Genomic DNA, 72,089 nt, shown 5'->3' on the forward strand with positions numbered 1-72,089 from the left:
ACATTGTCCTCTCCTTCAGTCTCCGACACCTCATCGTCCGAGTCCTCCAGCTCGTCAAACTGTGACTCGGCAGAAACCTCGTTTGCCTTTGGTGATGGCAGCGCCCCATGGCGAAGAATGTGGCTGCCCTCTGGTAGTGGAGGTTCTTTTGCTCTCCCTTCAGGTGAGGCGAGCTGGCCTTCGTCGCCTTCCTGCAGTGTGGCGCCGTTAGGCGCCGCACCGGCTGGTGGTTCCTCTTGCCCTGAGGATGTTGAGGCAGCGTGCGGCGGTGTCAGCGAGGATGTTGGCGGCACTTGTTCCACCGTGCTGTCCTCAGGCGAGTCGCCATCGAGCATGTCTTCATATTCATCCCCCGCAACGCCGTCTGGGATGGCGCTCGCGGGGAGGCGTTGCTCGTCCTGCTCTGCGACTTTTGGATCGGGCTCATGATCGGCGGTGGCCATGCGCATAGGGTTAGGGGTCGCGTGGCCTCCTCCACCGTGGGCAGGCTTTACCCTGCGCTTGCGGGAGGTGACGAGGGTGAAGCCCTCGCCATCCTCGTCGTCGGTGGGCGGCTTTGCGCAACCGGCCGCCGAGTCAGCGTCCTGCTGCTGCAACAGCTGGCACTCGTGCAGTGCTGGCTGCTGCTGCGGTTGCTGCGGCTGCTGCTGAGGCTGCAGTGGCTGCGGCTGCTGCTGTTGGCGCTGTTGCTGCTGCTGCGTGACGTTTGTTGCAGGCTGCGAGTTTTTTCCTGAAGCCACCGCACACGTAGCAGCGTGGCAACGCGGTAGACAAGTACACGGTGTAGCCTTCCGATGTGTACTTAAAGTTCACGTTAAGTTCCGTGTTGTTGACGTTTACGGGCTACACGGGGGGGGGGGGGGGTCTTTGTGTTGTATTGTGTGAGATGATATATAACGAGCACCCGGTTATAGAAAGTGATCACATTTTATTAATGTACAGTACCGCATAAGACAACGCACGTTAGCTGTATGTATCAGCAACATCTGGCTATTGCAAAGGACTTGTCAATAACATGACTCGATTTACAATATTTATAATTCAGAAGGAATCTGATGAGCTCTACAGCTGTTTTTCACAGATAAAACTACTATTTATGAAAAACGGAGGACCCAGAGAAAAATCCACGCGACCACCATGGAGAGAGAGCGACACACAAACTCCAAATATACAGCAGCAGGCATCGTCAGGGTCAGGAATAAACCCACAATCTCCTATATACAAGGCGAGGTAGTTAACATCTCACCAGATATCCAGTAGGGCCACAGGGTCAGAACGTTACGATAACAAACACAATGCACACAAACACTGCACGGTCATAGACCAATATTCCAGAAGAAAATATTTCCTGTCATGAATGTTTGTTAGTGGCAAATAATTACCTTTCTCGATTGTACCATAGCCATGGCACTCTAAATAATGTAAGGTAAATCTCACTTTTAGTTGAACTCATTACTTCACAGTTATAAGCAAACAATCATATATAACGACAAAAAAATACTAAAATAATTTTTATTTTACCAGGTAAGGCCCCACTGAGCTGTGTAGCTCTTTTTCAGAAGAAATCTGGCTGCCACAAATGTTAGCTCAACGAAGAGGCTAATATTATCACGTGGAAATTTATAGCAGAAGCCAAATAATGCGTGACGTTGATTATAAACGTGAACTGGGACAAAAATCCAACACGGGAAACTACAAATATAGAACAGCAGGCATCGTCAAGGTCCGGATGGAACCATCATCCCCTTGCATACTAGGCGGAAGAGTTAACATCTCCTAGCCACCATGGTTAGTGCAGTGCGATAACCACTGCACCACAACTCAAACATCATCATCATGATCCATGGACAGATAGCCCCGTCGTAAGAGGTGGTCCACTGCACATTTCATGATTTGTTGTTTCCATACTCTCTGGGTCTTTCGGTAACGTCACGTAGATAAAATAGAAAATATTATTATTCTATTTACGTGACTTTACCGAAAGACCCAGAGAGTATGAATTTCTGCCGTCACGAAAGCTTTAAATCAAGATTTGTTGTTTCCAATTTCCTCTCTCTGTCTTGTAGTGTCAATCTGCTCAAGTAGTGGCCACATCTTTCTGGCACCAATCTCGTTATGATGTCGTCGTCAAGCCATTCTCTGTTAGGTCTTCCTCTCTTTCCGGTTCCATCCATTAGAATTTCTCAAAGATGTCCTTCAGGTCTGGGTAACTTTCCCTGAGGTCCCACAGCGCCTCCCAGAATTGCTTGACCCTGCGTCGCCCCCTCGCCATCACCAACTCCACCATGTGCTGCGTCGCCTTCTCGCTGCCTTGCCGAACGTGCATTTCTTTCACTTCCTGCGGGTGAACACATGACCGCAAGAAGCGACGTTCATAGCGGAATGACGTTTCTATAGCGATGGTGATTCTTCAGAGACACTTGCCAACAATACTCCAGAACCGCTCGGTTTGTGTTGTTTCAGCCGTGAAGCAACGTTAATGACAAAAGTTTGACTTGGTGCGCGTGATTGTGAGACACGTACAACAAGGTCCCATATTTGTTGTTCACGCCTTCCAACCAAAAGTTTAAAATTGGCTCCGTCAATCTGTAATGCCTGTGGCTACAATAACTCTAGTAAAGATGATCCAATATGAACAAACACTTCTGGATAAATTTGATTTTGCTATTCGGGACTTACCCCTGCAGAATACTGGCCACATTGATCACAGGATTCCCCTAAAAAGTTGGAAACAAAACCAGCACTAAAAGGAATTACATCAGACACACGCATAGCACTCATTGCTGATAACTCTGATTTATCACTGTCAACCAATTCTGCAGTAGACTCAAAATGGGACATGTTCTGTAAAGCCTAGAAAGCCAATCCATAGTGCTTTCGTGACAGTCGTACTCTTGCTCAAATTAAGACTCAGATTACCTCGTCGCCAAACGCCTGTACCTGTCAATCTGCCGACCGTCCGACTTACTCCATGGAGACTGCAATGTAATCGTCGACTCTGCTGCAATCGCGGCTCTCATTGGTCTGGGCATTCGATCACCTTTCGATTTTGTTAATTTTACCAGCTTACCAGTCTTCTTGAGTCCGACTTTGGAATTGGAGAAATAGTCTTACAATTAATCTCATCCTATGTGGCCGAGAGAGAACCACCTCTTCAAAAAGGTGAATCCACATCCACTATCACAAAGGACTCGTGCAGGGACCCCAGGGCTCCGTGCATGGGCCACTACTGTTTGATGTCTACACATCCCCCCATGCTGCAAAAATTATTAATAGTTTCGGAAATAAATACCACTCCTATGCTGATGACATTGTATTATATACACCAATGAATCCCACTAATGCTCAAGGAATTGAAAATCTCTCAGAGTGCACAACAGCCTCGCAGCACTGGTTCTGGTCGCATGATCTTTCTTTAAATGCAGCCAAATCTGAAGCCACACTCATTGGGACCAGACAGCGGCTCATGTCACCCTCTTTTCCGCTCAACATCACGATCACCGGCACCAGCATTCCCCTTATGGACCGCATCAAATTCACCGTTGTCACACTGGATTCTTCCACCTTTTCTCTGGGCATTCATGTCATCTACTCTTCGTCACCCACGTCCAGTCATTACCATAAATATTGCCAACACCGTCGCTTGCAGTTATAGGTCGGCCCTCACCTCGACTACTGCAATGTCGTTCCATCCAAATCATCATCGAGCAACGTCCTCAAATTACAAGGGTTCCAGAACAACCTTCCTCGTGTCGTCCTTGGTGTCCACCAACCCACGACTCGACTCGGCCATTGCTCTCCGTGCTCTTCATTGGCTCCCTTTCCCCAGCAAGGACAAATTACAATAATCGCCTGCGTTTGTCATCACCCCTTAACCACCGGTTCCCCACCACCGCACCTCGCCTCACAACTCTCGCCTTGCACTGAAGGCTCATGGTAGGACTCTACACAGCATCGTCGCTCCAAATCTTCTTCAGACACCAAAGGTCTCGAACTGTTACAGCCTGACGTCACGATACACTACACTACTATACACTACTATAGCACTACACTATGCACTACTATACAATACACCCCACTATACACTACATTAAAATGTACTACACTATACACTACACTGTAACAGACTCACGTTGGTTCTCTGCTGTCACCCCTCGGTGTGGAACTCTAATCCCTTTTTCCATCTGCAAAATAAAATGCACTCTAACATTACATTATTATTCAATATACTGGCCAAATAATAATGACATTTATAACTCACCACATTTTGCAGACAAGTCAATATCTCAAAGGCACGGTGCCAAGCTCAGCTGCTCTAAAGCCTGACCCTTTAGATGTTGCTTAAAAATCAGAGTGCATTTTATGTTGAGAATGTGCAACGGGACAGAGAGTTCCACACCGAGGGGGTGATAGCAGAGAGAACGACGCGAGGCTATAACAGTTCGAGACCTCGGTCTCCGAATACCAAAAACCTATTCATGAGATGATAAATGATGATTATGAATGTGAATACGATTATCTTTGCCGACATACCCTCACACTGTTGTCGGTGAGTATGTTCCTGATATGCAGTTGGGAGACCAGAGGCGTCAGGTCGTCCCGCAGTGCCAGGAGCAGCTTCCTCGTCTGGAAGCGGATTTTGTCCCGGAGGAAATCGTCGCTGTAGCTGTTCAGAACCACGGGGCACTTGGAGAGTCTCCTGAGGAAGCCTGCGGCACCACAAAAGGGACACCGTTCACACTGAATAAGCCTTCAGGAGTGGACGAGAGCAGGTTGGACAGCTGAACATAATGTTAGCCCTCTAGAATATTTTATCCATAAGAGGTTTTTGGGTTAGATCGCGTAAAAACGAATGTGTGTTGTTCAACCCGCCACCACCCGACAAAGCCAATTCGTAAGAATTGTGGAGAAATTATATTTGTATCTTAAATCGAGGAGGGATAACTGTGATGTCATCACTTGTGAGCTAATCAGGTGCGAGAAGCGGGGGGGGGGGGGTTAATGTAGTCACATAAATGACCACGGGTATCTATTATTGGTTTGATTATGCACAGTTAATCAACATACATGATGTATGTACTTCGTATTATGCATGCACACATGCAGTTAAACAGTGTATCACTTTACAATGCACCTCCAAGCAGCATAACGCCTGTAGCTACGGGCTAAACGACACATTGATATCTTCTTGGTTCTTTCGGTAAAGTCACGTAGAAGGGAAGTAATAAAATAATAAAAATAAAACATAATAAAATTATTCTCACGACGTTTCGGCCACAACGCAAGCAGCCGTCCTCAGGTAAAAACCAGGTCCGTCGAGGCGGACCTGTGGATAAAAATTGGTCGCGAATTTCTACGACTACTACGTGTTAAACTAACAATAATAAAGTTCGGAAACACAACACAAGCGATTACCCCGATCAACAGTCAATAAACATTAACCGAGTTCCTGTCAGTCGATTAATTAATATTACATTCATGTAGAGGCCGACCGAAACTTAATTTCTGGTTTCGGCCAAAACCGAAACCAAACGGAAAGTAAAAAAATTACTTCCGGCCGAAACCGAAGCCGAAAGTTTAACTACACTTTCGACCAAGACCGAAACAGAAAGGTATATAACCGAAGTTACCGAACACAAGATTTATGAAATACTAGCTCTACTACCCGGCTTCGCCCGGGTACTTGGATTCACTACGGCCGGCCGCCTTTGTCTCCCTAATGGCGATGTTGACATACCACACCACTTACTCGCTTGAGGCTGAGTCGACCTAGGTCAGGCCCAGGACCTGTTCAAATAATCGTCACCGGCCGGGAGCGGGAATCGAACTCGGGCTGCCGGGTTCATAGCGCAACGCGCAAATCTCTACAGAGTCGCTGCCCCGCCTCCCACACACACAGACTAAAGACAAAGATCCGTCGACCGACCGGCTGATAGACTTAGCACCAGCGTTATATTCTAAAAATAGATATTTGGTTGACGACCGAAAGTCAATATCAGTTTCGGCTGAAATCGAAACCAGACCGAAAGTTAAAAATTTGCTTTCGACCGAAACTGAAATAAAAAAATTTACTTTCGGCCGAAAGTGGCCAATTGCCAAATTTCGGCGCCGAAACCGAATTTCGGTCGGCCTCTACAATAGAGCTAATGTAGTGTGTAATCTCAGCAGCACGTGTCCACACCAAATCTGAATTGGAGGCATGTCCTCTACTCTGAATAGTCTTCACGCTGCTGTGCACGTGAGGCTTGGAGGGGGATCCAATCTCTGATCATCATTGCCTTCACTTATAATAATAAAATAAATGCACTTGCCTCTCCACAGCAATTAGCAGAGGGCACAATGTACACGTGCGATTCATCACAGCTGAGCTCACACCGGCTACACTTTGGCAGGACATGTCACTGGAAGAGATGATGGCCGGTTAACATGAAAGAGGTGGAAGGTGTCTCAATGATTGTTTACTACCAAGGCCTCCCAGCCACTCCTTGACTCCAGGATACTCGTACTGCACGGCTTGCAGAGCAAACAGCAGCTTGAGGCAGTCATCGTTCCCTCTCTCTATGAAGTATTTGAGCAGCAGCTCCGCACACTCCGCGCCATCCCGGATGCTCTTGGCTTCAGTGAAGAGCTCGTTCGGGATTCGTCCTCGGCTCATCAGCTGCAGCAGAAGATGATTGGGGTCTCTGGAAATCCACAGCTTCAGATCCGACTCCTTATCTTGAATGGCCCTCAATGCCTCGCCTGCAGTCAACAGAGGTTCATATGAATTTCAAAAGTATCGTTTAACAAATATCATTGATTTTAAATACTATTCAGCTACAGTTGTGCTTCTGGAATCAAGGCACAAGCTATAAAATAATTAAGTTCACATCGGTACTCAAACATTCTCAAACGTAACGTGCCATTGTTCAGTCACACGCAGCGTGGCGCCATTCCCGTGCTGCTTTAAACGTAGCGTTGTTGTCGCTAATTATTTCCGCCGAGAACGAGCTGGTGCTAGAAAGCATTACAAAAGCAATGGATATTCCAAATTTTTCCCTCCTTGACTCTAATAAAATCCATTCAATATCAATATACTGGTGGGCAACTGCGGTGGCTAGATGTTAAGTACCTCTCCTAGTATACAGGAGGTCGTAGATTCAATCCCGACCCTGATGCCTGCTGCTGTATATTTGGAGTTTGCGGTGTCTCTCTCCACGTGGTCGTGTGGATTTATATCTGGATCCTCTGGTTTCCCGCTCCATATTGTAGTGGTGGTATTGACGTGCGCCGACTGTGACAGTGATGGATCACGGGGCGGCGCGGGGTGCGGGGTTGGGCACGCGTTGTGGGCGTGGTGTGGACGCGCGCGCTGGGAGTGACAGATGACGGGGCGGCGCGGCGTGGGTGGTGAGGCACGATGAGATGTGGGAAAAGAGGATCGTAGCCAGCGCCCAGCGATTGGTCGAATAACTGGGGGCTCGCAGCGACGTCCGCAGGTGGGGTATAAAGGGGGACGCGCGAGAGCACTCGGGGAGAGTTACCCAGTTGAAGACCCGAAGACGGAGCTGAAGACCTAGTGCCCCGAGACCCCTAGTCCCGCCGTCCTTGTGGGGACCGGGGCCCTGTGTGGCTCGGAGGCGAGGCTGTGGGACCCGGGGTCCGACGCCCCCGTGGGTCGGGCTGGGGACCCACAGTCGAGACGGATACCCCGGGCAGGGAGTGTCCATAGTAGCTCAGTGGCGTTAGTCGCCAAGTAGCTAAGTGGGTGTTTGTCACCCGAGATACTAAGTGGGTGTTTGTCACCCGAGATACTAAGTGGGTGTTTGTCACCCGAGATACAAAGTAGGTGTTAGTCACCTGTGAACGAGTTTGATAAAATAAGAGTGTGTTACCCGTGAAGTCGTCTCCCGCCGAGTTACTACATTACAACTGGCGTCAGAAGTAAACCTGTCTTCAAGAAGTATGGACACAAGGAAGACTACCCGTACCCACGAGCGAGGTCGGGACGACGACGGCGTACCGGGGACACCGACCTCGGGAGTAGAGGACGAGGAGTTGCCGCCGATGCAGCACTTCGCGGTGATGGCCGACGCTCCGCTTGCCTCCGACACCAGCCTCCAGGACGCGCACTCCCGGTTGGCGGAGTTGCTACTCGCCGCCGCCGCTGTCTTGGCCGACATCTCCGTTCCGGCGAGCGGAAAAACGGCTGCGGGGGTCGTGGAGGAAGCGACGTTGGAGGATTCCCGCCAAAAGGCGCTTCGCGCGAAAAGTCTGGAAGTTGCCGCCGTTTTTGGGGGGCCGCCACCGATTGGCGGGAAAGACGGACGCCACGTGGCCGGACACCTCCGCGCAGCGCAGCCCACGTCATCAGCGCGCGCCGGAGCCCTCCATTTTGCGCCTGACAACCGAGCCGACATTTTACACAACTACAGCGGAGCGCGGGAAAATCTCTCCGACGTCGACGACGATCGGGTCCTCCAGCAAAGATTGCCCGCGCTGTCGGCGTTCAAGGCGGATGGGGGCGACTGGGGAGCCTTCCAACGAAGGTTCCTCGCTCATTAGGAGATGTCGGGGTGGTCCGACACCACTGCCCTGCGTGCGTTGCCAGCGATGCTTGACGACGACGCGCTTGCAGCCTTCACATCTGCTGCAAGGTCGTCCCGCTCTATGCTCCAGGCCGCACTACACCTGATGGCGAAGGTGTTCGGGCCGCCCTCCACGTGTCGCCACCAGTTCTACGATCGGCGGAAGGTGGCTGGAGAAACGACGCTCGCCTATCGCACGGCACTACTCGCCTTGGCGGACGCAGCTTTTCCCCGCATGGATAAGGAGGGGAAGGACGCCATGGTGACGGAGCAGCTGCTGGTGTTGGCCCACGAGTTGGGGGTCCCCATCAACGTGGCGGACGAGATGGATATCTGCTCCCTGGCGATCGCCACGAGCATTCACGCGTACGAGGTCCTCAAACGCAAGCCGGGGGTCGTCTGCAAATGGGCGGGGAACGCGGCACTGGCCGCCACGATCGCCGAACCTCAGCCAGCTGCGGTGCAGGAGCAGGCCTTCGCTGCATCGCGTCCGGGGGAGTGGAGAACGGGAGGTCGTTCGCCCACACGTTCGCCCCGCAAGCTGGAGCAACCGAAACCTACGACGTCCGTCGTCTGCTACAACTGCGGCCTTCGGGGTCACGTCGCAGCCGGGTGCCGGGCCCCGCGTCAGCGCGCCACAGGACCACGTCGGGACGACGACCAGGGCCACAAGTCATCCCAACAAAACCCGGCAAGTCGCGGCACCTCACACGTTCGGTCCACAAACACGGCACGTTCGGGTCGCCGCTTCGCGGTGGGGGGTTCGCGGCTGGGTGCCGGGGGTTCATTTCGGCGAGGGGGGTCCGTACGCGGCCCGCAAGCAGTCGAGTGGTCCGAATTGGCCCACAGGATCGTGGCTGCGTCGGCCGGGTCGTCCGTGGTAACGGGGTTCATTGACGGGGTTGAGGTCCGGGTGCTTGTTGACACGGGTGCGTCGGCCACCATCATCTCGGACCTTATTTATAACATTCTTCCCGTCCAAAGTAGACCCCTTCTGCCAGTAGACGTGCCATTTTATGCGGCGAATGGGGGATCCCTGGGGATCATCGGCCAGATTCGGGCGACTATTTGCATTGGTGACATCAAATTGGCGGGCCCTATTTTCGTATCATCATCGCTGGCCGTTCCCTGTTTGCTAGGTACGGACTTTTTGTCCAAAATGCCCATCAAGATTCTTATAGATCAGGCCTGCATAGAGCTTCCGTCAGGTCGGCGGGTTGCGTTCTTGTCGAGCCCTACCAAAATGCGCACGGTTTGTGCGACGGTGCAGGCGCTGGCGACTCACACTGTACGGGTGCCCCCGGGATCGCAAATGTTAGTACCCCTTCGGTTCAGGAAGCCACTCGAGGTGGGTGCGGAGGCACAGGGGGTGCTGTTGGGGCCGTCTAACAGAGCCAGTAGGGGCCTCGACTTAGCGGTTGCTCAAACCATGGTGAGAGGGGACAGTGAGCCGTTCGTAATGGTCCTGAATACGGGGTCGCGGCCGGCCGTAATTGTGCAGGGAACGGTGCTGGCTCACGCCGCGCCGCTACCCGTTGAGGAACGGCTCGTGGCTCAAGCGGATTTCACTGTTAAGTCGCATCCTCCAAGTGATGAGGGGACTGAGTGGTTGGACTCGTTGTGTGCCGGTTCTGCTAACTTGTCCGAGGTGCAATTGGGAGCATTGAGGGGTTTGCTAATCGAGTTTGCTGACGTGTTCAGCAAACATAAGTACGATATCGGTTGCACTGACCTGTTGCGCCACCACATAGCTACAGGGGACGCGGCCCCTATTCGTCAGAATCCCTTCCGGCTCAGCCCAGCCGAGAAGGAACATGTGCAATCGGCGGTTAATGATATGTTGGCGGCCGATATCATTTCGCCCTCTTCTAGTCCGTGGGGTGCTCCTATTGTCCTAGTAAAGAAACAGGACGGGTCCTTGCGGTTTTGTGTCGATTTCCGCCGCTTAAACAAAATCTCGATGGCGGATGCGTATCCGCTTCCCAGGATGGATGAGTCGCTGGACGCCTTGGCGGGAGCGCAGTTTTTTTCCACACTCGATCTGCTTTCTGGATTTTGGCAATTGCCACTCGATAACGAGTCTAAACCTAAAACTGCTTTCCGGACACCTGGGGGCCTATTTGAATTCAACCGTTTGCCCATGGGCTTACATTCCGCTCCCGCCACGTTCCAGAGACTCATGGAATTGGTTTTGTCGGGCCTCCAATGGGATACCTGTTTGATTTATCTCGACGATATCATCGTCTTTAGTCGGACTTTCGAGGAGCACCTCCAGCGACTGAGAGCGGTGTTCCTCAGGATGCGTTCCGCTAAGCTTAAATTTAAACCGGCTAAATGTTTTCTGCTTCGGGAATCGGTCAGGTATTTGGGCCATATCGTGAGTTGTTCAGGGATCTCGACGGACCCTGCTAAGACGCATTGCGTCAGCTCATGGCCAACGCCAACCTCGGTCACGGAGGTTCGTAGTTTCATTGGTTTCGCCTCCTATTACCGTCGTTTTGTCAAGCAATTTGCCACCATAGCCAAGCCCCTGCACGCTTTGACGGCTAAGGGTGTGAGGTTTCACTGGGGGGCGGAAGAGGAGGCTGCGTTCTGCTCCCTCCGTGACGCCTTGGTGCAGGCTCCCCCCTTGTGTTACCCCGATTTCACACAACCGTTTTTGCTTGACACGGACGCCAGCAATACGGGTATCGGGGGGGTGCTCTCACAGGTGGTCGGGGGGGTTGAACGGGTGGTCGCCTACGGTAGTAGAGTTCTTTCCCCCGCCGAACAACGCTATTGCGTAACTCGTCGTGAATTGTTAGCCATTGTGTTTTTTACACAGCAATTCAGGCCGTATCTTTACGGCCGTCATTTTACGGTCCGTACGGACCATGCGGCTCTACAATACGCTATGCGCGTGGCACAGCCATCGGGCCAATTGTCCCGATGGTTGGAGGTCCTTCAAGACTACCAATTCACGACGATTTACCGCAAGGGGTTGCGACACTCAAATGCGGACGCCTTGTCGCGGTTGCCTCCGTGCACGGACTGCACATGTTTGTTGGGATCGGCGCGGTGCAAACCCCCGGTCGCCGGCACCCCGGGAGTTGCGCTCGCCGCCACTGACACCCCGGGAGAGGACGCCCACACGGGGAGGGATTCGCTGTTGTCGTTGCCCCTCATTGAGTGGGGCCGCCTCCAGATGTCCGACAGCTCCCTACTTACGCTACGTCGGAAAGTTGGCGCTCCCGAGGTAGGGGAGGCGCGGGTCGGTTCCTGGGTGTGCAGACAGGGCCTTTTGATGAAGTGGGACAACATGTCCCGGCGTCACGTGCTCGTTGTGCCTGTTGCTATGCGGGGTAGGGTTGTTCTGGCAGCTCATGAACGGCTCATGCATCTGGGGTTTCACAAAACGCTCGCCCTAATCCAGCGAGACTATTATTGGCCGGAATGGGTAACGACGTGGCGAATATTCTTAAGGGATGCGTAGGGTGCGCCAAAAGGAAACCGCCACCATTGGCAGCTAATCCACCGCTGCAATCCATTCAGGTTTCGCGTATAAACGAATTGGTAGCGTTGGACATCTTGGGGCCCTTTCCGGCTACACCAAGGGGAAATAGGTTCCTGCTGGTTGGCGTGGAATACTTCACCCGATGGCCTATGGCATGGCCGCTCGCCAACCAGTCGGCTGCGGCGGTGGCGGACGCCTTTGTCCAGGGTTATGTTTTGGACAAGGGCGCCCCCGAACGCTTGCTGACGGATCAAGGAAAGAATTTTTCGAGCGTTTTGTTGCGCGAGGTGTGCGACCTGTTGGGTACAAAGAAAGTGCGTACTTCCCCCTACCACCCGCAGACTGACGGGATGGTTGAGCGTCTGAACAGGACGATTACGTCTATGTTGTGCCAACAGGTCTGCGACGATCAGGTTGATTGGGACTTACAGGTGCCGGGGGTACTCGCGGCCTATCGAATGGCCCCTCATGCGGCGACGGGGTTTTCCCCATTTTTTCTTATGTATGGGCGGGAGGCCGATCCGGCCATGGACGTCCAACTGGGGATTTCCCAGCCACGTGCAAAATCTAAATTGGCAGACCACATCAAATTTAATATCGCCAAATTGACTGAAGCACGGGAGGCGGCAAGGTTGAATTCGCGGTCGCGGCAAATTGCGAACGAGAAATTGCATGAAAGGAGGGTGCATACGCATGATTGGAAACCAGGCGATAAGGCCTGGCTGCATTGTCCACATGCACCGTTGGCTACGTCCCCCAAGTTGTTGAGACCTTGGAGGGGACCGGTGGAAATTGTGCGGGTTGCACGACCCCAGAGTATACAGATTAAATGGGGGAAACGCCGTTGGTACGTGCACCCCTCCCGACTGAAGCCCTATGCGGCACCGTGTGACCCCGTTCTGTGCCGTGACGACCGGGCGTGTGATGTGACCGTCGACTCGGGGAGGGAGGTGTCGCAGGCTGATCCTCACGTGTCTCCACCTGACCCACCCCCAGGTGCCTCGGGCTTGACGGCTGCTGACCGTCGAGAGCCTGAACCCCGGGGCACGCACGGGTCCTCGATGCCTGGCCGATGTCTTCCAGAACCGCCGGCACCACCGGACGTTCAACCGCGTCTGGTGCCGTACGACGGGCCGGCAAGGCGGACTCGGGCTAGGGCTCAACAATTTTCATGAAGACGTTTTTTTCTCTACACCGAGCTCGCCCGGTGTTCCCCTCTGCCGGGGTAATGTCCCGTTGTAGGGACGCTCGGAAAAAGAAGGGGACACTGCACGAGTTGAAAAAAAAAAATTCCATTTATTTTCCTTTTTGCATACACATTGCTATTGTCACTCGCCGGTTTATATATATTGTTCTATTGTCGCGGTGGCATTGGTTGATGGTTGCGGATGGTAGTGTTTGCGTCGTGTTGTGTTGTTACGTTAGTTGTTGTGTTGTGGGCACACAGGGCGGTTTGTATATTTTTATAGCAGCCGGGTCGGCTGCGAGCTATGTGGTAGGGGGTGATGTAGTGGTGGTATTGACGTGCGCCGACTGTGACAGTGATGGATCACGGGGCGGCGCGGGGTGCGGGGTTGGGCACGCGTTGTGGGCGTGGTGTGGACGCGCGCGCCGGGAGTGACAGATGACGGGGCGGCGCGGCGTGGGTGATACCCCGGGCAGGGAGTGTCCCGAGTAGCTCAGTGGCGTTAGTCGCCAAGTAGCTAAGTGGGTGTTTGTCACCCGAGATACTAAGTGGGTGTTTGTCACCCGAGATACTAAGTGGGTGTTTGTCACCCGAGATACAAAGTAGGTGTTAGTCACCTGTGAACGAGTTTGATAAAATAAGAGTGTGTTACCCGTGAAGTCGTCTCCCGCCGAGTTACTACATTACACATGCATTTAGAGGATGTGGCTGTTGCTATACACTTCCACGTGATGATAAGCCACTTCGTTGAGCTATCACTTGCGATAGCCAGGTCGATTCTGAAAGAGAGCTACCACATTGCTCAGTTGGGCTTTACCTGGTAAAACAAATAAAAAATTGTTTAGTTTTAGTATGGGTTTCGATGAGTATGGGTCTATTTGGTTCTATATTGGACTCTAGAACTCTGTCGGCCTCTGAGTATGGGTCTCTATGAGTAAGTCTTTAGAATCAGCATCACGTACTTAGAGTACTTGGCTGCTGATATCCGTTTCCACGTGATGATGTCATCGCTAATTCGTTGAGCTGCTATCATTTATGATGGCCAGGTCGCTTATAATAAAGAGAAACATAGCTCAGTGGGGGCCCTTACAGTTGGTAATATAAAAATAGTTTAGCCGTAGTTGTTTTCTGTGGTTCGTTGACGTGGGTCGTACCGTGTGTCTGAATCCACTTCCACAGCTGCACGTATTGCTTTCTCACATAGTAGAGGGCGTCCCACAGTTTCTCACAGCCCGCCTCTCCCTGGCTGATGCAGTGGTCCAGTACGAGCTCCACACTCTCCTCTCCGCCCTTGTCGACAGCCGCTTGATGAACACGCCGTGGTATCAAATTGAGGCCGTTGAGATGCTCCAGGAAAGCCGAGGGATCCGTTCCGATCCAGGTCTTGAGATTCTCTTTATTCTCTTGGATGAGTTGCATTGTATCGCTGCTATCATTGCTCCTCTGTAGCGTGTGGAGAAGACACGGTTACACATATTTATGTGTTTGTGGGATAGAGTCTTCACTGTACTGGTATGTACGCCTACACAATGAAACAATGTAGAGTAGGGTCATCATGTAACCATGCTGTGTTGAGTTTACCTGAACTTCATATGGCACATTGTATTCATTTCGCATTATATGAACAAGCGGTAGATTTTCATCATGCTCATAATTTGTAGGAGGAGTGTCTGAAAAAAATCCGATACAATTAGGTTATCACTGATTCATAGCACAGTTGATATGGTTGTATCATTTTCTTATAGGTCCAAAACGAAAAACTATTCTATAATTGGACACAGAATACTAAACATGGTGATATTAGAGTCATGCAGAACATTTACATTATGTATACTCTGTGTGTCTCTCAAAAACAGGCCTTTTGGCGTCATCTGGTCCAACACCAATGGAGACTAGGCTCTAAATAAAGCTGTCTCTGGTGTGGACCAATCGACTTCAAGGACAGTGCATATCATTATCATTATCAGAGTTGTTTCTTTTTGTTTGCATTTTGACTGCTTGTGTTGTGGTTATTGCAAACATGATGCCTTGTATAAAGGTTTCAGTTTTTGTACCAGTTGAAAGGGTAAAAACCTATTACTATACATTTGGTTTGTTTTCTACCTGATGACGATTGCTTGTGTTGCAATCGAAACGTCGTATTCTATTATTTGATGAATTTTCTTTCTACCTGACTTTACCGAAAGAACCAAAGACTAATTATTTATATTGTTTAAGATTGGACAGACATTAACTGGAATGTAAAGTTGCATAATTGCATTGTCAAGATGAAAATGTCATCACCTGCGGCCAATGACCAGGAACAGACAGTTTACAATCGTTTTTGATTCAGTCCAAATCCTATCGCGATGCCCCTCCAGACCTCGATAATTGTCCACTTCCTCTCTTTTTCAGAAGAGCGGTAAGCACACAACGAATGATTGCCAAAACTTAAATTGAGTGTCCTGTCCAACACAACTTTACGCGAGTGTGAAATATTGTTGGATGAGTTGAGGCATGGCAGAGATGATTGTCACCAACACTCTCCTCGGGACAATTTAAAATGACACCGAAGCCAAGCTCTCAAATGGAATGCGACCCATTTCTATCATTCTGTGCAGTGGTGTCTGCAGAGAGCTTTCAGATGCGGCTTGTGCCGAGATTTGATTTCTCCGCACATTTTAATTCACGTATAATGGGAGTAAAAATCTATTTTGGAAGATGTATCATTTCATCCCCAATACAAGGATGAGATATTTGGATTAAGCATGGAACAATACCACTTACCGGATCGCTTCAACATCCTTTTAAAAGTCAACCCCTTCTGTTTCATGTTGAAGCAAACTATGAGAAACACGAGTGCAGTCAGGACGAAGCTGAGGGCTGCTGCCAACACGACTGACGTGGCGTCTGAATATTTTATGAAGGAGAAAAACAACAAGAAGCTGTCAACAGCAGTCCTCTCTCCGCCTACTTGTCAGGTCTATGTGATACGTTGCAATGTATACGAATGCAGTACGTTGTATTAACGCAACCTCTATCAAAATAAAACCATAAAATCATTGCTCTTTGCATAATTTCTACAGTTTTTTTCTAAAAAGTCGACCCCTTCAGTTTCATGTTTAAGTAAAATATGTACAACAGGAGTGCAGTCAGGACGAAGCCGAAGATTGTTACCAACACGACTACTGTGGTGTCTGAAATTTTATGAAGGAGAAAAACTAACAAGCTGTCAACAGCAGTCCCCTCCTCGCCTAATTGTCTGGTCTCTATGATGCATTGCAATGCATGGGAATCCAGACCTCTATCAAACCATAAAATAATTGCTCTTTGCATTATTTCTATAGTTTGTTTAGCACAACAATATCGTAAAGGCGTTTTTTCACAGCTTATCATTTGCAGCAGTAGGACAGCTGTTGGCGATATTTTTTGATAATTTGCCTTCCCCCAAGAACGAACTTTGCAGGTAATTTTCACAATTGAACCGCAATACCAGAACACATGGCCTTCTATTTCCAAATGAGGTTACCAGACCTCTATCATTCACCATGAAGCAGATGGTGCATTTTATTTTGTTGAATGCACCAGCAGAATCAACGAGGGTAGCCGTTGGGCTTAAACCACAAACCTCTGAAATGAGAAGTAAACATGCTACTACCCAGTGTGCAGATTTGGAGGCAAGGGGACTCCAGCCTAAAACTTCTGTGTAGAGACAATACATATTAGGTGTTCAGTATTGCACGGGGAAGTGAACTGATAACATCACACATGGCTATACTTGACCATGCATGCAGTCCCTGAAGCCTGCAATAGACGTAAGGTTGAGTTTCAATTCGTGCTTCTACTGCAGACAGCTTCTGCTGTTTGAGTTGTCAGGCTGTCCCTTGCTCCCACTGTCAGCTGAGAAACAAATCTGCTGTTGTGGTTGACTTGAGCGGCTTCGTAATCCTACTGTAGTGACATCAGAGATGTCACTGTATGGTGCCGGCCTAGAAGGGCCGCGCCGTTCGATGTTCCTACAACATGGACAGCACTGTGTGGGTGTCTGTGTGTAATACCAGCCCTAGCGGGGCTTGGTGACCACTGGAATAGTGCGGGCACCACGCACAGCTTGTGGTGGGGGCTCCCAGGAGGGGAAGTGGGTGAGTGTCAGCCCAGGGGCAGGGTTGCCCCGGGCCATGGCACTCTGGTTGACCCTGTAGACACGTGATCCGGAGTGTCCACACAGGGGGCCCTAGGTGGGGGGGGGGGGGCTAGTGGGTGATCACGTGTCCGGGGAGAGCTCTTGAGAGGGATCGAGAGGGGACGAGAATGCTGGAGAAGACTGGCGGGGCCGAGGGCGTAGCAGCCCCGACCGTAGGGGGATATAAGGCGGGTCCCTGAGAGGGACCGGGGTAACTGAATTCTACAAGTTGGAAGCTCAACACCTACAAGCGGGAAGCTCTACGTCTCAAGCTGAAAGATTTCCCTCGTACGAGGCAACCACGTCGTCGGAGACCCGAGTGAGGGTCCGACCCTTCGTAGCAGTAACACATCTGTATAGCGTAGTTGGCTGGGTGGCCACCACCCTAGGCTATATTGGGTAAAAGGGCTGTTACCCCTTTGTGTTATGGTGTTACAATAAATGTGTTGCCACTAAAAGGAACAACGTTTGCGACTCAGTTGGACTCACTACACTACTACTACCTGGGTTTGGCTCCTCAGGCAGACAAAATCCCGAATCGCCATCTCTCTTGAGCCTCTCCATGCACCGACACACCGTGTCCTGGGCCAGGGAGCAGTTCACAGCCACCTCCTCGCCTGCAATGAGAAAGTTGACGGTGCTAAAGTTCAACAAACATACACACACAGAGACCCACACAAACCCAGACCAATACAGACCCACAGAAACCCACAGATTACCACGATTGGCTATGTACGGTGCGAAATAAGTTCAACATATTTCATAACAAAAGGTTTTTGGGTTAGATTGCATAAGTATAAATGTGTCATAACCCTCCACCACCCGACATAACCAGTAAGGTTTGTCACATAAACAACGCGCCAATTAGTTTAGAACTTCAGCCCACTGGTGTGTTGGAGAGATCAGAGGTGGAGGAGGGAGGGGGGGTATTGTAATTATATGACAATAGATTAGATTGCTAATCCCAGTTGATTAGCATGTATTTACTTTGTAAGGAATACAGTTGTAAGATGTATTACTTAATAATACGCTTCCAGGCCGCATTAAGTCTGTCAGAGCAGTTAAAATTTATTGTATTTATCTCAATTTCAATAGATTCTCCAATTAGTCTCAGCCAGTAATAATTAGTTTTACACAACTAATTATTACGTCTTTTTGTTTGCATGTTCACCACAAGAATATGTGGTTAATGCAGACATGATTTCTTGCAAAGGTTTCAGTTTGGTGTTTTAACATCTTAACACCTGATTTATTGCCATAAATGGGAAAACCCTATTATTAAAATGTAATACTGGAAAAGGAGGTCCCATGATGTTATCCATTGTAGTTGATATGCATACATTAACCCCCCTCTGTTGTTCGCACCGGATTGGCTCATAAGTGAAGACATTACATTGTCCCCTCTATTTAAGACCAAAACACGAAGATTTCTCCGTAACTCTGGATGTTGCCTGATGCTACTGGTTGTAATTACTAGCGAAACGTCACGGTACTCTAATTGTAAATGTTGTAGTAGGTTTACTCTCCAACTCACCAGTGTGCTAAACTATTAACGAATTGGTATGTTTTCTTAACGTGACAAGCCTTATAAATTGGCTGTGTCGGGTGGTGGCAGGTTTAATGAGACATTTATATTCACGTGATCTAACCCAAAATTCGATATTATGGATACGTACACGCACACTACTATATGTAGTGACATCGCTGGATGTCGACTTGCTGGGTGCAGTGCATGGTGTGCAGTGTAGCGACATCGTGGGTGTAGTACTGCCCTAGAGGGGCCCGGTGAGCGCTGAATGATAGTGCTCGATGGTGCCACGCTTGGCGTGCAGTGCCGACCCTACAGGACAGGGTGTGTGAGTGCCTGCCGGAGGATGAGGTTAATCGAGACCATGGCACTCTGGTTGACCCGAGAGGACACGTGACCAGTTAAGTCTACAAAGGGGCCCCAAGATGGGGCTAGGGGTGGTCACGTGATTGGGACCCAGATCCTTCCCGAGGATTCTGGAAAGTGGACGTGGCCAAGGGCGGAGCTGGCCACACCACAGAGAATATAAGCTGGGACCCGAGAGGGACCGTGGTTGTTGTTCGTCCTGGAAGAAATATTCGTCTACCTTCTCCGTTCAACGAGTCTCGAACACGTAGACCCGGGCCGAAGCTGTTGGTCCCGGTCCAAATTAGCAGTTACGTTGTAACTAGTGTAGTTAACCTGGTGGTTACCACCAGGTTAACTACACTAGCTACGTAGTAACTAGTGTAGTGTAGTAACTAGTGTAGTTAACCTGGTGGTCACCACCAGGTTAACTACACTAGCTACGTAGTAACTAGTGTAGTGTAGTAACTAGTGTAGTGTAGTAACTAGTGTAGTTAGCCTGGTGGTCAACACCACAGGTTGTTATTCTGTTAAGGGGAAAGTTACCCCGTGTGTTGGAACTGAATAAATGTGTTGCCTCCAAGTCTACGTCTCAGACTCAGTTGAACCTATTACATATATACTACACTATACAATACACTATACACAACCTAAGAGTAGCACAGTTGGCTACGTATGTTGCAAAAAAATCGTACAATATCCTAGGTTTTAATCTGGATTTCAGCTGCCTGTGATTATACCGAGTTGATGTTAAGTAGCTGCACCAATTCATTTTGAAAATTTCATTTCAGTTTGAATGCCACCCGTCTGTCAGAAGGACACAATTGCCTAACCATAGTATGAATAAAGGGGCCTACAAATTGGAATTAAAATGTGGTTCTGTGATGTCATCTTCTGTGGCGTGTGAGAGTTCCCAGGCATTTGTTGTCTCTTGACAAGATCATGATTTGGACAATTGGAATATTTAGTTCGAGGTGGGATTGTCTCTCTTTCAAAATGTTTTGGTCAGTTGCTTATCAAGTTTTGTCTTTGCTTCATGCCAGTTAAAATGAGAGTATCCAGAGGAACACCCGTCATGCATACATGAGATAAATATCACACACATTGCAGATATGACAGCAACCTACTTGCTGTCTTGCCACTTACCAGAACCACAGCTGCTGCACCATGAGCACTTCTCGTCCTGGTTGTCTCTGTGCATAAAAGTGCCCTTAGGGCACAGGTCACACATTGCCTTCCTTCCATCAGATATGCAGTCCTTCACCTTGAACGTCCCTGAAGGACAACGAAATGCGAGCGAGCAATGGCGTTTTACAAACACACAGCGACCACAAGTTGGTTCAGAGAGACGCGGGCTGCACTGCATTCAACCAGTGTTAAGTTCTGTTCAGAATACAGTAGCTTGACAGAAAACGAATTTCTTCAGTATCGAATCACTTTTTGTAGCCTGATAGTAGATGAGGTCACGGGGAAAAAGCTGGCCCCAGTTGGGTTCCTTTCCACAGGAGTAGGGCCTGTGATTTGGTGGGGACAGGAAGCACCCGGTCACCACGCTTTGTCGTTCCACAGAGGTGTAGGGATTGGGGGTCTCTGTGTTTGTGTTGCTTTTACCTGCAGGGCACAACCGGCAGCAGACTCCTCGTGGTGTTTTGTAGAATCCATCTCCACACTCCTTGGCGGCAGACGGCTCCTGCAGTGCACAACACACCTGAAGAGAAGGTCCACACAGAATGGAGTGATTAGGGTAAAGGTCGTGACTTTGTGGCTGCGACAGTGCTGGTGGTTTCAGAAAACCTATCCCTGTTGTTTCCATGAAGTATTTGTAACGAGCTTAAAACTCATCACGTTGGAAAATGTGTAAATCGGCAGCAACGATTGGTGCAGCTGGCACCAACCCATTATCCAGGCGGATGGAATCGTGGACACGCATGCAACATAAAGAACCAACAACACCTTCATCACTGATCCAGCAGCACAGGTATCTGGCGTAGACCTCTTCTCGAAGGCGGTAAACAGCAAATAACTGAACTCGCACAGAGCACAGGCGATGGCGGCTGCCTTTCTTCACAATTGAGAGATGACTCCCAGACCATGGAACGTATCAACTTGAACTCTAATATCTGTTGTGGGAGGTGTTTCATTTCTCCACTAAGCATCTCAGGAGGCCATTGAGTGGATTGAAAAACTAGGCCTCACATCATAAGCTTTAACCATCATACAACAGATGAAGAATGTACTAAGTGAAACCACCAATTTAATAACTGCCTGTGAATGAGAAACTCAGACAACGGAATGTGCCTGGAGACACAGCAGAACAACTATAACGTAATAAGCGAAAACGAGTAGATTTACAACAGACAAACGTGTGCAGCATTTTATGAACAAAGGCTTCTCACCATAATCCAGATCACCAGCTCAAAGTAACTGAATGCGTGGCCGTTGAGTTTTTTTTAAATGCCAACTCACAGAGTCGAGAAAATGTGGTCACCCCAACAACAAACAGCAATGAAACATAGACAATTCTAGACCGAATTCATCCACGTTAGGAATCGTCAGTACAGCACAGTCATATATGCTGTTGCCATCTGCCTCCGGGAGCCTCAAATATGGAGAGGAGTTGTACGTTTACACTATCGGACCTATAATTTGCGTGAAGGCAGCAATACAGTGATACCTCGGTTCACGAACGCTTCTGTTCACGAACAACTCGGTTCACGAACAGAAAAGTTCATAAAAATATGCTCCGGTTCACGAACTCCGCTTCGGTTCACGAACAGAAGCCGCGGCCATTTTAATGCTATTTCCAGGCTGTCACATGGTCGTGACTTCCTGTAGGAAGATCGTGGAGAGAAGAAGAGACGCAGAAAGAAGTACAGTGAGTACTGTGAAGACACTTTCAATTACTTTTTGCTTTTTGGTGTGCTTTTTAGCACATACTGTACAGTACTGTACTACTGTACTGTACAATACTGTACTTACTGTATTGTACAGTTCACCCGTTTGAGTGCTTACTGAAGTCATCTCAAGCAAGGTTAGTGTTCTCTCTTTATACATTACTATACTGTACAGTACTAATGTGTATTGTAATTTGTTTCATATTTTTGTGCTTCAAAAACCAAAAAAAAAGGTCAGAACGGATTAACCGGATTTACATTGAACCCTATGGGAAAATGTGCCTCGGTTCACGACCAATTCGGTTCACGACCAGAGTCAGTTCACGAATTAAGTTCGTGAACCGAGGTATCACTGTAATTCAAATCAGTCAACGACGATGAAACTCACTTTAATACGTAGGAGGCTTTCACGACCAATATCATCAATAATACAGGCTTTTTTGGGTTAGATCGCGCACATATATGCGTCATTAAACCCGCCAACACCCAACACAGCCAATTAAGTTGTCCGCCTAATGATGCTCTTTGTAATTACTGGATAAACGTCATAGTGAGATCGTAAATGTTGTGGATTTGCTCTCCAACACACCGGTGTGCTGTACTAGTAACGAATTGGCATATTTTGTTTACGTGATAAACATTACTAATTGGCTGTGTCGGGTGGTGGCAGGTTTAACGACGCAGTTATATTTCCACGATCTAACCCAAAAAAAACGTATTATGGACGATGAAGCTCATTGCAACAAACAAAATTATCACAGGCCATGAAACAAATAGGTTGAGCAACACACAATCGTGTGCATTGAACTGGTGGTCTGAACAGGGCTGACATTTTGTACATGCAAGACACATCTTTATGCGTCATTATTTTCAGATATGAGCAACCCTGGTATAAACCTACACAGTAGAAGACGTCAGTGTCTCTGCTCGAACAAGCATAGAGTGGTGTTCATCTCAACTGCGGCCCTGAGCCCTTGGTGCTAATTTCACAATCCCATGGTGGTGATGAGACTCGTTGGGATAGTAGCAGTCAACGTCCCGGTATTTCTTTCTTATGGCAAGTGCAAAGCCAAGGACAAAATATTTAAACTTCATGTTGAGAAGGTGATCCATTCGATGGCATCCAAAGTTGATTTATGTATAAAGTCAGTGCCTCCTCTGTAAGGCACTAATGGGCAGTGGTGAGTTACGAGATTCAAAGATCGCACTTCATCACATTCACAATAGGGTGACTTTCATTGTTTTCCAAGTGTAATAAAGGACTCGATCCTGGGTCTGTCTCCGTTGTCCTTTAATCGGGTTCTTACACTTGTCCCACACGGCCCTCGCTCAGAGCTCTCCCCTTGGCAGCTCCATAGCTGCACTCGCTCCCGTAGCCTCCACACCTCTGCAGCTCCGCTGCAGATCCCCTGTGCAGTCCTCCGGCTGCCCTCACTGCAGCTCCACCGCTGCCCTCACTGCAGCTCCACCGCTGCCCGTCGTTCCTCCACGCTTGGTCACCGCTGGCCGACGGTGCCAAGTCTTACTCTGCGTGTGTGTGGCGATCTCGCCACTCCTCGACCTCCGCCCTGCGTGGCTTCACTCTAACTCTATCTCCCACACTCCCCCGTCTCTTCCGGTATCTCTCCCTTAAGACCTCACCCCTCTCTCACACGTGACCTAACTCCTCCCCCCATGACGTCATATCCGCGAGGCCGTTTACGCCCGCATTACACCACCCTCCCCCGTAGAGAAAATCCAGCCGACCTCGGCTGAACAATAACGAGACAAGTAATGTGAGCGAACACAACCATCACACATTCAAGGACAACGAAGCATACAATAAATATAACAACAACAAAACACAACAGTAAAATTCAACAAAATGTAAGGGACTTTGAGCGCGTTCGATTCGCCGGTCCGTCCCGGACGGGCGGCGGCCCTCCTGCAGACCGGGAACGTGACGGGGTTTTAGGAGCGACAGGATGAAGTCCTCCTGTCGCTATTGGAGGCCCGTCAACGTCCCAGTCCCGTGTCCCTGAAGGCCCAGCGTCGGGGGTGCGTCGCGATCGTGTCTGCGACGGGGTCGAAAGGGCGGCGGGGCTCGGATTCCCCGCAGGCGTGGTAGGCACACCCCGAGCAGAGTCTCCTGTCTCCAGCAATGTCACGGCCGGCTTGTCTGTAAAAGGCACGACAGGCGCTCTTGCAAGGTCAACAGGCACAGGCAAGGATGAGTCGGCAGCCACAGACCCCGGCAAGGCAACATCGGGAGATGACGCATCGTCTCGAGGGCCCACATATGGTTTCAAGCACGACGTGTGAACGAACCAACGCCGAGATCCAAACCGAACACGCGCAGACTGTGGGTTAGGAACCTCGATGAGGCGGACCGGCCCTTGCCATGGTTTGTGTAATTTAGGAGAGGTACCTGGCCGCACCTGTGGGCAATGGAGCCAGGCCATGTCCCCCACCTTCCAGGGGCACTCCCCCTTCGAGCGTCAAGCACACCGCTCGTTCCGGGCCTGGGCTTTGGCAGTAGCCATGCGGGCCCCCTCCCGTGCCTCAGTAACCCGGCGAACGGTATCCCGAATGTAATCAGGAAGAGGCTTAGCAGGTCCCCTCACTCCAGTTCCCAACTGCACATCCATTGGCGGCACGTTCTCGCGACCGTACATAAGAAAAACGGCGAATATCCTGTAGCCGCATGCGGCGTCATTCGGTGTGCCGAAAGTACCCCAGGGATATGCAAATCCCAATCCGATTGTTTTTCACTCACGGTGTGACACAACATGGCGGACAATGTCCGATTTAGCCGTTCGACCATACCATCCGTTTGCGGATGGTAGGGAGATGTCCGTATCTTTTTAGTTCCAAGAGCCGCGCACACCTCCCCCAACAATTTAGAAGAAAAAATACGGCCTTGGTCTGTGAGGAGCCTCTCCGGCGCCCCCTTGTCCATAACGTACCCGAATAGAAAGGCGTCTGTGATAGACGCCGCTGACTGGTCAGGCAAAGGCCAGGCCATCGGCCAGCGGGAGAGGTACTCCACCCCAACTAGCAAGTATTTATTTCCCTTAGCGGATGTCGGGAAGGGTCCCAAAATGTCCAACGCCACCAATTCGTTAACTCTAGACACCTGAATAGACTGTATGGGCGGCACATATGGTTGTTTAGGTGGTTTTCGCCGGGCACAATCGGGACACGCGCGAACGTGACCGACGACATCCGTTGTCATGCCGTGCCAAAAATAGTCTCGCTGCAGCGTCAATAGGGTCTTCTGCACCCCCAGATGTAAAAGCGTGTCCCCATGCAGAGTCCTAATCAACTCGTACTGCAAGGATGCCGGTACAACCAGATGCCAGCGTTCCTGTAACCCTTCCCTCCACATCAGCAGACCATCGCGGAGAGCGGTTTCTGGCATACCCCCCGTACCCAGTCCCCCACTCTTCTTCGCAGTCCGATTCCGTAACGAGACCAATGAACCATCCAACATTTGTTCCCGAATCCACACAGCCCTTGGAAGATTCAGAATCCCATCAGCCAGTCCCGGCTGCTTTGGAGCTTCAGGCACGTCGACCGCCAACACAACAGGCTGAGGGGGTTGCTGAATCGGCGCACATCTATGCGTCCCCGACGCGCACGCGCAAGGGGATCGTTGCGGCAACCTAGAAAGCGCGTCCGCATTCGCGTGACGCACCCCCTTCCGATGGTGAATTTGGAAGGAAAATTCTTGCAGCGTGTCCAACCACCGCGCCAACTGGCCGGATGGTTGGTCCATCTTAAGAGCATACTGCAAGGCCGCATGATCCGTGCGAACAATAAAGGAACGACCGTAGAGATACGGTCGAAATTGGCGGAGAAAGAAAACAATAGCCAAAAGTTCCCTGCGTGTGACGCAGTAGTGAGTTTCTGCGGGAGACAAAACCCGGCTACCATACGCCACCACGCGTTCCACACCACCTTTTGATTGAGACAACACGGCCCCAATGCCCGTGTCACTGGCATCCGTATCCAGAATGAAGGGGTGATCGAAATCAGGATAATCTAACGTCGGTGCCGTAGCCAGTCGATCGCGCAGGCCCTGAAACGCTGCCTCTTCCGGCGGTCCCCAAGCAAATTTCCTTCCTTTACCCGTAACGAGGTGCAAGGGCCTCGCGATCGTCGCAAAATCCGGAACAAACCTCCGATAGTATGAGGCAAACCCCAAAAAGCGACGTACATCCCCCACCGTGGCAGGGGTTGGCCAGTCACGGACGCATGCTGTCTTGTCCGGATCCGTGGCCACCCCGTCCGCACTTACGATATGCCCCAAATAGCGCAAGGACCGTTGCAGTAGGTGACATTTCTTAGGCTTAAATTTCAAATTTGCGGAACGCATCCTGGCGAACACCGCCTCCAACCGCAGTAAATGCTCATCAAATGTGCGGCTGAAGACGATAATATCATCTAAATATATCAGACATGTCTCCCACTGCAACCCCGTTAACACCAACTCCATCAACCTTTGAAATGTGGCAGGGGCAGCATTCAGCCCCATCGGAAGACAATTAAATTGGAATAACCCCTGCGGCATACGGAAAACAGTCTTCTCCCGCGAGGGCTCGTCAAGGGGAAGCTGCCAGAATCCCGAAAAGAGATCAAGCGTTGAAAAGAACTTCGCCCCCGACAAGGCATCGAGGGAGTCGTCCATACGCGGCAGGGGGTACGCATCTGCCACAGACACTTTATTCAATTTCTGAAAGTCGACACAAAATCGCAATTTGCCATCCTTCTTTTTAACCAAAACAACAGGCGCGCCCCATCGGCTGTTAAATGGAGATATTATGTCCGCAGCCAACATGTCATCCACTGCCCCTCGAACCTGATCTCGCTCCGCCGGACTCATCCGATGCGAGTTCAACCGAATAGGGGCAGCGTCCCCTGTGTCAGGGGACGCTGCCCCTAAAGCAACGAGGTGCGTCCCAAGTCCAAATCGTCGGAGCTAAACACATCAGAATAACTCAACAATAATTTACGAAGCGCACCACGTTGTTCACCGGAAAGGGAAGAATTTTCCCCACACAATTCGGCGATCCAGCGATTATCAGCGGCACCAGGACCTGAAACACCACCAACCACGACCTGGCTGCCCAGATGATCTTGTGCCGTAAACGCCGTAGTGGCATGTGCCACAACCGTACCAGCCGGCACACACACATTTTCGGTACTTGCATTAAGCACCTGCAGAAACGGCTGCTGGTTAGGCCGGACAATAGTTTGTGCCCCAACGAGCGCCGCTCCGCCCGTTATAGTGGCGGACGGCGACAGCAAAATCCCAATTGCACCCTGACGACCAGGTACAGGCTTCCGATATCGCAAAGGGATAAGCATCTGTGAGCCAGTTGGAATATCAACAGATACCTTGGACAGCGCCTGCACCTGAGCGACCAGGGCAGGTCGCTCCCAGGGCGACGGTAGAAATGTAATTTTTCGCCCACCCGGTAATTCAATGCAGTTTTGATTAATTCGAATTAGAATGGGCATCTTGGCCAGGAAGTCAGTTCCCAACAAGCAAGGAACCGCGAGGGACCTCGAAATTAACACAATTCCCGAAGCCGACACTCCCCCGATAGATATTGTAGCGTCCACCTGGCCCACAATGCCGATGCTACCCCCGTTGGCAGCGACGCAGGAATCGTAAACCGGACGCACGGCCTCAGGTGGGATGTTCAACAGATGGAAAATGACATCCGATATAATGGTCGCGGACGCCCCTGAATCCACTAACACACGTACGTCCACCCCTTGTATAGAACCAGGTACAGTGGACGAACCAGTAGCGGCCGCGACGACCCGCCGTGCCAATTTACGCCACTTCGTTACCGAGCGACGTGGCCCAGTCGATGGCCTCCCCCCGTTATTAACAACACCCGGATCGCACGACAACGGTGATGAGTGAGGTGTCAAGCCTTGCCGGGTGTCTGGTGCGCACCGACTTGCCTGTCCTGGAGGATCCTTCCGTGGCACGTCCGCTGACGAGGCCTCCTGCTGGGGCGGACCCGGGACGCGGGCCCAGCAGTCCCTGGCGTAATGGCCTTTACGGCCGCAGCAGAAGCAGTCAATGTTGTTGCGCCGCGCCGCAGGCACCCCGTCCCGACGCTCCCGTGGCAGTGGCGCAGATTGTGGCCCCCGCGTACTGCAGGCCGACCACTGAGCAGAGGCGGCTGTCAGCTCCTGCGGGCCCCCCCCGTCAGGAACGTACACCGCCTTCTTGGGATCCCAACTTGCAGCACCTCCATCGACGATGGGCCCCCCCGTCCACGCCGTGACTTGCTTCCAACGGCGCAGGTTGAACTGGGCATCAAGACATTTAGCGGCTGCCCGGGACGTAAGCTTTTCGTGGTCACACACCGGCATAGGAATCCCCAAATCCCGGGACAGCTCGAGCATCTTACCCAAGATGAGAGGTTCGAGCAGGTCAGGCTCCGTCTCCGGGTATGCAGCCATAGCCAACTCCAATACCGCACCCCGATATGCCACCGGCGACTCCTCGGGTGCTCGCTGACGCTGAACAAACCGGCAATGAGCATCATCCGGTGGCTCATATGCATCTGCCATCTCGTCGAAAACTCCTCTCAATGTTTTCTTCTTCTCTGCCTTTATGGAGCGGAAGAATCTCACCGACTCGTCATCGAGAAGAGTCGGTAAAACCTCCAATGCCTCAGCGTCCGTCCACCTTGCTGAGCGTACCGCCGCTAGAAATCTGCAGGCAAAAGCACTCCAATCGCCCCCGATGGAGAATTCTTTGAAGGTCGTGAGATGACGACTGCGACTCCTTGTTGCACCGTCCTCAGCCGATGACTCACCAGGCGGCATATTCAAAATGTCGTCGCATCGCAACGTGTTCAAGATGGCGGCCTCTCGCCGCGGAGAGCGCAAGATGGCGGCTTCCCGCCGTTCTTCTCCTGCCACGCCCAAGATGGCGTCTTCTTGCCGCGTGGCCAATGGCGCCGACAGCGGAGGCAAGGCAGCAACCTGCGGACCTCCATCGGCTCTCCCCAACACCGTCCTCGGCGTGACGAGCTCGCACAATTGCGCGAGCACGATTTTCAGTGTCTCCAGCTGCGCCGCCATCTGCCTCCATCGCCAATCCGCGTCCTCTGGTGCAGACGGGTCGACCGACGCGGCGACATCTTGGACTCCCGGACCCGCACTTGTTCCCGCACGGATCTCCTCCTCCATCGCAGGCAGGTCGACCGCCCGAGGAAGGTCGTCGTTGTCGGATGATGTAGCAGATGATGGCGCAGGAATATTCTTTCTTCTGAGCTGTTTTGACATGCCATTTCACTTCTGACACCAGTATAATAAAGGACTCGATCCTGGGTCTGTCTCCGTTGTCCTTTATTCGGGTTCTTACACTTGTCCCACACGGCCCTCGCTCAGAACTCTCCCCTTGGCAGCTCCATAGCTGCACTCGCTCCCGTAGTCTCCACACCTCTGCAGCTCCGCTGCAGATCCCCTGTGCAGTCCTCCGGCTGCCCTCACTGCAGCTCCACCACTGCCCTCACTGCAGCTCCACCGCTGCCCGTCGTTCCTCCGCGCTTGGTCACCGCTGGCCAACGGTGCCAAGTCTTACTCTGCGTGTGTGTGGCGATCTCGCCACTCCTCGACCTCCACCCTGCGTGGCCTCACTCTAACTCTATCTCCCACACTCCCCCGTCTCTTCCGGTTTCTCTCCCTTAAGACCTCACCCCTCTCTCACACGTGACCTAACTCCTCCCCCCTCATGACGTCATATCCGCGAGGCCGTTTCTGCCCACATTACACAAGTGTTCTGTATTTTTAATATATAGTAGTCCCTCGATTAACGGTGACATCAGTTAACGATTTTTCAGTTAATGTTAAACCTCCCATAGGACTCTATGGTTTTGACTCACGTTAACGTCATTGATTAACAGTATGTTTTATATTAGCGGTCCCTAACCTTTTTGGCACCAGGGACCGGTTTCCTGGAAGAAGCTCTCCAGTGACGTTTGTTTTTTACTCATTTTGGCTAGGGTTAGCTTGTGGGATTACCAAAACTATGACCGAGACAAGTGCACAGTGCGGGAAAGAGGCGCAGATGGAAGTCATCTTCTTAGGTTTTTTCGGTAAAGTCACGTAGGTAAAACATCTAAATTAATGAAAATAAAATAAAATACACGACGTTTCGGAGGCAACACAAGTCTCCGTCATCAGGTGGGACCGTCACAGCCAGATTAGCTGCATCAAGTGCTCGATGCAGCTAATCTGGCTGTGACGGTCCCACCTGATGACGGAGATTTGTGTTGCCTCCGAAACGTCGTGTATTTTATTTTATTTTCATTAATTTAGATGTTTTACCTACGTGACTTTACCGAAAAAACCTAAGAAGATGATTCCTTGCAGTCACGAAAGCTTCAAATCTAGAAGCAGACGGAAGTGGTCAATAAAATAATGGCGGGCGACGCGAGGAATCACCGCTCTCACCTCCTGCTGTGCAGCCCGGTTCCTAACAGGCCACGGACCGGCACCAGTCCACGGGCGGGGGTTGGGGACCCCTGTTTTATATTATACACGCGGTCACGAATTTCGGCAAATCCGAGCGTTCGTAAGTGGGACTCGGCATGCCTCAGCGAATCAGCGATGCCTGTTTATAAGCCTTTAGACCTCGAGTGGAATTGTTAATCGTATCTTATATTTAAATAAAACGCCTTTATCCAAGGCGATTCATAAGTGTTATGAGTTGCACAACGAGGGTAGCTAAAAGTGATACGGTGAATTAGGGATGGAGTATTAGGGAGGGAGGATAGTGGGTTCAGGAATTACGGTGGGTACCTTGGGATGGAGGGAATGATGGACCAGGGAGAAGAGATGGGTCTTGATGGAGTGAAAACAGCTCTCTTGCATACTAAGTGCTTTTTACTTATTTTTCAACTCATAAGTGAATTCGTTGCGATAGCAATGGCCTCGAAAGTGAATTCGCAAAAGGAAACGAGGAATAGGAAAGTAATTCGTTTTAAAACGAAGCAGGACGTTTTTAAGGTTCACTTCCGATCATCTTAGAATGGTTTCATGCTTTTAACGTGTAATTTCTATATTAAGTTAGCAGTTATCTCGGTAAGCAGTAGTTTTCGTGTAAAGGATTAAAAACGTAAACTGAGGGACTACTGCATATACATATTGTCCATTCTCTAGACCACAATATCAGGTTACTCTTGCAAATAAGATAACTCTGTTCTCTTGAGTTGTCACCTGGTTTAAACATTAACTTGACTACATTTCACGAGAGGTCATATATATAATGAGGACAATAAACTCTGTACCTTTGACTGCAACGGCAAAAGACAGACTGATACCGAAGCTGTAAACCTGGCTCATGTTTACGAATGCACTGTACATTAACTAAGGCAACCTGATTCACCCCATTTTTCCCTATAATCTTTAGTCATTCTTACACACGCATTATTATTTAAAGTCATGCACAGCTACAATGTAATTCATCTACCGGTATGCCCATAACAGCCTGACTAAGAATCAACTAACTTTTTTTCAAGTGGTTCACGCACCATTGGGATGTTTGTCAATTTCACTTGAAATAGCGAGTGCACGGCATCGTTTGGGGAGGAAAAAAGGGCACCCAGAGAACACCCGCCATGCATGAGGACATGACACTGGGTGGTCGTTACAGTTGGTCTGAGATTAGGAGCACTCCCTTTAAGAGTGTGCTCCTAATCTCGGCTCGTTACCTGTATAAAAGACACCTGGGAGCCAGAAATCTTTCTGATTGAGAGGGGGCCAAATACTTATTTCCCTCATTAAAATGCAAATCAACTTATAACATTTTTGACATGCGTTTTTCTGGATTTTGTTGTTGTTATTCTGTCTCTCACTGTTCAAATAAACCTACCATTTAAATTATAGACTGATAATTTATTTGTCAGTGGGAAAACGTACAAAATCAGCAGGGGATCAAATACGACTTCTTCTATTCAATTGATGAATTGGCCAAACAATCTTCAAAGACTGCTGTTTGGTGGTCAATAACTTAGACCCCTTCAAAAATGGCAGCTGCCCTCACGTCCTGTATCCCTGAAGGCTCATGATGCAAATGGCGTCACGAAGCCCTGCCCATCACCTCCCGTCCAGCAACACATGTGGGAAGTGGTTAGATTTTTTCATCTTCCTCACAACTGGTTTTGTGTTATCTGATTGGTTGAGTGATAAAATGGATAATGGATAGAGTAATCGATTACTTAAATAATAAACTATATTTGCTTTACTCGTAAAAATTAGTGTGTCATGCCACTTGAGACAGAGATAGTGAATAACAATGGGCTGTCTCCTGGTTAAAAGACGAAATTCAATCTCATTATGAACCGTTGACATTGATGGAAAAAAATGCAGCAAAAACTGAAACGTGCACGTAAAACCATGGAAATAAGCAGGCTTGGAATTTCGTTGAGAGACAGAAAGGGGAACATGTGGATTAGAGAACATAGAAAGGTTACAAACATTATCTTGACTGTTTAGAAAAGTAACTGAGCTTGGAAAGGACACGACAAAGAGTGAAGGAATGATGGCCGGGAGGTCGAGATTTAACGACGGAATGGCTGCAAAAGGAAAGAACACTCCAGAGAGAGAACATCAACTGCTGGATATGGAAAAATGATTCATCCTCAAGTAATGCTTCCCCTATGAAGGTTATAGCCCTTAACATTACAAATGAATGAACGAGTGAATGAAACTATAAGTGGTGGTCCTCACCATCAGTAGGAGTGTTCCTCTCAGCGCCAGCCCAGGCGAGCTCCTCCGCTTGGTCATGAAGTTCATCGCTCCTCACTCCTTGCCCTCAGACAATCGACTTCTTTCTCACCTCCTATGACGGCTCTGTAATATTTTTCTCTTCAACTACTTTTAAACTATATTTAGTTATTTCACCGGGTTAAGGCCCCACTGAGCTGCAATAACTATTTTTCAGAAGCGACCTGGCTATCACAAATGATAGCAGCTCAACGAAGTGGCTTATCAAGATGAATTGTAGAGCAGACACATAACTCTAAACGTGCGATGTTGATTCTAAATCTGGAGGGAAAAATCCACATCTGTCTTGGTTCTCTATATTCTCCACTATATCTCTCCTGTCTCCTCACCCTCTTGTCACGCTTCTCGACCCACTCTTGTCAGAAGCTTGAGTTCGCAAGCTTCTTCTCTACATTGTCACCTCCAAAGGTGTTTTTTTTAACAAACCTCGCTCTTTACAGTTAAATCGCAGCCGGATTCAATGCTAAACGAAGAGACTAGGCAATTGCTTGGTGACACTGTGGGAAGTTGTCCCTTCGTGTTTTTTCTTACTGCGAGTTCCTTGCAAAGGTCACGTGCGTGGTTTACAGTGCTAAGTTTATGAGAGGGAGTTGGCAGTCTGCTGTAACCCTGACAACGCAGGCTCGTTGAATGATAAGAGTCGTAATTTTGGGTGCGGTCACATGGCCAAGTGGTGCGCATACCTCCATTAATTACAAATCGCGTTCTTAAACCAAATAAATACGTGCCCTGGTTCATCCGAAATTTACGTGATCGCCTCGACACTACAGCAGTTGCAGATCTTTAAAAACAATGGACAGAGTTTGATTTATTTGTATTGACGTGACTCTGCAGTCCAGTTAGTGGGTCTTATGCGCAGGAGCAGGAAAGTGTTATTACTGAGCACGCACATCGATCGGTCAATCATTAGTATTCCTTCTAAATTCAAAGAGTAACAATCAAAATCGTCAGATGTGCTTTAAAAACGACTAATTTATACCTGTATGAGTGGTTTTTGGAAAAGAGATGTGCGTAAAATGTATATTTTTGGATAATCCGCTGCCATCCTCCCTGTCATTAGCATGGATAATCGAGAGTCCACTGCATTAAAATATCTAGGTTTGGAAGTTAGAGATGATTTGCTAAATAGAAACATCGAGATTTGTTCATATTGTCAGGAGAGTGGTAAGAAACTAAAAACATTTTTTTCCCAGATGAGGGCACACTGAGCTAGATAGTAGCTCTTTTTCAAAAGCGATAACAAATTAGAGCTCAACAAAGTGTCTTATCACGTGGACATTTATAGCAGCCAAATACCCTAAACACGTGGCATTGATTCCAAGTGTGGAGGGAAAAAACCGGAGGACCCAATGAAAAATCCATGCGACCTCCACGGGGAGAGAGAGACAGACACCAAATATACAGCAGGGGTATGGGTCGGGAGCGAACCCACGACCTACTGCGTACCAGGCGAGGTAAGTTTACATCTCCTAGCCACCGACGTGCCCACAGTGGTAAGAACACAAAGAATGAGCACCTTGCCATGATTTATACACGCACGTTATAATCACGTATTATGATCATAACGATGAGTTTTAGAAGATCTATCGTTATATCCCCAATACCAGGAAAACCCCTTTGTTGTCTCTGCTCATTCACTAAGCAGCAGTTCAGAGTATTTGGCCTTCTTGAAGACGGTGGGTGCAGTGCTCGGCAGAGTGCCACCTACCGACTCCATAGTGTTACTGGGCGATTTCAATGTTGACGTGGGAAACGATGGAGACACCTGGAGAGGCGCGATTTGGAGGAATGCCCCTCCCCCCTGATCTGACCCCGAGTCGTGAGATGTTATTGGAATTCTGCGCTAGTCACGATATGTCAATAACAAACACAATATTCGAACACAACGCTATTAATGAGAGCACCTCTGGCCAAAGGTCAATTAATCACTTTTTAGTTGTATCATCGGACCTCAGACAGTATGTTCTGGACACTCAGGTGAAGAGGGGGGCATAGCTGTCCACAGATCACAACTTGGTGGTTAGATGGATCCGACACTTGCAGCAATAACCAGATGGACGTGGAAGGCCCAAACGAATAGGAACGTCTGGCAGAAGACCCAGTGCACTTAGATTTAAACTTCCACCTCCGGGAAAACGTATCCTTCACTCCCAGAAAGGTCGTGGACATTGAGTCCGAGTGCACATAATTCAGGACATCGATTGTGGATACAGCTGTGAAAACTGTGGCCTGAAGGAACGTGATGCCTGTCATGGCGGCAACCCTAGGACCCGCTGGTGGATACCAGCAGTGAGGAAAGCTGTCACATTGAAGAAGGAGGCTTTCTGAACTATGCTCAGAAAAAGTTTTCCCGCCTCGATTGACAAGTACCGGCTTGCCAAGAGAGCAGCAGCTGCAGGAGTCACGAATGCGAAAGCCCGGGCATGAGACAAGTTTGGAGAGGCCATAGAGAGGGACTATCGGGCAGCCTCAAAGATGTCATGGGAATCCATCCGACGCCTTAGGATGAGTCAATGGAACGTGGCCCAGGCTGTTTTCAGTAAGGGGGGTGAAACATTAAACTCAACTAAGGAGATAGTTTAGAGGTGGAATGAACACTTTGAGTAGCTCCTCAATCTGGTGGACATGCCCTCCTCTTAGGAGGCAGCCCTGGAAACAGCTGATATGGTCGGAACCCACACGACTGCTGAGGATCTTCACATCAGCAAAGCTACTGGGGTAGACAAGATTCACCTTCCTGGCTCCCCCCCCCCATCCTTCGCCCGTCCTCCTTGGCTCCTCCCCCTCCTCTTACCCTATATAATAATGTCTCATCACAAATACCTCTCGCTACAGTTATTTTGCTGTGCCTTTTTACACCTGATGAAGGAAGCTTGTGTTGCCTCCGAAACGTCGTGATTTAATTGATTTATTTTCATTTATTATTATTATTTTATTTTTTATTATTTTTTACTTACGTGACTTTACCGAAAAAACCTAAAAGTATAGTGGACAAGATTCACCAAAAGTTGTTGAAATCGCTGGACAGTGGAGGAGTGTTGTGGTTAACATGCATCTTCAATGTCGCATGGAAGGCAGGTACAGTACCTCTGGATTGGAAAACTAGGGTCATGGTTTCCACTTTAAAAAAGGGGACCGGAGTGTGTGTTCTCACTACAGAGGAATCACACTCCACAGCATCGCAGGTAAAGCTTATGCCAGAGTGCTGGAGAGGAGGCTCCACCCGGTGGTCGATCCTCAGTTTCAGGAAGAAAAATGTGGATTCCGTCATGGTCATGGAAAAATAGACCAGCTCTTTTCCCTCCCAAAGATATTTGATGGATCATGGGAGTATGCTTCTCTGGTCTACCTCTGTTGTGTAGACTTGGACAAAGCATGTGACCGTGTTCCCCGCAATGTCTTGTGGGAGGTGCTGCGGGAGTATAATGCACCTGTCCCACTTTTGTGCACTATCCGGTCTCTCTATTCCCAGAGTGAGAGCGGTTTCCTTATTATACTGGTAGGAACGAAGTGGACCAGCCTACAATAGATTATATCGTCCGTCCGTCCGACCGTCCGTCCGACCATGTAGCAACATCGTCCCCTACTGCAAACACTTGGCATGACCCTACAAAAACCTTTAGACTCAGTGACGCTTTCCTGGCTAAACAAGTGTAACATTCCCTTATAATTCCCTCAGATAGCTTTTCATTAAAACATTTAAATTAATGAGGCTTTCCTGGCTAAACAAGTGTAACATTCCCTTATAATTCCCTGAGATAGCTTTTAATTAAAACTTTTAAATTCTAATTTTACTCACAGCGCCCTAAAGCCTACAGCTAGGCCTAAAGCCTCGAACTACGCCTATCACTCTCCCTTCGTATCGTACCCCCGCGTGTGTGCAAGGTAGTTAATGTTTAACAATGTTACATTCCCTGATGCTTTTTAATAGAAACATTTAAATTTAAAGCTTTTACATAAATAATGAAAACATTTAATTTTAAAATTAACTCACGGCGGCCTAAAGCCTACAGCTAGACCTAAAGCCTAGAACTAGGCCTCAACCTCTCCCTTCGTATCGTACCCCCGCGTGTGTAAAATGGAGTTAATTTTTTTACAATGTTACATTCCCTGATGTTTTTAAAAAGAAACATTTACATTTAAAGCTTTAACATAAATAATTAAAACATTTAAATGACAAATTAACTCACAGCGGCCTAACGCCTACAGCTAGGCCTAAAGCTTAGAACTAGGCCTCACACTCTCCCTTCGTATCGTCCGATTCGGTGTAGCAACATCGCCCCCTACTGCAAACACTTGGCAGGACCCTACAAAAATCTTTAGACTCATTGGGGCTTTCCTGGCTAAACAAGTGTAATAATACATTATGTTTATATTCTTTGGTTATTCCTATTCGTTCCTACCAGCCCACCCCGCAGGGTCCTGTTTGGTGTTAAATCAAAGTCGTTCACTGTAGGTGTTGGACTCCGCCTACAGTGCATCCTGTATCCACTCCTGTTTGTGATTTTCATGGACAAGATATCAAGGCAGAGCCGAGCTATGGAGAGTATTCGGTACAGGGGCATGGAGGTGGTGTCGCTGCTTTTTTCAGATGACGTTGTCCTCTTTGCCTCCTAAGTCTGTCATCTCCAGCGTGCACTTGAACGGTTTGATGCCGAATGTGAAGTGGCTGGGATGAGGATCAGCACCTCCAATTCTGAGGTCGTGGCTCACTCCCGTGAGACGGTGGGGTGTTCTCTCCAAGCGAGTGGGGAGGTTAAGTGCCAAGGGTTCTCTCTAGCGAGTGATGGTAAGTGGAAGCGGGAGATCGGCCGGCTGATTGGTGCGGCGTCCGAGGGGAAGGAGGCACTGTACCGTTCCATGGTAGTGAAGCTCGCGGTTTACAGGTAGCTCTACATTCCCACCTTCACCTATGGTCATGAGCTTTGGGTAATGACCAAAATGATGAGATCGCGGGTACAAGGGGACGAAATGAGTTTTCTCTTTCGGGTTGCTGTGCTCACTCTCTGTGATTGGTTGAGGAGATCTGTAATCCGGGACAGCCTCAGATCTAGAGGAACTAGTTGAGGCGGTTTAGGTACCTGGTATGGATGCCCCTAAGTAGACTCCACCGAGCACTCTACCGGGAAGCAGGTCCCACTGAGTGAAGACCCCGGGGCCGGCACAGGACACACTGGCGGGACTATGTCGCTCAGCTGGCCTGGAAACGCCTGGGAGTTCACCAGGAAGAGCTAGAGTTTGTTTATAATAGTGTATTGTATAATGTAGAAGAATATTGTGTAGTAGTGTATAGTGTAGTGGAAAGTGTAGTAGTGCTGGAGTCTGTCGCCGGGGAAAGGGAGGTCTGGACCGCCATACTCAACACGCTGCCGCCACAATCCTCACCAGGACAAGTGGCTCGAGAAACAAACAAAACGAACAAACCTGCGAAGGAAGGGAATATAATAGGGGTTATGACCTCAGGTGCAGGATGTCTGTGGAACCAGAACAAAACGTGAACTAAGACTGACCAGATGAATGCTCGAGATCAGTGATACCGTGAGAAGCTTTGGGCTTCCGATGTGTCTTTGGGAATTAATTGAATAAGCTAGAAATTATACGTAACAGTATACAACAATCATATTCATCACTCCTGTTAAAGCAGATTTGGCTAAGAGTGAGCTTTGCAGAGGCAAAGAGTATTTAATGTCTTGCTAAGGCAGAATCTTAAGTATCGCTGCCAATTTTATTTAACGTTTTCGTAATATTTTTAGTCACTTGCAGAGTCAAGGACTTCGATAAGTTGTACTGCACAAAGCTAATAGTTGTGATAAGCTAAGAGATGTGCGAAGTTATTTTCATAAAAAATAAAAGCACAGATCTGTCATTATTTATTTCATTCTGTGCCTGTGATTAACGCGGCATGGATTGGTTTAAGTGCGTCACGTGACCGCGAGCAACCAGCCAACCAGAGCTGAGCCCCTCCCAAACATGTACGCCCCCCGATGCTGCCCTGTGGCAGAGCCGTGCTCGGGCCGCTGCTGCCCCAACGGAGACGGGTGAGGAGACGGAAGTGAGGAGACGGGTGAGTGGGAGTTAGGAGATGGGTGATTTAGAGTGAGGAGAAGGGTGAGTGAGAGTGAGGAGATGGGTGAGTGAGAGTGAGACAGAGCCGTGCTCCATCCACTGCTGCCCTGAGGGACCGCCCTGCTCTCCACTGCTGGCCAGAGGGAGAGCCGCGCTGTCTCCACTGCTGCCGTGAGGGAGTCAGACGCGCTCTCTCCACTGCTGCCCTGAGGCAGAGCCGTGCTCTGTCCATTAAATTAGTACTGGAGTTTTTTTGGTGCTTAAATCCACTGCTGGATGAAGGCCCACCGCACGCTGTGCGAGTGGATCATAAAGATTTACTTGACCAGTCTGTTGGGGGCCGCCGCACACTGTGGTTGTTGGGGGGTGCCGCAGGCTGTGGTTGTGTGGGGGCCGTTGGCCCCCGGGCAGTGGCGGCTCGTCAATAGAGGGCGCAGGGGCGCCGCCCCCATCAATATTCAAGAAATATACATATACAAAAATTATATAAAAATACATAAATAAAATATTTTTTTCATACGATGTGCCGGCTGGTAGTAAGAAAAGCATCAGCATTTAATAAAAACTGGCTTTAATCGGTCAACTATTTTCTATGTTTTTCAATGTGTTTCATGCGGGGCGCCGGACAAATGGATGTCTATGTGAGACTTTAAATTTTCGGACAGCATGTGACCTGAAGCTGGTCTCTAATTGGTTTCTTAAAGATTCTCCTCGGGGCGCAAGTCGTTGCGTCCCTGGCCAATCAGAATTGGATACATGTTATTTTATCCAATCTGATTGGTTCTCGTCACCTGTCATTCAAATTTACGCTCTGGGCCACTACTGCGAGTGCACAGGCGACACCACTTCGACACTTGCTAGGCTGATCAAATTTTTTGTGTAAACAATGGCAGCAGTTCATCCAAATTCTGTAATTTATTTACAAAAAACCCTTTCACAAGGCTTTCGCTGGAAGAAATAAAAAAGATAAAGGATCTCGGACCGGACCAACCCAATTTACAAATCCAGCAGCAGGCCAGTGACAGAGGACGAAGCTACACACGAAGCTTCACCCGCGCTTGTTATGAGAAACGGAGGTGGCTGGCTGGATGTGATGTTAGCAATTCTCTTTTTTGTTTTCCCTGTCTTTTATTTCAAAGTGTCGGCACTGAAGTTTTGTGGACAACGACGGGGGTAAGAGACCTCAACATCTCTCTGACAAATGCAAACGTCATGAAAGTAGCCGCAGCCATATTGATAATAGTGTAGGGCTGTTACGGGAGGGCTGTAGGTGCATACGATCCAACGGGTAACAAACACAGTGGGCGGAGTTACGGGAGTACACGGGGGGGGGGGTGCCCGCAACGACGTCCGCGTCAGGCAGCCTGGGGGGTTGTGATCCTGGTGGGGGGTATAAAGGGGGAGGACAGAGAGAGCTCGGGGCTGAGTCTGGGAACGAAGGAGGAAGAAGGAAGATCTTCTAGTTAGAGCCCTGGACTCCCCTCGACGCCGCCCTTGTAAGGGCTGCAGAGGATCGAGCCAGAGGCGTGGTTCCGTGAACCAGGGTTAGACCCTGGGACTCCGGAGACCGTAGCCCGACTCACCAGTGTCGGGCCAGTTAGCCTCCCCTAGCCCGTTAGTGGAGGACTTGGGATAGGTCAGGATCAGCTAGGGTGTATCCCCAGTTATCCGGGTGAGGGGGCCGCTACCCCCTCTAGTGCTGTCCTGTACCGAGAACTTGTAATAAAGACACGTGTGCCTCAACCTGGTTGTCCAGCGTCTTCACCGGTACTTCAATAGCATGGAACTAACGTCTTTATGTTCAAGTAGGAAACATGCTTTTTGGTACTTTGGTCTGAAATGTATATAAAAGAGAAACATTTATGTTCAAGTAGGAAACATGCTTTTTGGTACTTTGGTCTGAAATGTATATAAAAGAGAAACATTTATGTTCAAGTAGGAAACATGCTTTTTGGTACTTCTTTTGGTCTGAAATGTAAATAAAGATCATCAAAATTTATATTCAAGTAGTCAAAATGGTTTTTGGTACTGCTTTATATTTATTTGCCCCCCTCAATAAAATAAAAAAAATGCGCCCCCTCAAAAATAAATATCACCAGCCGCCACTGCCCCCGGGGTCTCCCCCGCCTCCATCCCCTATTCCGTTTGCGTTATCGCACCGCCCTAATACCCGCTAGGGTTTCGCCGGCATTCGAACGCGACGCCCCCTACTCATACAGCCTCGCGCAGCACTCCCACGCTGCGAGCATACGTACGCACAGCATCATCAATCAAACGCCATACTCCCCCTTTCTACACCGCTATGTACAGCTCTCGCACGCCGCGAGCGTGTGCCCGTCTACAGCCCGGTGCAGCACTCGCCTCCACGTCGAATAACCACGTTACCAATGCGCACCTGTATCAGACACGTAGCGAACGTACGCAGACACGCGCCCAGCTCTGCGCGGCACTCACTCACTACGAGTCTACGTATACACAGTACCGCGCACTCCAAACGCAACCCTTTCCCTTACGTCGCTCTGCACAGCGCTCCCACGTGGCGAACCACTGTATACACAGCACCACACGCGTTCACACTTCTCAGCGAGATCACATGAGGCCACGATCAGCTATTAATGATTTATTTCCGGCTACCTGGGAATTGATGTTAAATCAGTATGAATCGACGAGGCTGGCCTATTCTGCTACCCCTGGACCTATTTCCTATTTATCTGCTTATGATACTATTTCACCTTGTTACTCATGGTTCGAAGTATTCGGCGTCCTGTGGCTTCTCCTCGATGCTCGTCTGGACACGTTGCACGGACGTCCGGAGGGCAGAGCTGGGAGCCGTCTTGGCCGCTGGCTTCTTGGAGAGAGATCCTTTCTACCTTGCTACGATCGCTTTTATCATATCTCCCCATCCCAGGGCTCCGCCTCCCCGAGCACTCTTCGCTCCCTCCCGTGTTCATGCGCGGCGCATATTCGAATTCATCCCTTTCTCATGCATGGTGCCTTGGTTATGTGAATTATGCGGCGGCGTCCATCACAAAGGCCTGCCGTGGAAAGTTATGCGCGGAGCCTTCGTGTGCCTCTGCCACTTGCCCTATCAATTGCGCATTATGCGCCCGAGTTGCCTCTTTGATTATTTGTAATTCCAGCTTTACCCTTTAATTTTCCTAATAATGGCACCTACGCGCTCGAGCCCCTTTTGGCATGTAAAATTATGCCGTGCCGTCCCTCCTCTGCCTGTCTCGTCGATACGTGGGTGTGTGTGGGGGATGCGTTTCAACCGCGTTGGCAGAATGCCCCTCGCCGCGACCATGCAATCTTAATGCCGGTCACAGCGCCGCGGTGCGAAGTAGCATTGGGCGAGGTCGTCCAATTCCCTGGTCGCCGGAAACCGTGAAAGTTAATCCCAATAAGGGCTTCTCGGATAAAAACCGGTCGGCCAGGTGACTTCCCCTCGGAGCTCTATGGGGGGGGGGGGCGGGGGAAATGCGTGTGGGTGTGTTTATGTGAGGTGAGGTGAGGGGGACGCGGGGGTCGGCTCCGTCACTTGGTGGTGGCGAGGTCGGGGTGGGGCACCCGCTGAACGGCTTCGTGGCGGTGGCATCACAGTTGTTCGGGGACGCTGCAGGCTGTGGTTGTTCGGGGACGCTGCAGGCTGTGCGGGGGTACCTGCGGCGCCCCCGCACAACAACATAGTATGCTAATATATGTGAGAAGTTAATTTTAGACGAGTTTTCTACCAATATTGAGTGCCCATGAAATATTGTCCGAGCTATAGACTGGAAAAGTTTTGTTGGTTGAGCCCCATTGACTGCCATTGTATGAAATTGTGGAGAGGCCAGCAGAGTGAGTGTGGACACGTGCAGGATGCTGCACAGCGGGGGATCTCTCAAGAGTGAGCGACCGAAGGTGCTCGCGAACCAAGCCACTTCCAAGGTTTACTGCCAGGCAGCGTTATGGGTCAGCATGATCGCAGCATGCTCCAGCTGCAGATCGAGCCTGGCGTGCAGGTAACAACGCGTGTGCAGCAGCTAACGGCTGACTTGCAGCGTGCTGACTCGGGAGCCGCGAGCACTCTCCAGCTGTCGACGAAGCCTGCCGTTCTACGCTTCGTTGTAGGACTGGAGGTATTTTTCAGGGAAAAAGAAGATGGGACATTAACTTTACACTCACTCACCATGTTTCACTGAACCTTGTACAGATTGTGAGAGAATAAGAATCTCAGCTTGAATGCATCACACACAACAACAAACGAGCTGTCTATTGTCGCGTTACCATGAGACAGACGGGATGTTTTCTTGTTATAACATGATCGACAGATACGATTGTTGATGCTTTCTAACCATTTCATATGCATTCTCTATTTTTTACACGCATTCCGTACAAATATTGCCATTTTGAGGTATTTTCCTATTGTTCTATTTTAATCACGTGATCGTGAGATTTGACCATTTCTGACAAGTGATGACAAGTGTATTTGGATATTAGAGTAAGTTGATATAAAATTTGCTTAGATCAAGCAGGATTCCGAGTGCTTCTTTCCAAACTCATGTATCATTGTCCCAGTTGCGAGAACTGTATTTTGCGGTGAGATCTGGATCCTACGACCTGACATAATTACTCATAATTAATGAAGCGAGAATCAGTAAATGATAAACAACAATCATTTATATTATCACGATTCATAATACATACACCTAGAAAACGAGAGAGCAAATGATAATAACTAGTGATAACTTTATGCATAATCGCTTCTTAATCAGACACATTATCAATCGTAACATATTTTTTAATTGAATGCACAACAATCAGAATTCAATAAAAACACTCATATTCTTAATTACACTTAAGCACATATTTAATTACATTTACACTGAATTACATTCACATTTTTCCAACATATTTTACGTGAATATTCTCATTGAATATGTGTTTTATTATTTTATACATCACAATATATATTAAATACTGCTTTGTGAAAAATCCGAAGAGGATACTTCGTTTCACAACGCAACGCCGATATTCTAGTCAGGTTACCATTGAAGGATAGATAATACAAAACGCGCATAGCAGCATTGCCCCCCTACTGGCAGATGATAACCATATGTGCAGTGGTGGCTCGTGATATTTTCACTAGCTGCGGCTGTTGTGAGTGACCTCGAAAAATCTGGTGTTCTAATTATGAAAAACCTCGTCGTGTTACATTAGCCTTCCCATGAAAGTGGTATAACTGTCTTATCTACCAACGGTAGGAATTTATAAACAATATGAAACAAAACAAAAAAACACTCAAATGCTGTCCCCAAAGAACAATTCAAGATCAGCTGACACGCCTCAACAAATTAGCCAATCCAACATTGCATACTGTACAATAACATCTGCATACAATCTTACACCCACCTACGTGTAGACCGTAACCTGCTATCGTCATTACAATCATGGGGGCCTTTTTCACCGCCCTGAATGAGGCTCAAACGGCGTGGCTAAAATGCGAAGGTGATCGCAATGAATGAAGGGGAATCTCTCACTCGGATGCCTTCACAGCCGGCCCCGAGACCTCCCTGAGGCACAAATCAGACCGTGGTGTCGCAGCGGTTTCTATTATGAACAAATTAAAATCTTATCCTGATTCGGCAATTAACGTTGAAAGAATCATTACATTTGTACAAAATTTAAAAGACAACGTTTTTTTGAGAAATGTATTTTTTTCATGAGAAAAATAATTTCTCATCTCCAGCTGATTGGTTGGGGCGGCGCCCCAACGCCCCCTAGTGGAGGAACGGCGTCTGCATCTGTGACATAGCACCACTTGATGACGCCATTACCAAATGTGACTTAATATTTGTTATGTAGAGGAATGTTCACCCTTTACGCATGCAGGGGATGTTTTGCAGTGTGACGACTGTTTCTAAAAATAAAATTGTGCTTGAATTAAACCCTTCATATTAACTGGTAACGAGGTCATGCGCATTCGTGCCCAAGAAAGGTTGAAGTGTAAATTTTAATCAAGAATACGGAAATCGCAAAATGCTGAGACAAATCTCTCAAACGAAAAAAAAATTCCCCCTTAAATGTATGAGTGTCGCACTTTGCCCGCCACTGTAATAACATATTTTACGTCCAAAATGTAACTGGATAGAGAACTTTGAAGGCAACGCTTGCAATAAATTTGCACTGAACGATAGTGTATCCGCTTAATTGTTGTTTGGTGGCACAAAACCCAGACACTCACGAATACTTTTTCATATTTTCATATATACATTTTGATAGTTATCCCTTCCATGTAATGGGCCGCAGGGGGGAGGCACCGACCATGCCACGCCCCTTGGGGCAAAGTGGGCGGTCCCAGCACCTCCCCACACACGCAGCTTCCTGCCCATCCACCGTCTGTTGCGTTTTGGGTTCTTGGGGCAATGCCCAGTTTGAGTTACTCTGTAATGTATGGAGATACGAAGTGTGAGTCTTTCCCATTGGCGTAACATTTTTTTATTCTTCGACTTTTCATCGTAGGCACAGCCGCGTAGGTTTTTTTTGGCGCACGGTCACTGGGTAAGATTGTTTAAGGAGCAGTCGTTGCCTCACGGTGGCAATGCTGACAGCTGGTGCCAAAAATAGTGACCTATGGTCACTCGAAGCAGGTGTCGCAGCTGTGGATGAACCCTGCCAGCAGGAGACCATCGTGATTTCACTGTCTCGTTTTCGCTGTCTCGGGAAACCTATTTTGGGCTGTTTAGGTTTTCACACCTCCGATAAGCACGGTTGGCTTAGTACAGCGGGAAAGCATTTCAATATACATACAGACTACTATGCACTACACTATACACTAAACTACTATGCACTACACTACTAAACTACTATACACTACACTACTATACACTACTATGCACTGCACTACTATACACTACACTACTATACACTACACTACTATGCACTACACTGCTATACACACTAAACTACTATGCACTACACTTTACACGATACTATGCAGTACACTACTATACACTACACTATGTACGACACAATATACACTACGTATGGTGATAAAAAAGTTAAAGATAAATATACGCTTTTGTACACTACACCATTATACACTATTCTACACTACAAAATACTACTGTACACTATGCTACTAGAAACTACACTATTATACATTATACTATACACCACATTATACACTACTGTAGACAACTTACATTTGGTCGTCATGTTAAAAGGGGCTGAGCTATGGCCCGAGTCGGAGTAAAGCCAAGCGCTGTGGCTGTTTGGGTTCCTTTTCTCATCATTACTATTGAAGATCTGTATGGTTAATAGACCACTCCGGATGTGCGTTCGTCTTTAACTACACGAGTTGGTGAGGTGCCTGATTAGGAAATAGGCTAAACGAGGATTTCAGCTATCTTGATAATACCACGCAGCCACCCACCTATCCCTGCTTAGTTCCGACGTGTTGTCGCCCGCCAACGTGTTGTTCGTTCATTGATGGCAGACGAGACCCTAATTTTTGGCCTTGATAATAGTCATTCATCGAAGCCAAATACTCTTAAGCGCATGTTTATAAATGCGGAAAGGGAAAAACCGGAGGGCCCCGACAAAGATGCACGCCATCACGGGGAGAGGGACATGCATACTCCAAATATACAACAGGCGTCAGGGTATGGATCAAACCCACGAACTTCCCGCAAACCAGGCGAGGGAGCTAACGTCTCGCCACTGCGGAACCCACGGGGGAAATCTCAGTCGCCCATCGACCGAAGCTTTGACTTGGGAACGCAGCGAAGATCTGCATCCCCAGATCTTCGAGGTCTTGATGGGACATGGGTGCACCACGTGTCTGGTGTTGTAGGTTGGGGCAAGGTGGTTCGGAGTTTTGTAGGTTAACAGGATTTAAAACGGAGACATTTTTGTATTCTTTTCAGCATCGTCACGATGCGTGGGGAGGATGGCTCGTAGGCGTCCACTGCACATTTCGTCATTTGTTGTTTCAACTTGCCTCTCTCTGTCTTGTAGTGCCAATATGCTCAAGTAGTGGCCACATTTTTCCGATACCAATCTCGTTATGATGTCATCGTCAATCCATTATGTGTGATTTTCTTCTCTTTACGGTTTCTTCCATTTTTCCGAACAACAACACTTTAAAAAATTATGTTCATGTCCATGCTACTACATATGATTTCCAAATAGTGTCAGTTTCCTTCTCATCACTGCCTGCTTTGGAATCAGGATTTTTTTTGTATTTGCAACTTTTTTCTTACTTCGACGCTGGTCAACTCTTTCGCTCCAGCTTAAATTTATGCAGTAACCCTTCTTTAGCAATACATGCTTACATGAAAAAACATGGTTTTCATATTCGTATAAATGTATTTGTTTTAACGAAGATAACATGAGCAACACGACACCATATTTTGGAACAAGAAATCTTTATTTTGCGTTTCATAACTGAAAGTGAAAAGTGAATGTATAATCTCACAAGTATTCAATACAGTTTGACAATAATAATGGGTCTCTAATAGATCCATGAGGTGTGGTCTCTGGCTGCCAGGTGCTTATTAAGAGAACGCTCCTTCACGTATTTACTAATTGCACAATGATCAGCATGACGCGACATAAGTTGGCTGAGCGATTTGCAACAGCTCCATCGCTAACAGACATCGCATTTGTGCAGACACCGACCATCAACCTCCGAGTGGAGGTGGGAACACTACTGAAGTGTGCCACCAGTCTTATCAGACATAGAGAAACCATACTCTTTGGTTCTTTCGGTAAAGTCACGTAGTTAGCTTTTGGCTAAGCATCGAACAAAGATGGTGGTCACCGCATCATCGCGCGGCGCTTTAACAGGTACTTCTGCGGCCATCTGGAATGTTCTCTTTCTTCCAATATTAGGAAGCCACTTGGAGCTATGACACTTTTATATCGTCATCTAGATTGACAAACTCATTTCTTTAAAACGTGTTGTGTTTAGTTTGTTGTCCTTCCCCCGCACCGATTAGCGTGGTTGGCTACGTAAGGTGGGAAAGAAGTTAACATTTTAAATACTTGCATTTAATTCTCTATGTATAATCTTGATTTGAGGCTTTCATGACTGCAAGAATCCATACTCTTTGGTTCTTTCGGTAAAGTCACGTAGTTAGAAATAAAATAAAATATTTCTAACTACGTGACTTGCTTGACCCTGCGTCGTCCCCTCGCCATCACCAGCTCTAATATGGGCTACATCGCCTTCTCGCTATCTTGCCGCGCTTCCAACTCTTTTATGGCCTGCGGGTGAAGACACGAGGGCAAGACGTAAAATTCAGAGCGGAATGACGTTTCTATAGCGATGGCGGTTGTTCAGAGCCACTTGCCTACAATACTCCAGAACCCCTCTGTGTTTGTGTTGTTTCAGTCGTGAAGCAACTTTAATTACAATGTGTGACTTGGTGTGTGTGATTGCGTGCCATGTACAACACGGTCCCATAATTGTAGTTCACTCCTCCCAACCAAAGGTTTAAAATGTCATTGTATTGGCTCCGACAATCTGTAACGCCCGTGGCAACAATATCTCGAGTAAAGATGATCCAATACGAACCAACACTTCGGTAGATAGTACGTGACTTACCCCTACAGAATACTGGCCACATTGATCACAGGATTTCCCCCAAAAGTTGGAGACAAAACCAGCACTTAAAGGAATTACATCAGAAACACACATATCACTAATTGCTGATAACTCTGATCTATCACTGTCAACTAATTTCGCTGTAAACTCAAAATTTAAAATGTTCAATAAAGCCTAGAAAGCATATCCATAGTGATTTAGTGACAGTCTTACTCTGCTCAACTTAAGACTCACATTACCTCTAACCCCAAACGCCTGATCCTTTCAATCTACCTTCTGTCCGACTTACTCCACGGAGACTGCATTTGCCAGAGTCTTCCACGACATTCTTTCAATCGTCGACTCCGCTGCAATCACGGCTCTCATTGGTCTTGACATTTCATCAGCTGTCGATTCTGTTAATCACCTACAGCTTACCAGTCTTCTTGAGTCCGACTTTGAAATCGGAGGATTAGTCCTAAAATGAATCTCATCCGATTTGGCCGAAAGAGATCCTCCTCTGTTAAAACAGACGAATCCACATCCACTTTCACAAAGGACTCGTGCAGGGACCCCCAAGGCTCAGTGCATGGGCCACGACAATATGCTTTCTACACATCCCCCCATCCTGCCGACGTATTAATAGTTTCGGAATTAAATTCCACTCTTATGCTGATGACATTCTATTATACACACCAATGAACCCCGCTAATGCTCAAGTAGTTGAAAAATATTCAGAGTGCACAGCAGCTTCGCAGCACTGGTTCTGGTCGAATGATCTTTCTTTAAATGCTGCCAAATCTGAAGCCACACTCATTGGCACCAGAAAACGACTCATGTCACCCTCTCTACCGCTCAACATCACCTTCACCGGCACCGGCATTCCCCTTATGGACCGCATCAAATTCACCGTTGTCACTCTGGATTCTTCCACCTTGTCTCTGGACATTCATGTCAACTACTCTTCGTCACCCACGTCCAGTCATTACCATAAATATTGCCGACAATGTCGCCTGCAGTCTAGATCGGCCCTCACCTCGACTACTACAATGTCGTTCCCTCCAAGTCATCATCAATCAACGTCTTCAAATTACAAGGTTTCAGAACAACCTTCCTCGTGTCGCCCTTGGTGTCCACCAACCCACGACTCGACTCGGCCACCGCTCTCCGTGCTCTTCATTGCCTCCCTTTCCCCAGCAAGGACAAATTATAATAATCGCCTACATTTGTTGAGGCATGGCAGAGATGAGCGTCACCAACACTCTCCATAGGGACTATTTAAAATGACACCAAAGCCAAGCTCTCAAAAGGGATGCGGCTCATTTTTATCATTCTGTGCAGTGGTGTCTGCAGAGAGCATTCAGAGGCGGCTCCTGCCGAGACGTGATTTCTCTGCACATTTTAATTCACATATAATGAGAGTAAAAATACATTTTTGTAGATGTATCATTTCATCCCGAATACCAGGATGGGATCTTTGGATTAAGCACGGTACATTACCACTTACCGGATCGCTTCAACATCCTTTTAACAGTCACCCTCTTCTGCTTCATGTTGAAGTAAACTATGACCAACACGAGTGCAGTCAGGACGAAAATGAGGACTGCTGTAAACGCGACTGACGTGGCATCTGAATATTTTATGAAGGAGAAAAACAACAACAAGCTGTCAACAGCAGTCCTCTCTCCGCCTACTTGTCAGGTCTATGTGATACATTGCAATGTATACGAATGCAGTACGTTGTATTAACGCAACCTCTATAAAAAATAAAACCATAAAATCATTATAATTTGCATAATTTCTACAGTTTTTTCTAAAAAGTCGACCCCTTCAGTTTCATGTTTAAGTAAAATATGTACAACAGGAGTGCAGTCAGGACGAAGCCGAAGATTGTTACCAACACGACTACTGTGGTGTCTGAAATTTTATGAAGGAGAAAAAAATAAGCTGTAAACAGCAGTCCCCTCTTCGCCTAATTGTCTGGTCTCTATGATGCATTGCAATGCATGGGAATCCACACCTCTATCAAACAATACAATTATTGCTCTTTGCATTATTTCTATGGTTTGTTTAGCATAATATCGTGAAGGCGTTTTTTCACAAATTATCATTTGAAGCAGTTTGACAGCTGTTGGCGATATTTTTTGATAATTTGCCTTCCCCAAAGAACGAACTTTGCAGGTAATTTTCACATTTGAACCGCGATACCAGAACACATGGCCTTCTATTTCCAAATAAGGTTACCAGACCTCTATCATTCACCATGAAGCAGATGGTGCATTTTATTTTGTTGAATGCACCAGCAGAATCAACTAGGGTAGCCGTTGGGCTTAAACCATAAACCTCTGAAATGAGAAGTAAAAGCGCTACTACCCAGTGTGCAGATTTGGAGGCAAGGGGACTCCAGCCTAAAACTTCTGTGTAGAGACAATAAATATTAGGTGTTCAGTATTGCACAGGGAAGTGAACTGATAACATCACACATGGCAATACTTGACCATGCATGCAGTCCCTGAAGCCTGCAATAGACATAAGGTTGAGTTTCAATTCGTGCTTCTACTGCAGACAGCTTCTGTCTGCTGTTTCAGTTGTCAGGCTGTTCCTGTCAGCGGAGAAACAAAACAGCTTACATGGGTGTGGCTCCTCAGGCAGGCAAATTCCCGAATCGCCGTCCCTCTTCAGCCCCTCCGTGCACCGACACACCGTGTCCTGTGCCAAGGAGCAGTTAACAACCGCCTGCTCACCTGCAATGAGAAAGTTTATCAGTCTCAACGAAGATGGTTGGCTACGTACAGTGCGAAAGTTCAACAAACATACACACAAAGAGACCCACAGACACCCAGACCCATACAGACCCACAGACACTCACAGATTAGCACGGTTGGCTACAGATGGTGCGAAAGTTCAATAAACATACATGCACAGAGACCCACAGACACCCAGACCCATACAGACTCACAGAGACACACAAATTAGCACAGTTGGTTTTGTATGGTGAGAACGAAGTTAAACATGTATTAATAATAAAGGTTTTCTGTCTTCTTGGTTTTTTCGGTAAAGTCACGTAGAAGGGAAGTAATAAAATAATAAAAATAAAACATAATAGAATAATTCTCACGACGTTTCGGCTACAACGCAAGCAGCCGTCTTCAGGTGAAGAATGAGACACTGCCAAGCTAGGAGCTTATATATAAGCTGAGTTGGGGGTGTAAGAAGAGCGCCTTAACAAAAGAATGTGCATATCAAGAGGAATGTAGCATATTCATGGGAAATGCGTAGGAGGTGGGCGGGGGGGGTTTCAAAGTCATATTATGAGGATCAGCAGCACCAAAGGGAGGGGGCAGGGGTAGCATTAACAAAGGGAATGTTAATAGTATGTAGAAGCAATGAAACATGTGAATGGGAGAGCGGTGGCAGCAGATCCGCAGCGGAGCAAATAATGTATTCCCTGTGGAGAACACAAGATACACAGTTAATGCCAGTGAGTGGACTGCGGTCTGAAAGTCACACTATACACTACACTATACACAACCTCCGAATAGCACGTTTGGCTACGATCGGTGCAAAAAACGTTAAACAAACATAGACATTATTATACACTACACAATGTGCAATCTATGATGAGCATGGTTGGCTATGTATAGTGCAAACGAATTTAAACATTCATGTAATATCCTGTATTTGAATCTGAATTTCAGCTGCCTGTGATTATACCGAGTTGATGTTAAGTAGCAGCACCAAAAAACTATCGTGTTATAATAGATTTTTCAATTAATTTGGGAAAGTTCGAGCTCTGAGAATTACACATTTCAAGTTTCATTTCCACTTGTCTGTTAGGATACAATTGCCTAACCCTAGCATTAATAAAGGAGTCTACTAATGGGAGTTAAGATGTGGTTCGGTGATGTCATCTTCAGTGGCGTGTGAGAGTTCCCAGGCATTCGTTGTCTCTTGACAAGATCATGATTTGGGCAATTGGAATATTTAGTTCAAGGTGGGTTTGTCTCTCTTTTATAACCTTTTGGTCAGTTGCTCGTCAAGTTTTGTCTTTTCTCCATGCCAGTTAAAATGGGAGTATCCAGAGGAACACCCATCATGCATATAAAAGATGAGTGTCACACACATTGCAGATATGACAGCAACCTACTTGCTGTGCTTCCACTTACCTGAACCACAGCTGCTGCACCACGAGCACTCCTCCTCCTGGTTGACTCTGTCATTAAAAGTGTCCTTAGGGCACAGGTCACACAAAGCCTTCCTGCCATCGACAATGCAGTCCATCACCTTGTACGTCCCTGAAGGACAACGAAGTGTGAGCAAGCAATAGAGTTGTTACAAACACACAGCGACCACAAGTTGGTTCAGAGAGACGCGCTCTGCACTGACAATCATCCAGTGTTAAGTTCTGTTCAGAGTACAGTTGCTTGACTAAAAACTAATTTCTTAAGTATCGAATCACTTTTTGTAGCCTGAAAATGATGAGGTCACGGAGTAAAAGCAAGGCCCAGTTGGGCTCCTTTCTACAGGAGTAGTGCCTGTGACTTGGTGGGGACAGGAAGCACCCGGGTACTACACTTTGTCGTTGGGAGTCTCCGTGCCTTTGTGTTGCTTTTACCTGCAGGGCACAACCGGCAGCAAACTCCTTCTTGTGTTTTGTAGAATCCATCTCCACACTCCTTGGCGGCAGACTGCTCCTGCAGTGCACAACACACCTGCAGAGAAGGTTCACACAGAATGGAGTGATTTAGGGTGACGTCGCCAAACGTCGCGATTCTGGTATCTGCGACAGTCCCGGTGCTTTCAAAAAGGCTGTGCCGCTGTTGTTTTCGTGACGCGTTTGTTAGCATTGGTATTTTGTCCCGAATCCATACCTGGTGTTCAATAACACGGGTAAAATAGTCAGAGAATTGTCTTCAGACACACACACCTTGTATGTTGGAAAATGTCACATTCTGATGGCATTAGGTGGACCAATGTTCCAATTAGCGAGTTCAATTCCAAATCAGAGGTTGACCAAACCCAGCACTTTGTGAGAGGTTAAAATAAAAGCTACGGTAGATCTTCGATTATCCAGGGGCTTCGGGGGGGAAGTGGGTGCCAGATTTTCAAAAACGCCAGATAATCACCAAATAATTATTTATTTGCACATTCTTCATAATGCTATATTTTCAGGTATTGTGCCTATTTTTTTGTGCTTTACATTTATATTCTTTGGTTATTTCAGTAAAGTCACGTAGATAGATAAAATAAACAAATAAAAACTAAAATAAAACAGAAACAACGACGTTTCGATGTGTTGCGATTGAAATGTCGTGGTTTCTGTTTAATTTTATTGTTTATTTTATCTATCTACTTGACTTTACCGAATGAACCAAAGAATATTAATTCTGCAGTCACGAAAGTTAAGTGAAAATTGATCTTACATTTGTTTACTATGTGAAATTGGCATTAATAAAACTACAAATAGACTAAAATAAACACATTTTTGGGGTTGTTTGGTAGAATCGTGTAGATAGGTTAAAAGAAAATGACAAAAAATAACAAAAAACTACGACGTTTTACTACGATGTTTCGATCACAACACAAGCGATCGTCATCAGGAGGAAAAAAGAGGGGGAAAGCTACTGAGGCAGACTGTTTTAAAGGTTTAAATGGGTGTAGCCCAAGGGTCATAAACGAAGTGGGCAGGGCTAGTGATGTCAATGTGAGAAATTAGCTTGTAAATGTAAGATCGGAGAGCGGCCTCCACGAGGGCGTGGAGGTGGCTATGTTACTGTGAGAAATAAAGTATGTTCATGGCAGATCGCAGAGCAGCAACGTCGAGCTCAGCGAGTGAGGTGGCTGTGTTAGTGTGGGAAATTTAACCTCTTAATGTGAACCTGGTAATTAAATAAACATCCTACTTTAAAACGTTACTGTATTTACTGTACCGTACTTACCACTACCAATCTCGACGACTGTGCATGGGGTAATGTACATACGTGCAGTATTTTCATGAAGTTGTATGTAGTGTATAATGTAGTATATATACTATGTTACACGGAAATAAAGCATAGTTACGTTTTTTTCACACACGCGGTGCCGATAGCCGGACTCGTTACATTCTTTGGGAGCGGTTTCGCCGGATAATGTTGGATAATGGCGCACCGAATAATTGATGATCGACTGCATTCTTAAAGTGCTCATAACAAGGGGAATATTTTTAGAGGTTTTTTTTAGTGTGTCTATGAGCGTGGCCTGGCATTGTTGTGTAATAAAAGACTCCGTCAGGCACTGCTGTTCTCCGCTTGTCTTTTATTTAGGTTCTTCTCCGCACCCCCCACTGGCCTCCTCTCTGACCAGTGTCGTCTCGCGCGCACCCCACGCACGCTCCCTCTCGCGTGCTCCGCACGCTCCCCCGTTAGCTCCTCTATTCCCGCACTCCGCACACCGCTGGTCGACGGCGTGCTGAGGTCCTTCGGCCACGTGGCCGATGGCGCGGATCTTTCCTCACCACCCAACGTGGCTCAGCCTCTTAACTTCCCCGACTGCCCTGATCTCTTCCGGGCTCCCACTTATATACATTCCCCCCACGTGACCCTGACTCCTCCCCTTCCGGATCCTCAGATCCGGCCTTCCCATACTACCCCGCTGGCTCCGCCCCCATTCACCTCGCCTCCCATTGGAGCCGAGGTGAACGGTGGCCCCTCCCACACGCCCCGCAGACCAAGCTCCGCCCCCCAATACCCCGGGCCGTGTGATTGGACCCGAGCCCAGCAACAACCCATTTACGCTCGCATTACAGTTGCATAGAGAGAGCGAGCGTGGAATTGACTGTGTCACACCACAAAAACGAGGTGAAAATATTTCAGGAAAATTCGTGCCACTTCAAGGAAATGTTTACATATCCACTCAGAACCCCCCCCCCCCGTCACTAACCCCTATCCACACTAACCCCAATGTTGCCTCTGTGACACATTGTGATTACTTTTACTGGCTCCAATAAGGAAGTATAGGTATTGTGCAATATTGTGTTGTTATTGCAGCAGCAGCAGCATACTGGCTATTCACCCAGATGCGGGAGTCGGTTTTCACACAGGTGTAATGCGGGCGTAAACGGCTTCGCAGATATGACGTCATGGGGGGGAGGAGTTAGGTCACGTGTGAGAGAGGGGTGAGGTCTTAAGGGAGAGATACCGGAAGAGACGGGAGAGTGTGGGAGACAGAGTTAGAGTTAGGCCACGCAGGGCGGAGGTCGAGGAGTGGCGAGATCGCCACACACACGGGGAAGTAAGACTTGGCACCGTCGGCCAGCGGTGACCAAGCGCGGAGGAACGACGGGCAGCGGTGGAGCTGCAGTGAGGGCAGCGGTGGAGCTGCAGTGAGGGCAGCCGGAGGACTGCACAGGGGATCTGCAGCGGAGCTGCAGAGGTGAGGAGGCTACGGGAGCGAGAGCAGCTATGGAGCTGCCAAGGGGAGAGCTCTGAGCGAGGGCCGTGTGGGAAAAGTGTAAGAACCCGAATAAAGGACAACGGAGACAGACCCAGGATCGAGTCCTTTATTACACAAGGTTGAGAGAAAAGAAAAACATCTATTCTATCCGTCCTACCGAGTCTAACAACTCGCAAAAGGGACTCGTCTCACGTCCTCTGGCTTGGTTAAACACAAGGACGACGTTAATCAATCAAAGGGTTGAATGAATAGAATTGGGCTCTCAACTGATTGAACGGCATCAGTCAGTCCATCAATACCACCACCACTACCCACCATCCACCGCCCACAGAAAACCACAGGCTCTGACGGTTGGCTACGTACGGTGCAAAAGAAGTTTAACATACGTATATACACAGAGACCCACAGACACCAAGACCCATAAATACTCACAAAGACCCATAGAGACCCACAGATTAGCACGGTTCGCTACGTATAGTTGCAAAATAAGTTCAACATAATACATACACAGACACACAGACTCATATAGACACCCATTAAGGTTAGTTTGGTTGGCTACGTACGGTGGTGCGAAAGAAGTCCAACATACACACGTACATACACGTCCCACCCAACACTTCCCCAGGGCTTTCAAACAACCACGCAGAAACGTGTACAAAAATCACTCCGCCTTGTGCACATTACGCAAAAAAAATACCATCAGCAGTTTCCAAAGAACTGCATCGTGGTCCTCGTGTCTCAGTGTCACAAGAATTAGTTTTTTTTCTTCCATTTGCAAGTAAATGTCGAATTGTGGCTACATTTGGATCGTGACGCTGGCAAACAATGGCTTTCTCTTGTGAACAACGTCACGGGACGCCCATTACACATTGGAGTTGGTGACACACGCAGTCGCGATCGGGGCAGCCACTGGAAATCGAACCCCGATTTGTCTGCAACGCGGTGGCGAATGCGTTTACCACTGGAGGGCCATAAAACCGCCGTCGATGGCGATACAAAAATAAAGGTTAGGGAAAACCCAGATTTTCATTTACCCCATGCTTGTGGTAAAGTGTAAAGAAGTCGGTTGGACTGGTTTCGACCCAGTGAGCATGGCGGTGGATATGAGATGGATATGTGCGATATGAGGCCTGTTTCCTTAAGAATTTGAGGCACATCGTGCCACTTATAACCTCGTGTTTTTCACACCAATGTTGTCGTGTTAGCCTCTGTGATGATGATTACGACTGTAAAAAAAAATGATGTACGAACCTTCCATTATCACGGTTGGCTACGTACTATGTGAAAGAAGTTCAACATGCGTACATACAGACAGACGCGCATACACCAGATCCATGAAGACCCACAGTGGCCCAAATAATTATCAGGGCAGGTTACTATACACTACACCAGTGGTTCTTAGCCTGGGGTGGACGCAGACCTGGGGGTTAGAGATGCCCTTTCTGGGGGTGCGAGACACGGACAGATTATTTTTTTACACGGTAAATCATTTAAACGCAAATTAAAAACGGGCACGTAATCACTGTTTCATCAAATCCGATTTATTTTTTAACATTATAATTTTTTTTATAATGATTAAGAACCAAACGGATACAAGGCTGCAGTAAAGGTTAAGAACCACTGCACTACACGATACACTACACTGCTATATACCACACCACTATGCGCTACACGACTATACACAACCTCCGATTAGCACGGTTGGCTACGTACGGTGTGAAAGACGTTCAACATAGGAAGCTGTTGCCCCTTCCACGAAAGACGCCTGTGAGCGTGATTTCATTATTGTGGAGAAGCTGTTGCACAGCAGCTTCCACACAGCAGCTTCTTGACACAACGGGACCACGAATCCAATGGCAAGAAGACCAAGGACGATTGGAGACGTCGTTCTACTGAAGGCGTCTATTGCCGTCACAGCCGTTGAGATGTTAACATCCTCTTCTGCCTGCTCCCCGTTGAGTACTTGTTAACCCGTGGCTGGGGCCAGGTAGGCTTATTCTAATGGAGGTCTATAATCACAATGTCAAAGCATCGTCAAAGGATATACTACACTACTATATACCACTGCTCTAGAGGAGTTGTACACCCCTAGCTGCCAGTGCTATTCAGTGGCCTAAAATAAAATGTTTCGCTCCGGATGATCGCTGCAAAGTATGACCTGTGTTTTGATTTAGTGTGCTGATCTTAAAGGTGCATTGAAAAATTATAATACTCCGATTGATGCACCTGCTGTTGTGGAGTGACTCATGCAGCCAGCTATGGCTGCAGGGTTTTTGTAGTAAATGTTGTTTATGTCATTTATTGTGAAAATTCCGTCACAGTTCCTATGATCACTGTTTCATTGCCTTCATGGCTTTATTTTGGTGATTTCGAAAAGTGTATTGGTTTAGCCATGTTTGTTCGTTGTAGTACAGAGTTAGACTGATGGCCTTAATCTAAGTTGTCTTGTGTTTTTTGTTGTTGTTTGACTTGCATCCCACTGGGATTTTTGCACACAGCGTTGGTGTACGGTGTTTTTTTCTGCAATATTTTGCTGTCTTTTCTTGGATTTTCTGTTTGCACTCAGTTACATATTCACTTTAAGATGTTTTTTTGTTCATGTTTTTGTTTTTTGTTTGTTGCGGTTGCACCCGATTCAAGAGCCGAATGGCTCACAGGGCTATACCTAATAAATAAACTTGAACTTGATATACGTGGTGTTTTTTAAAGAGAAAAAATATATTTCCATCTGCAGTCCTTACGACACCCCTTGCTGGTGCTGTTTCGGATGAATGGACTGTTCAACAATGCCCCCCCACTCCCCTCGTTTCTTAACCAATATTTCTTGTATGAGAAGAGAGAGAGAAAATATTTTTCATCACTTTAGAAAGAGCCAGGCTACTATACTGATAAGTCTACTGAAAAGTCTGCCATTGTGCATCACTCTAGAAAGAGTACTGAGTTTGTAAATGTTTTGGATTTGCTCTCCAACACACGAGTGGTGTCGTACTAGTAACGAATTGGCACGTTCTGTTTACGTGACTAACCTTACTAGTTGGCTGTGTCGGGTGGTGGAAGGTTTAACGACACATTTATATATTTACGCGAACTAACCCTGCATAAAGCCTTAAGGGAAAACCTCATGAATTATTAATTTACGTCAAAATCTCAGGTTTGTGGTTAAGTGGCAGATCAGATCAACTGCACAGCGGATAATCGAGAGTGTGCTGTATATCCAAGCCACATTGTCACTCGTCTACACAAGGCAACACGCGCTAGTGTGGTTCTCTGGTCTGCCCGGAGGCAACACGTAGCAATCTTGACACCCCAAGCTGCCGTCGTGGGTGCATAGATCTATCGAACAAATTATTCGAGTGTATAACAAGGCATGGGTTACTGTAGTACCATAGTGTTTTGTTTGTTATATATGTGATTTATACCTATATATGCATATTGAACGTCTTTCGCATCGTATGTAGCAAACCATAATAATCGGAGGTTGGGTGGATGGACAACAATCTAACCGCAGTTTATGTAAACGTTGTAAACAATTTAAGTCTAAAACAGGCAGACGCCTTCAGACAGTCAAGCGACAAGGACAACCAATGTGGGACAGAGAGATTGGCAGCCACGCATCGGTTTCCACAGCCACGTCATATACTTTAGTTACGGTGGCTAGGTTAAGTGGCTGATATCATCATCAAGTGCAAATGTATAGCAGCAGCCACATACTCGAAACGTGTGATTATTTATTCTAAATGTGCAGAGGAAAAAACAGAGAACCTGGAGAAAATTCCAGTCGACCACCCGAGTGGAGAGAGAGACACGCAAACTCCAAATATACAACAGAACGTGCAGTCAGGGTCGGGATCGAACTCACGACCTCCTGTATACTAGGCGAGGTAGTTAACATCTCCTAACAACCGTGTCGATGATGAAAGAGAGAAAGAGACACGCAAACTCCAAATATACAACATAACGTGCAGTCAGGGTCGGGATCAAACCCACGACCTCCTGTATACCAGGCGAGATAGTTAACATCTCCTAGCCACCGTGGCGCCCGCTACGAGCAGTAGTCCTCACCAGTAGTAGAAGCAGAAGACGCATCTCTGTCCACATGGTCATGACGCGCTCCTGCTCCTCGTCACATCTCTCGGTGTTGAACGTCTGTGTGAGTGCGTGAGAGAGGCTCAGTGTGGATGATGAGAGAGCAGATCGGTGTGTGTGTGTGGATTTGTGTGAGTGGGGTGTGTTTGAGTGTGTGAGATGTTGAGTGTCTGTGTGAGACTGGGCGGGTGAGGGTGTTGTGTGTGTGCGGGTGTGATTGAGTGTGGGTGAGTATGAATGTGTGTGCGTGAGATTCGGTCTGGACGAGGGTGGATCGGTGTGTGTGTGTTTGAGGCGTGGGTAGGATTCAGTGCGGGTTTGTTTTAGTGAGAGATTGAGTGTGTGAGTGTGTGTATGTGATGGTGGATGAGTGTGTGTATTTGGGGGTGGGTGAGTGAGTGGGTGAGTGTGTGTATTTGGGGGTGGGTGAGTGAGTGGGTGAGTGTGTGTATTTGAGAGTGGGCGAGTGAGTGGGTGAGTGTGTGTATTTGAAAATGGTTGAGTGTGTATATTTGAGATTGAGTGAGTGGGTGAGTGTGTGTATTTCACAGTGGGTGAGTGAGTAGGTGAGTGTGTGTGGGGTTTAGAGCGTCTGTGTAAGAAGTGTGGTTTTTGAGTATGGATGTCTGTGTGTTAGATTGGGGACTGTATGTCGGTGAGTATGAACGAGTGTTTGAGTCTGTCTGTCTCTCTCACCACTCTTTGGCGAACATCGTAGGAGGTGATCGTGCGTGGGTCTTCAGAAAGTGCCTGTTATGATAAAATGTCACGTCAAGAAACGAATCACGTTGTTGGCCTGCCGATGTACGGATGTTACTTGGCGGAAATGGTCACCGTGGAATGCGGCCAGGTGAGTTGGAGTGTCGTGTCACTGTTGACATACGACGTCCAGTAGTAACACAGGTGATGCACTGAAATGTGCAGTACATTCTGAGGCTTCGTGGCCGAGTGAGTGGGTGGGTCTCGACATTTGCCACAGGGTGGAAACAGATCTTCTACCGTACGGCTGCTGTTGTCGATGGCAGAGATTACGACCAAAATTTCGCATTCACGTGGTCAAGTAAACCGATAACCGTCATCTGGAGCAAGGGGAGTGTATTGCCGTGATGTCTCTATTAGTCTATGGGTCTATGCGTGTCTATGGGTCTCTTTGGGTCTCTCTGTACCTGGGTCTAGATGAGGCTCTGGGTCTTGAGTCTCTGTGAGTCTCTATAGGTGTGTGAGTCTATATGAGTCTCTATGGGTATCTGAGTCTCTCAGTCGCTATGGGTCTCTGAGTCTCTGTGAGTATCTGTGAGTTTCTATGGTCTCTGAGTTTCTGTGAGTCTCTATGGGTATCTGAGTCTCTATGGGTCTCTGAGTCTCTATGGGTCTCTGAGTCTATGGGAGTCTCTATAGGTCTTTGAGTCTCTATGGGCCTCTGAGTCTCTGTGAGTTTCTATAGGTCTCTGAGTCTTTATGGGTCTCTGAGTCTCTGTGAGTTTCTATGGTCTCTGAGTCTCTGTGAGTCTCTATAGGTCTCTGAGTCTATATGGGTCTCTGAGTCTATGTGGGTCTCTATGCGGCTCTGAGTCTCATGAGTCTCTATGGGTCTCTGAGTCTCTGTGGGTCTCTATGAGTCTCTTCTTCTTCTTGTCATATGGCTGATGTAGATGGCAGAGACAACAACTATAATGTCATATTCAGGTGGTCGAGGCAGCAGACAACCATGATCAGGAGTAGCGGAGTAGTGAATCGTCATCGCTATGATGACTCCTGCTTCGTATTTGTGGATCGGGGCGTTGTGTTGCTACACCTCGTACTACGATCTCTCGTTCTAGATAACAACAGTCGCACTACTACTGCCCGAGAGGTTTTTAATGCTCCATTTGTGCATCAGGGTATCATCCATAAGCAGCTTGGTGGAAGAACGAACCCAAAAGACCGATGCAGCGCTAGAGACACGCTCCCTGCATGTTTCGTATCGACTACAGCAGTGGTGGTTCTCAACCTCGGGACCACTGGGGAGTACACATGACGTGATTTATAAATGTGTGAAATTATACTATACATGAAAGTCATTGCATACTACACTATACACTACGCTGCGTGGGTCTTCAGAAAGCGCCTGTTATAATACAATTTCACGTCAATAAACGAATCACGTTGTTGGCCTGCTGATATACGGATGTTACTTGGCGGAAATTGTCACCGTGGAATGCGGCCAGGTGATTTGGAGTGTCGTGTCACTGTTGACATACGACGTCCAGTGGTAACACAGGTGAGGCACTGAAATATACAGTACATTGGTGAGGCTTCGTGACCGAGTGAGTGGGTGGGTCTCGGCATTTGCCACAGGGTGGAAACAGATCTTCTACCGTACGGCTGCTGTTGTCGATGGCAGAGATTACGACCAAAATTTCGCATTCACGTGGTCAAGTAAACCGATAACCGTCATCAGGAACAAGGGGAGTGTATTGCCATGATGTCTCTATTAGTCTATGGGTCTATGCGTGTCTATGGGTCTCTTTGGGTCTCTCTGTACCTGGGTCTACATGAGGCTCTGGGTCTTGAGTCTCTGTGAGTCTCTATAGGTGTGAGTCTCCGTGAGTCTCTATGGGTCCGTGAGTATATATGAGTCTCTATGGGTATCTGAGTCTCTCAGTCGCTATGGGTCTCTGAGTCTCTGTGAGTCTCTGTGAGTTTCTATGGTCTCTTGAGTCTCTGTGAGTCTCTATGGGTATTTGAGTCTCTATGGGTCTCTGAGTCTCTATGGGTCTCTGAGTCTATGTGAGTCTCTATAGGTCTTTGAGTCTCTATGGGCCTCTGAGTCTCTGTCAGTTTCTATAGGTCTCTGAGTCTCTATGGGTCTCTGAGTCTCTGTGAATCTCTATAGGTATGTGAGTCTCTATGGGTTTCTGAGTCTCTGTGAGTCTCTATGAGTCTCTTCTTCTTGTCATATGGCTGATGTAGATGGCAGAGAAAACAACTATAATGTCATATTCAGGTGGTCGAGGCAGCAGACAATCATGATCAGGAGTAGCGGAGTAGTGAATCGTCATCGCTGTGATGACTCCTGCTTCGTATTTGTGGATTGGGGCATTGTGTTGCTACACCTCGTACTACGATCTCTCGTTCTGGATGACAACAGTCGCACCACTACTGCCAGAGAGGTTTTTAATGTTCCATTTGTGCATCAGGGTATCATCCATAAGCAGCTTGGTGGAAGAGCGAACCCAAAAGACCGATGCAGCACTAGAGACACGCTCCCTGTGTGTTCCGTATCGACTACAGCAGTGGTGGTTCTCAACCTCGGGACCACTGGGGAGTACACATGACGTGATTTATAAATGTGTGAAATTATACTATACATGAAAGTCATTGTATACTACACTATACACTACGCTATACACTACTATAGACTATACACTATACTATACATTACATTATACACTACACTCTACACTACTATACACTGTAAAAAATGTGACCCATTGTTACTTAAAAAAATTATGGCAACAAAGTGACACGTAATATAATTGAATAGATTTTAAGCACTACAACTTTGAATAAAAATTATTGAATAAATTAACTAAAATAATAATTAAAAATAAGTAAATGGTAATAAAAGCAACAGTTAAAATGTGTTGGATTTAGTAATAGGATGCCAAATGATGAGTTATATAGCCTAAAAAAATTGTGTAAATCCAAATAGATTTTACAAGGAAAAGTGATTTATATTTACTAAATATCTGAGCAATGATAATTTAGATTTACTAAATATCTGGTGGAATCTGATTAATATGTATTAATGATCTGGGTGAAATTGATTTACATTTACTAATTGTCTGGGTGAAATTGATATAAGCTTACTAAATATCTGGATGAAAATGATTTGGATTTACTAAATAAAATACTTATATTGAATGTCTGTTGCCATAACTTTTCTATTTCTAATCCACTCAATATCATGCCTTCGTGGTGCCACAATTCACTTACGTTAAGTCAACCGATCACCATGAAAAAGATAATAACCATGAAAAGGAACAGCAGATTAACATTTATTGGTGCAATTTTGTCTCAACATGTTTATCCAACATATTACAAGTACAAAACAAAGACAGAAATCATGTATGTGTACAATAGGGATACAATACTGGAAGTATTTATAATTTGTGGGCATTACAGGCACAGATTCCTTTTTTGGATGTGATTCAAGGTTTAGTCTTGTTAGCGCATTTAAATTACGACAATGTTTTTAAAAAAATCTGTAAAAATACTTTGATATTATTTCTTTTTAATATGCGCAAATTGAAATCCTAAGGGCCAATATGTTTTTCAAACAGCTAAAAGAGATTCAAACATCACGTGAATTGACTTGACGTGAATTGCATTCCCTGTACTTATACTAGTAGCCATAATCCACAATCCGGGTGGACCTATCTTTTTTAACATGCACAATTACAAGCATGGCTTCCTAACAAGTAAACTAGCACAGCCTACAGATGTTCTATGCATCTTACATCTATTCCTTTCGAACAAACACTTGCAATGGCCTAGGTCAGCGTCACATCAGAAGAAAGCACAATGTTAGAACACCCAAGAAACATTAAACAAAAATAAAGATAGCTTTCAATAACAAATCAGTGCATTCTCTGATAGCCTATCAGATGTATAGGCCTATAACGCAGAACTTTGACAGTCAGACTCAGTTATTAACTCGTTAAGCTCAGTCAAACTGAAGTACTTCTTCTTGGTGAAAATCTGAAAACACAATGCTAGTTCCCTTGGGACTATGCCTTCCAAAAGGTCATGTAGTACATCTGGTGGGTACCCAGACTCACAATGAAAGTGATTTATCAGTCAATGGACACGACCGCTTTACGCCAAAGCAATGAGTAACATTTGGATTTTCTCTCAGTTTGCACATGCAAACTATGTTCCTTCTTTGTCCGAGGTGGAAACACTCCGGTCCGCACTTCGTGTGTCTGGTACTCTGAAGAATGTCCAAGACAAAATCTACAGATGAACGGCCCCGTGAAACTTTCAACTAGTCCACTGATAGAATGTGCACCGAGATTGTCAGCTACAACACAATGTACTGTCCCTTTAATGTTTTTTCCAACACTGGAAATGAAAATCCCTTCCTGTTCTAGAATGACAAGATCCTTCAAGAGTGGTTCCAAAACTGCTCTGTATTCAAACTGTTTGACATCAACAGCTTTGCAAAGTAAAGCTAGGTGTATTGACGTTAATGCAGATTGCAACTTTGTTGGAACATTTGCCAAAACCCAATAAACAGCTGTTATTTTGTGTTTTTTTCTCGAAGTTCCTAGTGGGTTACACACCTCAAAGTCGTCAACGTAAAGGATTATAGACAGTCTTGTTTCTTCCCCAGCATAAAATCATTTTGCTTGAAGGATTTTCCATCAAAAATTAACTTAATATATCCAGTACTATTTGATTTTCTGGATAAAATTATTTCTGCAATGTCTTTATTCTTCAAGACTTCCTGCAAAGTCTGGAGAATAGGCACATATTGAAAGGTCTTGTTCTTTTCAGTATCAATAATATATTCAATGCTATCAACACACTGGAAATGCACCTTAAAATACTTTCTTCTCTTAAAAGCCGAACCAAGTAAACCACCTGCTCCAAGTGCTGTACTAATGGGATGGAAGTTGCACAACTGCTCTGACAATTCAGTTACGATGGCCTGGTCAATAATGCATTTATTCACCTTCAATGTTGAATCTAGTATGTTTCTAACAACTGCAACTGATACTGAAGATGAAATGAACTGAAGGTCTTCAACCAAGGTATCAATGCACTTCACTGAGGCATTATAGATTGTTTCTAGCTTCAGCAGAAGTAAGCCAATTCTTTGAAGAACTACGTATGATGCACTTTCCTGATCACAATCTAAACTAGTGCCCTCACCATCACTGGCCTCTGGTAAATCAGAATGGTCAACAGTCTGATTATGGCGACTCTCATACACGTCTTTCTTAAAATCACTCAAAGAATAGGATTTGTGTCTTCTGCTTTTGTGTTTTAGAAATGTATTGTATATATTTGTCTGAAAGTTGCATCCTTCAAATACACAAAAACAGTTTCGTTGCTCTTCAGATGATTTCCAATATGCTGAAAGTAGTCCTTCTCTATAGAACAACAAGCATTGCAAACTAAACACTTAAAAGCAGAGATGTTTCCTGACCGTAGACTTTCTTCATCTGAATGGTATCTGGACAAATGTGTGCGAAGGGCACTCTGTGTTTTAAATGTGCAAGGGCAACTGTCATATAGGCATGGCTGAGATTGCCCACGACCAAATGTTGCGTGTTGTAGTCTGTAATGCTTTAGTAGATTTCCCTTTGTGGCAGACAAAGACTTGCAGATCTTACACTTCCATTCCATAAGAAAAAACCTGAGGCAGAAAAAGGTCCATGTATCAGATGCAAGGCCACCAGGTCTCTAATCACATGAGGACAATAGGAGCATATTTACAAGATAATTCCTTATTATTTTTAATATTCAAATTTTCATGCTCACATTTAGCACATCAACATCTTGTCACTCACATCATCTAGCTAGCTAGTAACTACACAACAAGCTAGCCACAACGGTGACGCTAACTGACTGGCAAGCTAGCTAACGTTAGCATACTGTACGTACATCAACACCAAGATATAATATACTGGAGGTGTAACGGCAGGTACAGGACTTTTGGTTCGGTACACGCTGTGATCCGAATGAATATAGTCTAGTTTTAATCACGCACGTTACTTTTTCGTGTGTGGAACAAAAAATATAGTCTCGTGCTTTTAGTCGAATCAGACTGACTTCCAAAGGCCTAACGTTGTGCTAGTTAATTCTGATATACGTTACAGCCAGTTAAATTGGCATGCTGGTAACATGCAGTAACATAAAACAATGTTCAACTGCTACCACACCTTTGTTAAAAAATTGTTCGCTAAAATAATATAACATGTCTTACCTTTGGGAGAACGGCGGTCCCTGAAACGTGTCTGTTGAAGAAGATGGTTGACTTGCACGTGGCGCGAAAAAATGCCTCGAGTTTGTCGGGAGTGTAACGTTATTAAATTCAAAAACCTCCCGGTTAGTAAAATTAATCAATTTTTGGCATTTTTGACTTTCCTCATAAAATACAATTAAATTCTACTCAGTTATTGATGGCTGATTTTATTTGAACAAAACTGAGTAAAATACAATTAATAACTAATAGAAAGGTGTTGAATTCAGCTCAATGTGATTCTAAACTACACATAGTCATTATTTTTATGTATAGGCTACTCCTATATATTTACTAAACATTAATTAACCCCAGTCTCGGTTTTTACAGTGTACACTGCACTATACACTATGCTAAACTCTGCAATACAGCACTATACACTACACTATACACTACACTGTACACTGCACTATACACTATGCTCTACTCTACAATACACCACTATACACTACACTATACACTACATTGTACACTGCACTATACACTACACTCTACACTACTATACACTGCACTATACACTATGCTCAACTCTGCAATACACCACTATACGCTACACTATACACTACACTGTACACTGCACTATACACTATGCTCTACTCTACAATACACCACTATACACTATACTATACACACACTGCACGCTGCACTATACACGACACTCTACACTACCCTACAGCAGTGGTTCTCAACCGGTGGTACGTGGACCCCTGGGTGATACACGTGGCAATGTTCCACGGAGTGTACGTACGTGAGGTGATTTCTAAAAACGTGTGAAATGATATCATAACATGAGAGTCATTGGTGAATAATCCCGTTGTGTGTATGATGAATCTTGTTCTGCCTCACGGCAGGTGTGGAGGTGTGTGTGCACAGGAATTTCCTGTTGAATTTGGTCACGTGACCAGGAAGTTAAGATTTGACATCCTCTAAGCTCATGTGGAAAGGTATCGGCCATTACACAGAGTACAAAATGGTGCCACAAATAGCGTCTGAGTGAAGGCAGGTGCAACTGTTCATTGTGGGACTTTAAGAAGCATTGTCTGTAAGTTCGTTTATGTTCTTATAATATTGGGAATGCTGTTATGTTAGAATGGCCGTTATAATGCTGTAAATGTCTTTATAATGATGTTAAATTGTTATGATAAATGAGGCCTAGTTACCAACGAAGCCTGCCACTTACATTATTGTGGATGTTACTTGTAATTGAATAAGTCGAGACAGGCTTGTACCCATGTAACCTTATTGCGAACTTGACAGCAAGGTTGACGAAATATATCATTCACAGTGCAGTGTTATATGTGTAGTAACGCTTACGACTCGTTGACACCGGAGTTGGAGGCACACTTGTTTATTTGAATACCAACTTTGTGACATACACAATTGAGGGGGTATCGGCCCCCTCACCCGTCTATCTGAGGACACACCTCTAGGCTAACCTTAGCCTGCCTCTGAGTCCTCCACTAATGGGCTAGGGGAGGCTATCTTGGCCCGACACTGGTCAGTCGGGCCCGGTACCCAGAGTCCAGACCAGCACTGGCTCTGGCTCTGGTACCACGCCACTGGCTCGAGCCTGCGCGGTCCTGATAAGGACGGCGTACCAGGGGGAGTCCAGGGCTCTATCTCAGACGTCTTCCTCCTCCTCTTCTTTAGCTAAACATCACTCCCGAGCCTCCCGATACATTCCCCTTTTATACACCCCCCTCCCTGAGGGGTGGGGCCCCGGGGGATCGTAACGTCCGAAGCGCGGACGTCGTAGAGGGCACCTGCCCGTGCACTGACGTAGCCCCGCCCACTGTGCTTGTTTACCATAGGCTGCCATGCATAACGGGCTCTCTGTAACAGCCCTACATCACTCCCCCCCACATAGCATGCAGCCGTCCCGGCTGCCAACATACAAAAATTTGACAATAAAGGTGCCTTCACCCCCTCACGTGTGCCTCACTATTTTTTTGAACCATAACAGGAACCAGAACAAGACACAACAACAAGATGAGAAACAACCCGTCGCACCCCCCCGAATAAATACGAATTCCGTAAAAAAAACAGCTTATATACAACCAGCAGGGAACCCACCCCGCACACACAACAAACGGTGAACCCAACATATGTACATCCGAGGAGCGGGAAACACACCATCCACACAACACCCAATAAACACAACAGCTATGTACACATTTTCCGGCCTCACAACAGTTTGCGCATTTTAGCGCGCGTCCTTGCAGCGGGCCCCTCACACGGGGTAACCCCGCGTGGCGGACCATCAGGTGGCGACTGTCCGTCTTGAGGTGAGCATTCCTCTGACTCCGCGTGACCCTCGGCATCCGCAGGAGGGGTGATCGGGCGTGAGCCCGTCACTCCTGATGCTCCTGAAGGTGGCACAGCCGGCAAGGCATTAGGTGAGAGCGACGGAGACGGACCCAGCAAGTCGGCCGACCCCCCACATGTTTGGCCACGCGCGTGTGAAGTGGGGTTGTGTACCGCAGCGAAGGGTTTTAATCTGGAGGGGTGCACGAACCATCGCCGCTTCCCCCACTTGATGCGCACGCACTGCGGACGTAACACCTCCACCACTTCCACAGGGCCCCGCCACGGCCGCACCAGTTTAGAGGAGGTTGCCAGTGGCACCTGGGGGCAGTGCAACCATGCCTTGTCCCCCGGCTTCCACTGCAGCATGTGCGCTCGACTCAATCTGAGGCGCTCATTTGCCTTCTGACGGAGGTCAGAGTTTTGCATTGCAGCATCCCGTGCCTCGGTCAATTTGTCCAGATTAAATTTAACGTGGTCAGCCAGATTAGTTTTTCCCTGCGGCACAGGGATCCGCAACTGGGCACGAACAGGCGGGTCTGGTTCTCGGCCGTACATGAGGTAAAAGGGAGAAAACCCCGTAGCCGCATGGGGTGCCATCCGGTACGCCGCCAAGACCCCCTGAATTTGTAGGTCCCAATCCGTTTGCGAGTCCGAAACTTGTTGTGATAACATGGACGAGATGGTGCGATGCAAACGTTCGACCATCCCGTCAGTTTGTGGGTGATATGGGGAGGTCCGAATTTTCTTTGTGCCCAGGAGATCGCAGACTTGTCTGAGTAGTTTACCGGAAAAATTTCTGCCCTGGTCGGTCAGCAGCCTCTCCGGAGCACCTTTGTCCAGGACATAACCCTGAACAAAGGCCTCCACGATGGCTGCTGCCGACTGGTTGGCCAGAGGCCAGGCCATAGGCCAGCGTGTAAAATACTCGACACCCGTCAACAAATATCTATTCCCTCTGGGGGTGGCGGGGAATGGTCCCAAAATGTCCAGAGCGACCAGCTCGTTTATCCTGGACACTTTGATCGATTGCAAGGGCGGGTTAGACTCCCGTGCCGGCGGTTTGCGTTGTGCACATTGAGGGCACGATCCCAACAAATCCCCAACATCCCTCGTCATGCCAGGCCAGTAAAAATCAAGTTGCAGCAAGGCGAGAGTCTTTTGGGTCCCCAGGTGTAGGAGGCGCTCATGAGCGGCCCATACCACCCTACCCCGCAACCCAGTAGGGACAACCAGCCGATGTCGACGTGACTTCCCGTCCCAATGCATTAGCAGACCTTGGCACATTTCCCATGCGTCGGAAGCACCTCTTTTTCCCCCCGCCGCACCGCCAACGCGACGTCGCCACCCGAGGAGGGAGACATCCTCCATCTGGAGGCGCCCCCATTCAATGACGGGCAACCCCAACAGGGAATCTTTGCCCTGTTGTTCGATCGAATTAGGAACCATTGCATCGTCGTCGTTGGCGGCCGCCAAGACAGGTACCGATGTGTCCCCTGGAGGCCTGCAACGTCCAGACCCCAGGAGGCATGCACACTCGGAGGTGGTTGGCAAGCGTGACAGAGCGTCCGCGTTGGTGTGGCGAACGCCCTTACGGTATGTGGTTTGGAAATCGTAATCCTGGAGGACCTCCAACCATCGGGACAATTGTCCCGATGGCTGTTGAACCCTCAGGGCGTACTGCAGTGCCGCATGATCTGTGCGGACGGTGAAATGGCGACCGTACAGATATGGGCGATACTGTTGGACGAAATGGACAATTGCCAACAGTTCCCTACGGGTGACACAATACCGTTGCTCCGCTGGAGACAACACCCGACTGCCGTACGCAACCACACGTTCCACGCCGTCAACCACCTGGGAGAGCACGCCCCCAATACCCGTGTTGCTCGCATCGGTGTCGAGCAAGAACGGTTTTGAAAAATCAGGGTAAATCAGGGGAGGAGCGTTTACCAAAGCGTCCCGAAGGGAGCAAAAAGCAGCTTCCTCCTCCTGACCCCAGCAGAACCGAACCCCTTTAGATGTCAAAGCATGTAGGGGTTTGGCGATAGTCGCAAAATTAGCGACGAAGCGTCTATAATACGACGCAAACCCAATAAAACTCCTAACCTCTCCCACTGAGGTGGGAGTCGGCCAGGAGCTAACACACTGCGTTTTGGCGGGATCGGTAGAAATACCTGAGCGCCCCACGATGTGCCCCAAATAACGCACCGACTCGCGTAACAAATGGCATTTTTGGGGCTTAAATTTCAAATTAGCAGCCCGCATCTTTAGGAAAACTGCCCGCAACCTCTGGAGATGTTCCTCAAAAGTTTTGCCAAAGACAATGACGTCATCCAAATAAATCAGGCACGATTCCCATTGCAATCCAGCCAAAACCAATTCCATCAACCGCTGGAAAGTTGCCGGCGCTGAGTGTAAGCCCATCGGCAACCGGTTGAATTGAAACAGGCCGTGCGGAGTACGGAAAGCAGTTTTAGGCTTTGAATCATCGTCCAGAGGAAGCTGCCAGAATCCCGAAAGTAAGTCCAATGTGGAGAAGAATCGCGCTCCCGCCAAGGCGTCAAGCGATTCGTCCATCCGTGGGAGCGGGTATGCGTCGGCAACCGTAATTTTATTAAGGCGCCGAAAGTCAACGCAAAACCGC

At 47.6% G+C, this 72,089-nt stretch overlaps 2 protein-coding genes across 6 annotated transcripts; both read right to left on the minus strand.

The window, feature by feature from the left end:
- Nucleotides 1-908: 908 nt before the first annotated feature.
- LOC144733020 (uncharacterized) lies at nucleotides 909-33,546 on the minus strand. 4 transcript variants are annotated; one of them, XM_078614737.1, is made up of 10 exons: nucleotides 32,919-33,546; nucleotides 20,893-20,989; nucleotides 20,428-20,556; nucleotides 17,912-18,025; nucleotides 16,013-16,135; nucleotides 14,828-14,916; nucleotides 14,401-14,689; nucleotides 6,466-6,741; nucleotides 4,534-4,709; nucleotides 909-2,338 (listed from the first exon to the last, which is right to left on the minus strand). In XM_078614737.1, exons 1-10 carry the CDS (start codon nucleotides 32,982-32,984, stop codon nucleotides 2,174-2,176), a joined length of 1,524 nt encoding a protein of 507 aa, XP_078470863.1. In that variant the 5' UTR covers nucleotides 32,985-33,546; the 3' UTR covers nucleotides 909-2,173. The 4 variants fall into 4 exon arrangements, 3 of the variants coding, with proteins under 3 accessions (XP_078470863.1, XP_078470861.1, XP_078470864.1); XM_078614735.1 differs by lacking the exon at nucleotides 32,919-33,546 and adding an exon at nucleotides 30,990-31,329; XM_078614738.1 differs by lacking the exon at nucleotides 32,919-33,546 and adding an exon at nucleotides 21,678-21,816.
- Nucleotides 33,547-47,432: 13,886 nt separating this feature from the next.
- Nucleotides 47,433-61,039, minus strand: LOC144733028 (tumor necrosis factor receptor superfamily member 23-like). Of its 2 annotated transcripts, XM_078614752.1 has the most exons (7): nucleotides 60,823-61,039; nucleotides 60,103-60,186; nucleotides 53,225-53,321; nucleotides 52,776-52,904; nucleotides 51,240-51,353; nucleotides 50,117-50,239; nucleotides 47,433-48,290 (listed from the first exon to the last, which is right to left on the minus strand). In XM_078614752.1, the coding sequence occupies exons 2-7, from the start codon at nucleotides 60,142-60,144 to the stop codon at nucleotides 48,259-48,261; spliced, it is 537 nt and encodes a 178-aa protein (XP_078470878.1). In that variant the 5' UTR covers nucleotides 60,145-60,186; nucleotides 60,823-61,039; the 3' UTR covers nucleotides 47,433-48,258. The 2 variants fall into 2 exon arrangements, with proteins under 2 accessions (XP_078470878.1, XP_078470879.1); XM_078614753.1 differs by lacking the exon at nucleotides 60,823-61,039 and having other exon boundaries at nucleotides 60,103-60,710.
- Between the last annotated feature and the right edge of the window lie 11,050 nt (nucleotides 61,040-72,089).

The sequence above is a fragment of the Lampetra planeri genome, chromosome 45, assembly GCF_965212315.1.
Source record: "Lampetra planeri chromosome 45, kcLamPlan1.2.h2, whole genome shotgun sequence".
Classification (NCBI taxonomy): domain Eukaryota; kingdom Metazoa; phylum Chordata; class Hyperoartia; order Petromyzontiformes; family Petromyzontidae; genus Lampetra; species Lampetra planeri.

What these genes read in the sequence shown, in the direction of transcription:
- LOC144733020 (XM_078614735.1), bottom strand. Translation starts at nt 31,061, where the DNA reads ATGCAAGAGAGCTGTTTTCACTCCATCAAGACCCATCTCTTCTCCCTG. An exon ending in GCCTGAGGAGCCAAACCCAG is followed by an intron (nt 16,136 to 17,911) that starts GTAGTAGTAGTG and finishes TAAAATATTCAG; the next exon opens with ACGCCACGTCAGTCGTGTTG. An exon ending in TCACCGACAACAGTGTGAGG is followed by an intron (nt 2,339 to 4,533) that starts GTATGTCGGCAA and finishes GTTCACCCGCAG; the next exon opens with GAAGTGAAAGAAATGCACGT.
- LOC144733028 (XM_078614752.1), bottom strand. Translation starts at nt 60,144, where the DNA reads ATGACCATGTGGACAGAGATGCGTCTTCTGCTTCTACTACTG. An exon ending in GTCTTCTGCTTCTACTACTG is followed by an intron (nt 53,322 to 60,102) that starts GTGAGGACTACT and finishes CCTTCTCTGCAG; the next exon opens with GTGTGTTGTGCACTGCAGGA. An exon ending in GTGCAGCAGCTGTGGTTCAG is followed by an intron (nt 51,354 to 52,775) that starts GTAAGTGGAAGC and finishes TTCTCATTGCAG; the next exon opens with GTGAGCAGGCGGTTGTTAAC.